At 40.1% G+C, this 72,089-nt stretch overlaps 2 protein-coding genes across 3 annotated transcripts; both read right to left on the minus strand.

Annotated features, from left to right (window-relative positions):
• Positions 1-28,860: 28,860 nt before the first annotated feature.
• On the minus strand, positions 28,861-32,960 carry LOC107796540 (uncharacterized). The gene is made up of 2 exons (XM_016619328.2): positions 32,583-32,960; positions 28,861-29,875 (listed from the first exon to the last, which is right to left on the minus strand). Exons 1-2 carry the CDS (start codon positions 32,874-32,876, stop codon positions 29,021-29,023), a joined length of 1,149 nt encoding a protein of 382 aa, XP_016474814.1. The 5' UTR covers positions 32,877-32,960; the 3' UTR covers positions 28,861-29,020.
• A 14,270-nt stretch (positions 32,961-47,230) lies between these two features.
• LOC107796541 (UDP-glucose 6-dehydrogenase 3-like) lies at positions 47,231-52,424 on the minus strand. 2 transcript variants are annotated; one of them, NM_001325621.1, is given in 3 exon segments: positions 47,243-47,474; positions 47,476-48,922; positions 52,118-52,180. In NM_001325621.1, coding segments are annotated over 2 exon segments (1,575 nt in total). In that variant the 5' UTR covers positions 48,907-48,922; positions 52,118-52,180; the 3' UTR covers positions 47,243-47,330.
• Between the last annotated feature and the right edge of the window lie 19,665 nt (positions 52,425-72,089).

The raw sequence follows: 72,089 nt of genomic DNA on the forward strand, positions 1-72,089 counted from the left end.
GGGCCATCGCCAAAAGAAAAACTCGACCTTGCTCGAATTACATGAATTAACATTTCAGTCTTACTCGCAATAATGCCTTTGCGACCATCGCTCGTCGTCAAACAAAAACTTTCCATTTTTTGTTTCTCGAACTTGTCCAAATAAGTTAGAAATCGATTTCACCCCAAGTACCAAGTTCGACCTCACTCAAATACATAAGAAAAGGTCGACTTTGCCTAAATCAACAACTGAGTTCAATCCCCCTCGAATGATTCAAGTCGAAACTAACTTCGTCCAAAACCATGATTCCGAATTCAACCTTATTTGAATCAAAGGTGATTCCGCCTAAGGTGACAAATCAAAAGTCAATCTTTCCCAAATTACAAATCCAAAGAAACTCCATTTGGACTCACACGACGAGACCCTGCTCGGTCCGGTTAAAATTGGTCTCCCTAAATAAGAAATTAGGGATTCGCCATACAAAAATCCGAAGGTCTACGCCAAAGCAAAAACTGTAAAGCAAGGGGAAGATAAAGAAATACAAAGGACGTACAACAACGAAACAACCCTTTTATTTATACACTTGCTCAATGGTGGCACCTTATACACGGCCAAAATCGGCCCAGTACAAAAAAAATAAAGCAAAGCAAAAAAAAAATAGACTAAGGCAACAACTTTTCACTCGGCGTTGTCACACCTCCTTTTTGCGCGCCCTGCCCCGAAGGGTAAATGCGCGAGGGGAGTTTTTCCAATTTAAGTGACAATATTCGAAATGGGATTATTTATTTAATTCAAAGTCGCCACTTGGGAAAGGTTTGGTTTTTGGTGTCCCAAGTCACCGGTTTATCTTGAATCCCAAATCGAGGAAATTTTCGACTTTTCCAAATGAAGTCTGCGAACCAGAAATTCTAAGTAAGGAATTCTGTTGACCCGAGGGAAAGTGTTAGGCACCCTCGAATCCCGTGGTTCTAGCACGGTCTCTTAAATTGTTATAATGGCTAAATATCTTATTTAAATACATGTTATGACTTACGTGCTTTTATTAAGTTTAAACCGCTTTTATTATTATCATTTATTTTTTTATAGAATTGCAACGTCGTGAAAATGTATCTCGAACTACGTCGCAATCAATGCACCCGTAATTGTTAAACACATTTCGACTCCGTTGAGATTTGGATTCGGGTCACATCAATGCGCACCCAAGTTTAAGAATGTAATTTAATCGAGCCGCGCCTAAAGAGTTTAACGCATTATTATTTTTTGGAGAAGGCCATGAAATTCACTAAACGGCCTATCCTGAATTCTAGATATTTATTATGGTTAATCATTGAGGGCCCCGCGATTTGCATTTTTTTTATTTAGCGAGGCTCGTCTCCTTATTTTAGAAGAGGATATCCTAAAGTGACTACATTTCTATTATGTTTGTTTCCAGAAATAGAAGAAAGAAAATGTATGCTAATTGAAGTATATGCTTTGGCCTAAACCGGACTCTTATCAATTTCTGATTAGTTACTTATAAAGTGAAGAGACGTCATACCTTACGAAAATGCTTTGGTTGGACAAAGAAATTACATATGAGATTGACGAAATACAACACTTAATCCGAACAACATCCTAAAGTCGGATTTAAATTAACTTGCTTAAACAGGATTAAAGAATTCCTTATCAAAGGATGTTACTGATGATGTTCAAAACTAATCCTATAAACTGCCTAAAGGGAATCGAACTGAGTGATTCAAAACTATATCATATTTGGTTAGATTTAAAAGCCACTCGCCCCTACTTATTCAAAGCATGCTGAAAGAGTGAATTTAATTTTAACAATCGCACTAAATAGTTTCACATTCCATGAATTGTATTTACATCCTGTATGCTACTAAACGAATCAAATACCACAGTTTCAAATTAACATAAACTTTAATTAAGTACAAACTTACTAATATATTCTCTATTAGCTATAAACTAAAATTTACACAACTTAACAACATTTATGAAAAGGCAGTCAGTAAATAGCGGGTGATTATAACTCCTTCAAATCTTTCTATTCATGTTTTTCAATGTTACATTCAGCTACACCAATGTGAGACTCGAGATGTGTACCTGGAAATACTGAAAATGCAAAGGAGAAGAGGAAGAAGATAGGGAAATCAGCAGCAGCAAGAAATAGAATAGCAGCAGCAGCAACAAGCAAAATAATTGGAATAGAATCAAGATCCCAGCTGGACCAAATCCCAGAGTAGAACACCCCTCCCATGTGCTCTCCTATTTCAGATTCCACTTAGCTAATTAAGTATAAACAAAACCCCATGATATTCCCTGGCAGACTCACTTTTGAGTAATGTTTATTATTTCTGAAACTAAAGTAGAGTATGGGCAGCAGAATGTAGTCTGACAGCATATGCTGTCAAACTATTTAATTCAAAAAGCCCTTATGCAGGACACAGGATGTGCACAAATGCACATGTGGTGCACAAGTGCACATGCCCTCCAATTTCAGAACTGTAACTGAACAAAACATTGATTTTACATTTCTGATTCAAATTAACAATTATAAGTACTAAACTCAGTTCCTAATTGATTCAGGTAATGCTTAGCAGAAGCAAATCGATTTGTTATTGTTCAGGCAGCTGAAACTAATTGAAGACACATGTTGACACGACTATATTAATCATAACATGTACAATCGTAACCAAAAATCAGATGTCTAATAGTATCGAACACATGACTCGAGTCATACTGACCCAGCAGAATTGTACTCGAGGAATCAGTTAATCAGTTCAAATTTGAAATTCAGCTAATTGCACAGCACATACATACATACATGTTATCAGTGAATAGAAGAAGGCCTTTAATCAAACACATAGGTTCAGGAAAGGTGGACAGGATACATTTGGTAAAAAATTCAAAGACAACAAATTATACAAGACATTCGGCCAATACGAACAGACCTTTAAACCATACACATACTGAATAACAAAGAGAAAAAAACTTACCTTAAACTTTGAAAGCAGAAACAGAAAAAATCAGCTTGTGTTGTACAGACCCTTTCTCAAGGTTGAACGGACTTTAATCGAAATGTTTCTCAAATGACAAACATTTCGATTAAGGTCCATTAGACCCTAATCTCTTGGTTCGAACAGGAACGGAACAGACACGAGGAAACCTAGGGTTCTAGAGGGCAGATTTGGGTTTTGGGCTTTCTTGGTTAGATTCGGACCAAACCAAGCATGGTTTGGTCACGAGGGGGGTCCGGTGATTGTCTGGTATGAATCTAGGGCAGATCGGTGTAGATCGAGTTTTGCTCGAATCTTCAAATGAAGATTCGAGGACCTAGAGGATGATTCGAACTAAACGGTCCACAGATCCATGTTCAGGGGGGTGAGATGGTCCTATGGTGTTAAGGTGAAGGCCACCGGCGTTCATGCCGCCGGCTTTCATGGTGAAGAATACAGGGGCGGCTAGGGTTTGGAGGGGAAGGGGATGAGGACGAAGGTGACCTAAGGCTGGGGGTTCGGATAGGGGGGCAGGGTAAAGGTTATGGGTTTATATAAGTTAGTGAGGGGTTGATTCCTAGCCGTTGGATGGGGTGCGATGAAGGGTCAGGATCTCTTGGCTGATGGGGGACGGTGTCGTTTCATCCTAAAGGGGTTTGGGTCGGTCCGGGTGGAAACGGGTCGGGTTCATCAGTGGGTTATGGGGAAGTGATCTTGGCCGTTGATCAATCTGAGATCAACGGCCCAGATCAGACCAGGTTAAAACGGTGTCGTTTGGAAGCTCTAGGTATCAGCTGGTCTGGACCGGGTTACACAGGGGTTTTAGGTTTGAGTTTTGGGCCTCGAATTAAAAATGAAAAATAAGCCCAACTGATTTTCAACCCAATTTTGCACTCTCTTTTATTATTATTATTTTTTTTTATTTTATTTTAAAACAAAACCTAAGTAAATCAAATTAAAATTAAATAAACACTTAATACAATTATTTGCACACACATATTAAAATATTTAAAACAGGTAAAATCAAACAAAACAAAAATCACGGACGAAGACGCATATTTATGATTTTCTATTTAACAACCGGATTACGGTTCAAATTACGCATGACACGTACATTTTGTATTTTATTTTAATAAAATGGGCAAAAATCATAAATAATTAACAAAATGCCACGTAAAATCCGAAAATTGTACAGCAGGACCATTTGTTATTATTTTTCATTTCTTTTTTGGAGCGACTGTCGCGTAAGACAAAAATCACGTGCTCACAGCTGCCCCTCTTTGTTCGGAAACACGAAGAGTTTTCGTGCAAAGATAAAGTGAGCAGATATGAGCGATTTTTGCCTTTGGACTACTCCGTGTGAAGCATGTTTTTGAAAGATTTGACCGAATCTTTGCTTCAAAGATTTCCTACATATCCTGGGCTAAACAGGAATCAGGTCAATGTAGTTCGGGAAGCTTCGGTAGCTGGGACTACCATGGGATTGCAATGCTTGTTGTTACTGCTATTGCTGTTGTCACCTGCTTTACTGACCGCCTTATTACAACCAAAGGAAAATTGAAACTGAACTAGATACTTATATGCATGTCAACTGCTAGTTACAAGATCCCTATCTATGATTCTTTTGCGACTTGATCATGGGTCCTAGCTGATTTTGCTTGGAGACTTCGATCTGAATCTTGATGCTTGCGAGTTGTAGGTGCTTGTTTAACCTCTGGGACACTCAGTGAGACGTGACTGGCAGAGTTCTGGACCTTAATCGAATCTTGGAACGATCCGCTTTCCATTTTCTCCGGTATCTCGGGACATCTTCTTTTTGTCTTTTTCTTTTTTTTGATTCTGAGTTGAGACTCATCTCATGGGTCATTTCGATCCGTGTGGCTCGAGGTTAGACCTGCGGGAGAAAACAAACAAACAAACGAAATTTTCTGCCCCAGTTTCACTAGGAAATTTCGTTAATTATTCGCCAGGAAGTTCATAAAATTGAGGAAGGAAGATAAAAATGCTCAGTTCAGGGTTGGAGCCCTAATACCGAATAGCTGGGGAGAAGTTCAGTTTTTAGAGTTGAAACTCTAATACTGACCAACTGGGGAAAAGTTCAGTTTAGGGTTTAAAACCCTAATGCTGACCAAAGGAAAAATTCAGTTTAGTGTTTAAAACCCTAATGCTGACTAAAGGAAAAATTCAGTTTAGGGTTTAAAACCCTAATGCTGATTGCGTGGAAAAACTCAGTTTAGGGTTTTAAAACCCTAATGCTAGCTGAATGGAAAAAGTTCAGTTTAGGGTTTAAAACCCTAATGCTGACTAAAGGAAAAATTCAGTTTAGGGTTTAAAACCCTAATGCTGACTGCATGAAATAGCTCAGTTTAGGGTTTAAAACCCTAATGTTGGCTGAATGGAAAAAGTTCAGTTTAGGGTTTAAAACCCTAATGTTGATTGCATGGAAGAAGCTCAGTTTAGGGTTTAAAACCCTAATGCTGACTGAATGGAAAAAGTTCAGTTTAGGGTTTAAAACCCTAATGCTGACTAAAGGAAAAATTCAGTTTAGGGTTTAAAACCCTAATGCTGACTGCATAAAAGAGCTCAGTTTAGGGTTTAAAACCCTAATGTTGGTTGAATGGAAAAAGTTCAGTTTAAATGCTAACTAAAAGGAAAAATTCAGTTTAGGGTTTAAAACCCTAATGCTGACTGCATGAAAAAGCTCAGTTTAGGGTTTAAAACCCTAATGTTGGCTGAATGGAAAAAGTTCAGTTTAGGGTTTAAAACCCTAATGCTGTCTAAAGGAAAAATTCAGTTTAGGGTTTAAAACCCTAATGCTGACTGCATGAAATAGCTCAGTTTAGGGTTTAAAACCCTAATGTTGGCTGAATGGAAAAAGTTCAGTTTAGGGTTTAAAACCCTAATGCTGTCTAAAGGAAAATTCAGTTTAGGGTTTAAAACCCTAATGCTGACTGCATGAAAGAGCTCAGTTTAGGGTTTAAAACCCTAATGCTGGCTGAATGGAAAAAGTTCAGTTTAGGGTTTAAAATCCTAATGCTGACTAAAGGAAAAATTCAGTTTAGAGTTTAAAATCCTAATGCTGATTGCATGAAAGAGCTCAGTTTAGGGTTTAAAACCCTAATGCTGGCTGAATGGAAAATGTTTAGTTTAGGGTTTAAAACCCTAATGCTGACTAAAGGAAAAATTCAGTTTAGGGTTTAAAACCCTAATGCTGACTGCATGAAAGAGCTCAGTTTAGGGTTTAAAACCCTAATGCTGGCTGAATGGAAAAAGTTCAGTTTAGGGTTTAAAACCCTAATGCTGATTGCATGGAAAAGCTCAGTTTAGGGTTTAAAACCCTAATGCTGGCTGAATGGAAAATGTTCAGTTTAGGGTTTAAAACCCTAATGCTGACTAAAGGAAAAATTCAGTTTAGGGTTTAAAACCCTAATGCTGACTGCATGAAAGAGCTCAGTTTAGGGTTTAAAACCCTAATGCTGGCTGAATGGAAAAAGTTCAGTTTAGGGTTTAAAACCCTAATGCTGATTACATGGAAAAGCTCAGTTTAGGGTTTAAAACCCTAATGCTGGCTGAATGGGAAAATTCAGTTTAGGGTTTAAAACCCTAATGCTGATTACAGGAAAAGGTTCAGTTTAGGGTTTAAAACCCTAATGCTGATTGCATGGAAAAACTCAGTTTAGGGTTTAAAACCCTAATGCTGGCTGGAAGGAAAAATTCAGTTTATGGTTTAAAACCCTAATGCTGACTGCATGGAAAAGCTCAGTTTAGGGTTTAAAACCCTAATGCTGGCTGAATGGAAAAAGTTCAGTTTAGGGTTTAAAACCCTAATGCTGATTACAGGAAAAGGTTCAGTTTAGGGTTTAAAACCCTAATGCTGACTAAAAGGAAAATTCAGTTTAGGGTTTAAAACCCTAATGCTGACTGGCTGGGACAAAATTCGAGAATAACAACTGACCTCTTTTTTTTGAATTTTCTTGTTGTTGTAGAAGATAAAAGGGAGTTTCGTGGAAACTTACTTTTCGAGCGAATTCCTTATTGCCAAAATATTTCTTGTACCCATGTACCTTCTTCTTTGGGCGACACCTGCTTCTTGCACGGTTGTCTTGGATCATACCTGTTTCAACTTTTCAGACAAAGAACAATTGTTAGTTCGGAAATGACGGTCGGTTCGGTGACCTTGATTGTTCCCGGTTGCTTTGTTGCGTCTTCATTTCTGTTGCGAAGTCCCGCCATTTATTTGATTCATATGTCGAAACCCTTTAGACTGCTCAGGCTTGCATTTCCAGATTCTGTGATGATTTGCCTCGTAAGGCTCTTTTACTTTTCTCTCTTTTTTTTGTCCCGTTTTGCTTGGAGGTTCTCAACGGGGATTTTATTGGAGGTATTCTGTGGGGATTTGTACAAAAGGAAGCCCTGTGGGGGAATATTTACAAAGTGGATTCTTTGTGTGGATTTTGTACAATGGGGGATGTTGGGGATTTGTTTCAAAGCGGGCTTTCTAGGATTTGTTGGGGTAAGCTTGTTGGGGAATTTTTACGAAGGGACTCGCTGGGGATGTGCTGGGGAAATTCCAACAGGGATTTTTTTTCTTTTTATATTGGGGGGACTCTGTGGGGGATTGTACAAGGGGAGACTCTGTGGGGATTCGTCCGAAGGCGGACTTGCTGGGGGAAATTTCTCTTTTTCCTCTTTACTTCGAACGCCATCAAACATCATGATTCATCAAGTTTGGACAGACGTACCAACGAAACGGGGTGTTTTCCTTCATGAAACGGAATTCCGTGAAAACAAACCTGCCACCTGCCCTTTCCGGTGTATCCTGAACTTGGGGTTAAAACATAAAAGGGATTCGAAGAGAAACAAAGAAAGGAGAAAACAAATTTCAGGAAGGGAGTGTCCCTTTTGGGACGAGAAAGACTTATCTGAGGAAGATAACGCTGGCTTTAAATGACATGACATGCTCTTTGGACTGGACGCCTGACCTTCCATGAACTTGCGTTTCCCTGAACCAGAACGGATCTGTGATTCCAAACCGGTGGAACTTTGCCGAGACCTCCTTGGGGTGGAGTCATTCTTTTCGGCCAACAGCGCCCTTTGCGGGTTTTCGCTGGCTGACCTCTCTCATTTCTCTTCCTGCCATCGCTTGATAGCACTCTTTGTGAGTTTTTACTAAACAAGCTCTCTCAATTTGGTTTCTCTACTCCCATCGCCTCGTGGTGCCCGAAGGTTTTCACCGACGAGACTCTCTCATTTTATCTCTCTCAATTCAGAGTGTGCCGGTCTCCATTTGTGACGCTTATTGGTTTCTCACTATCTTTGGTAATTGATTTGAAGGCTTGTGCTTGGTAAAGAGAGGTAGATGATACTAACTTCTAAACTGCTCGACGTGCCCCGGTTTCAATTTCAGGGTGAATGGGATTTTATTGTTGGTGTGATTGAACCTCAGGGAGAGGCTGCCTACGTATCCTTTCGGAATCAAGTCAAACGTAGTTCAGGCCTCAATCAATGTTTTGTTTTTTTTTTGTTTTTGGTTTTTTTTTTTTTTGTAAGCTGCTCAAAGGTTTGTAGAGAGAATTGGGTAGTGTTTGGGGAGTAGTGGGGAATAAAACCTTCGTCATTTCAAATGTGTCAAGACTACTGGAGTATAATTCAGACGTAGTATCTCTTGACTGCATCCGCATTTACTACTGTGTCGGGGTCATTTCCTTCGATATCACCTAGATACAATGCTCCTTTTCGGCAATATCTTCCTTATGATGTATGGGCCTTTCCAATTTGGAGCAAATTTCCCTTTCGCTTCCTCGTGATGCGGCAGAATACGCCTCAGTACCAACTGACCTACTTCGAAATTCCTGGGTCGGACTTTCTTGTTGTAAGCACGGGCCATCCTTCGTTGGTACAACTGTCCGTGACAAACCGCGGCCATTCGCTTTTCTTCAATCAAAGTCAATTGCTCTAACCGAGTCTTGACCCACTCGCTGTCTTCAATTTCTGCTTCGACAATGGTTCGAAGCGAAGGAATTTCTACCTCAGCCGGTATTACAGCCTCTGTCCCATAAACCAAAAGATAAGGAGTTGCTCCTACTGACGTGCGTACCGTAGTGCGATACCCCAACAATGCAAATGGTAACTGTTCATGCCACTGTCGGGAACTTTGGATCGTTTTCCTCAAAATCTTCTTGATGTTTTTGTTTGCCGCTTCCACAGCACCATTGGCCTTTGGCCGATAAGGAGTAGAATTCCTATGCGTTATCTTGAATTGCTCGCATACATCTCCCATCAAGTGACTGTTCAAGTTTGCTGCGTTATCTGTAATGATAGTCGCAGGAATACCGAAACGACAGATAAGATTTGAGTGTACAAAATCCACTACAGCTTTTTTAGTGACCGACTTGAGAGTGACAGCCTCTACCCATTTTGTGAAGTAATCGATGGCAACCAGTATAAACCTGTGTCCATTCGAAGCCTTTGGTTCGATTGGTCCAATAACGTCCATGCCCCAGGCAACAAATGGCCAAGGTGCAGACATGGGATACAGTTCTGTGGGAGGTGCATGAATCAAATTACCGTGCACCTGACACTGATGACACTTCCGAACGAAGCTAAAACAATCCTTTTCCATGGTCATCCAGTAATAACCTGCTCGAAGGATTTTCTTCGCTAAGACATACCCGTTCATGTGAGGTCCGCACACACCTGCGTGTACTTCGTGCATGATCTTTCTCGCCTCCTCGATATCGACACATCTTAGGAGATTGAGGTCCGGGGTCCTCTTATACAACAATTCACCGCTCAGAAAGAAACCACTTGCATGTCGCCTAATGGTCCTCTTTTGATCTCCAGTAGCATGCTCGGGGTATTCTTGTGTCTTCAGGAACCTCTTGATGTCATGGTACCAAGGCTGCGTATTTGATCCCGCCTCGATTACATTGCAGTAACCGTGTCTTTCCTTGATTTGGATTTCCAAAGGATCGACGTGGGCGTTGCCCGGGTAGGGTAGCATTGAAGCCAGAGTAGCAAGTGCGTCCGCCAGTTCATTGTGACACCTCGGGATATACCTGAACTCTATTGATGTAAAGCGCTTGCCGAGGTCCTCCACATGCTGTCGGTAAGGGATAAGCTTGACATCCCGAGTTTCCCATTCACCTTGGACTTGCCGGATAATCAGGTCAGAATCTCCCATAATCAGTAGGTCTCCGACATCCTGATCGATTTCCATATGCATGCCCATGATGCAGGCTTCATACTCAGCTGTATTGTTTGTGCAAAAGAAACACAGTCTAGCTGTGGCGGGGTAATGCTGACCAGAAGGCGAGATCAAAATTGCCCCAATCCCTACACCCTTGGCATTCACGGTTCCATCAAAGAACATCTTCCAAACATGAGCGTCCTCCGAGACCACTTCTACGGTGTTTACTTTTTCATCTGGAAAGTAGGTACTCAATGGCTGGTATTCCTCATCGACCGGATTTTCGGCCAAATGATCTGCTAGCGCCTGGGCTTTCATTGCCGTGCGAGTGACATAGACTATGTCGAATTCCGTAAGCAGGATTTGCCACATGGCCAGTCTTCCAGTAGGCATCGGTTTCTGAAATATATACTTCAAAGGATCCAACCTGCTTATGAGGAACGTAGTGTGGGCTTGGAGATAATGTCTTAGCTTTTGAGCAACCCACGTCAGAGCGCAACATGTACTTACCAGCAGAGTGTATTTGGCCTCGTAGCCGGTGAATTTCTTGCTCAAGTAGTAGATTGCTTGCTCCTTCTTTACGGTTATGTCGTGTTGCCCGAGGACGCAACCGAAAGAGTTCTCCAAGAATGTCAGATACAAGAAAAGTGGCCTCCCTGGTTCTGGAGGGACCAAGACTGGGGGATTCGAAAGATATTCTTTGACTTTGTCAAAGGCTTCTTGACACTCAGTTGTCCATTTGATCGCCGCATCTTTCCTTAACAACTTGAATATAGGCTCACACGTGCTTGTCAACTGGGCAATAAACCGACTGATGTAGTTCAACCTGCCCAACAAACTCATCACGTCTTTCTTCGTTCTCGGGGGAGGCAGATCTCTGATAGATTTTATCTTAGTTGGATCTAGTTCGATACCTCTCCTGCTTACGATGAAGCCCAAAAGTTTGCCCGACGGAACTCCGAAAGCACATTTGGCTGGGTTCAGCTTCAAGTCATACTTCCTTAATCTCTCGAAGAATTTCCTCAAGTCTTGGATGTGATTATCCTGCGTCCTGGACTTGATTATCACGTCGTCCACGTACACCTCTATTTCCTGATGCATCATGTCATGAAAAATGGCAGTCATGGCCCTCATGTAAGTAGCCCCAGCATTCTTCAAACCAAATGGCATGACCCGATAACAGTAGGTGCCCCAAGGCGTGGTGAAGGCAGTTTTCTCGGCATCCTCTTCATCCATCAATACCTGATGATACCCAGCGTAACAATCTACGAAAGACTGTATCTCGTGCTTGGCGCAATTATCAACGAGGATGTGGATGTTGGGCAGCGGGAAATTATCTTTAGGACTTGCTCTGTTCAGATCTCGGTAATCTACACATACCCGAGTTTTCCCGTCCTTTTTCGGTACTGGAACCACATTTGCCAACCAAGTTGTATACTGGACCACCCGAATTACTCCCGTTTTCAGTTGTTTGGTGATCTCCTCTTTAATCTTGTCACTGACCTCAGTTTTGAACTTTCGTTGCTTTTGTTGAACTGGAGGACAATCAGGATGAATCGGTAATTTATGAACCATTAGATCAACACCTAGTCCCGGCATGTCATCATATGACCAAGCAAACACGTCCTTAAATTCAAATAGAAGTTGAATTATCGCCTCTCGCGTTCTCTTGTCCGTGTGAATGCTTATTTTGGTCTCCCGAATTTCTTCAGGAGTTTCTAAATTAACCGGTTTAGTGTCATTCAGATTTGGCTTAGGTTTATTCTCAAAATGTTCCAACTCTCGGTTTATTTCCCTAAAAGCTTCTTCCTCATCATATTCTGGTTCTGGATTCATTAATTTACAGTTAAATAGCTCGTTGTGATCTGGGCGTGAAGTCCGCAAGCATGTCATATTTAAAGCCGCATTATTATAACTGAAAGGAAAGATAAAAGGAAAAATAACAAAAATCAGAACAAAAGAAAGAATGGGAAAGCAATGATTTGATTTTTTTTTCTATTTTCTTTTTGAAAGTTGGAAGACAACAATGTTTACAACTTAGGAATTCAAAACAACAATTGAAAGGAAGAAAACGTTCAAGTTATGTCCTGGAGACAACTTGTGACACAGGAAAGGTGGCAGGACAGGTCTACCCGGACTTCCGTCTAGTCGAATATGGCGTGGCCTCCCAGTTTTGAAGTTTGGCGTTCGGCCCCACGTACAGCATCTCAGCAGTGCTTGTGCCTTCACCTGGTTGAACCATGTGAGTCTCGTAGAGCATTTCCCTCATTGCCCCACATATCTCCTCGATTTCCTCAGTCGTGAAGACCTCATCGTCTTCTTCCTCGATGTATCTTGGCCTGATGAAGGTTTCATACAAATTTGGCAATGGTTGAGGTAACTTCCATCCCTCATTTCTCCTTTTCTTTGCCCACTCTTCATCTCCTAGAGTGGGTTTGAAACCTAGTCCAAAAGGTTTCTTGGTGGTCGGTAAGGTGACAGGTTCGGTTATTCCCTGCAGGGTTCGTCCAAGCCCTTTCCCTGGCCTAAATCCGTGCCGGATCATCTCTTTGGCTACCATAACCGAGGCGTTAGACAAGAAAGGCTGGGGGCAGGGTATTCCCTCTTCGTGCTGCTCTGCCAGTACAATCTCGAAAGCTTGATAGACCGTATGTTCGCTCCCTTCTCTCGGTTCAAGATATGGGATGGACGGGTCCCGATAGATAGCATGCTCGTCTTCTCCATGGACCACGATCTCTCGGTCTTCGTACTCAAACTTCACCATCTGGTGAAGAGTGGAAGGCACAGCTCCTGCCGCATGGATCCAAGGTCTGCCGAGGAGGAAATTGTAGGATGTATCCATGTCGAGCACCTGGAAGGTTACTTCGAACTCGACTGGTCCTATGACCAACAACAGGTCTATTTCCCCCATGGTATCTCTCTTGATGCCGTCGAAAGCCCTTACGCAGACATTGTTGGGTCAGATTCTTCCGGTCCCAATTTCCATTCTTTGTAGCGTGGAGAGCGGGCAAATGTCAACACCTGATCCCCCATCCAACATTACCCGCTTGACATAGTAGTCCTCGTATTTAACTGTTAGATGCAAGGCCTTGTTGTGTGCCGCTCCTTCCGGGGGTAAATCATTCTTGCTGAAAGAGATTTGGTTAACGGCGAAGAACCGTTCTGTCATTTGCTGCAGTTGTTCAACTGAGGTTTCAACTGGCACGTATGCTTCATTTAGGGTCTTCAGCAAGATCTTTTGATGCTTGGCCGACCTCATCAACAATGATAGCATGGACATTTGCTCGGGGTACCTGCGCAGTTGATCTATCACTTCGTAATCCGGCATTTTCATTTGTTGGAAGAACACTTCCGCTTCTTCAACGCTTACGGGCTTCTTTGGCGGGAAGCGCCTTTGTGTGGCGTTGTTCAGCTCTTGGGTATTTGAATACCTTCCAATGAAAGTGTTTTCTGGAAGTTCTCCCATGACCTCTTTACCTTTTTACATTACCAAAGTCTTTTGATAATTCCACGGCACTGTGGACGGGTTGGTCATTGGCTTTTGTGGCACGCGTCCGATAACCACTGGCTCATTCAGCCGAGGTGGTTGAATCGTCCCCCGGGCCACATAGGCCCCTTTTGGCACGTACATAGGTTTTGCCTTTTTGATCCCGAAGTTCTGCGTCTTCTCAGCTCGACCTCGTGGTATGTAAAGGACTCCATCCCTTACCGGTACCACTTTCTTCTCCACCTTCTTCTTAGGCTCGCTCTTTATAGCCTTGGCCTCCTCCCCCTTTTCTGGTTTCTGGTCTGTTTCAGGCCTTTTCCCCGTGTTGACAATGGCAATTATAGCTTTCAGAGCAGGGTCGAATTCTTTGTCTTCGCAAATCATACCGATCAGCGGCCCGTTACTGTGAGCAGGCAATTGATTGTTAGTCACATTTGGGGTCTCCTCGTCCCTTAGCACTATTTTCCCTTGCTCTATCAAATTCTCGACCGCTCTTTTCAACGACCAGCAGTCATTTGTATCATGTCCCTCGTCCCCTGAATGATAGGCGCATCTGACTCCAGCTTTGTAAGAAGGTGACGTCGGGTTTTGCCTTGTTTGAGGGATTGGTTGCAAGAAACCCAACTGGACTAGCTTCGGGAACAAAGTAGAGTATGGTTCACCGATGGGCGTGAAAGTCCGCCTTCGAGGTGGCTCCTGAGGGCGAAAGTTATTCTGCGAGGGTTGTAGGTTATAGTGGTTGCGGTAAGGAGGCTGATTTCTGGGAGGTGGAGCTGGGCCTCGGTTGGTTTGTTGCGGCGGATGGGCATAAGGCTGGGCATTCATGACCATATAGGGTTGATGAGCATATGCCAGATTTGAGTGGGGGTAGTAGTGTTGTGGGGTTCTTTCCGGAAAACGGGGCCTGGGATGACGATATTCCCTTGCTTCCGAGGCTGCCATGGTCGTTTCTTCCTTTTTCTTCCCTCTTGCCATTCCTCCGGACCCGCTTTGGACGGCTTGGGAGGTCGCTCTTATGGCTGCTTGACTCAGAATCCTACCTGTTTTCAGACCATTCTCCACCATCTCTCCAATCTTGATTGCTTCTGCAAATGGCTTTCCCATGGCTGACATCATGTTTTGGAAATAGTCAGACTCTTGAGCCTGGAGAAAGATAGTGACCATTTCCACTTCATCCATGGGAGGCTTTACCCTCGACGCCTGCTCACGCCACTTAATAGCATATTCTCTGAAGCTTTCTGAAGGTTTCTTCTTCAAATTCGACAGAGAATTTCGATCTGGTGCAATGTCGATGTTATACTGGAATTGTTTCACAAAATCTCTGGCGAGATCATCCCATATATGCCATCGGGACATTTCTTGGTCCATATACCATTCCGAGTCTATCCCTACTAGACTTTCCCCAAAATATGCCATTAGCAGTTCTTCTTTTCTGCCGGCTCCCCGCAATTGGTTGCAATATCTTTTAAGATGTGCAATGGGGTCGCCGTGTCCATCGTATATCTCAAACTTTGGGGTCTTGAAACCCGCTGGCAGGTGCACATGAGGGAACATGCATAGGTCGGCATAAGAGACACTCTTCTGTCCGCTCAAACCTTGCATATTCTTCAAACTCTGTTCAAGGCTTCTCATTCTTTTGGCTATCTCATTTTGTTCCGCAATTCTGGGGGTCTGATCCTGCCCGGGTGCGAGCTCGCACTGAGGCGGTGGAGGATTAGCGCTGGTGGCGAACCTAGTTGGTTCCATTGAGAACGAGGGTGCTTGGAATGTAAAAGAAGATGAGTCAAAGCTTGGCTTGTACGTAGCAGGCTGTGCCGTAATCGGGCAGGGCGGTGCAGTAAAGATGTTCATGCTTGCATCGGTGGCTGACATTCGGGGATGAGGCTCAAAAGGCGATCCAGCAGAGAAGGCTGAAGTGGCTGGGTACCCGAATGGGGTGGCAGGATAATTTATGGGGACATTAGAAGTCCCACTTGACCTGGAGGATAACTCAGGGAATCCGGGGACGACGCTTGGCGGCTCTTTCCCATTATTCCAGTCGTCCAGCATTTCCAACATGCGGAGCCGTAGGATTCTATTTTCCTCCGCAGTTGCGGATTCAGGTGTGAGGACGGCTGAGATCGAGCTCTCCTCGGAAACAGGGATTGTTTGCAACGGGATTTCTGAAGACATTTCCGCACTTCCTTTTGACCTGGTGAAGTAAGTGTGAGTACTGCTTCCGGTCTTGACAACAGGTAGTTGAACACTTCTCTTTGACCTCGTGAAGTATGAGTGCGAGGCCAGACTTTTACCAAACCAACCGTCTTTTCCAAAAACCTAGAGAAACTCAACGACACACGAGTGGTTAATTCGAAATAAATAACAGATAGGAAACCTCACGTTGAGCATGATGCACCTATACAGTTAAGTGAATTCTACATGTTTGCGACGAAAGCATGCGTCATCCCGGCATTCTTTTTAGGCTTCCCTTTTCTTATCTTTTTTCTTCTCTTTCTGTTTTTCTTTTATGTTTTTATTTTGCGGTAAAAATGCGACCGGATCCGATGAGGATTGCCTACGTATCACGATGCCTACGTGAATCAGATCATTACGTAGTTCGAAACACAAATGAAAGAAACACACCTTTTATTATTGAAACGGTCTATTACAAACTACATTTTGCAAAAGAAAGAGCAAACTTTGAAAATAAACCCAGACTAAAAATCACCCTGATGGGAAAACAGGCAGAAGATGCTAAGATACAGACTTGACTTATGAGTGCATTATGATTTTGAAAATTGGTGTCCGCGGGGCATCGTTCGGCCTCGCCGCGGTCCTAGGTGTGAGATCCCTCTCAAGTTGCTCCAGCTCATGCATGGTCTGTTTGACATAACTCATCACTGCCGAGAGGACGGTAACACTGGTCATGTTCTCACATCGTAGACACCGTCTAGTGATGGCATGGGCAATGGCCCTGATCCTATCTCTGGTTTGCTTTTTCTCTATGAGTAGGCGTTTTATCTGATCACTACACGTCTTGAATACCTGAGCATCCTGTGTATGTTGATTCTTCAGTTGCCGTACTTCTAACTTCATCTGGGCCAATAAGTCGTACCAGTATCTGCTCTCAATTTGGAAATCCTTAGCCTGATTAACTGCTTTGGTCTCAAGTATAGCCATCTCTCTCTTCATTTTGGCAACAGTTTTCTCGTGGTCGCGTTTCGATTGGTTCAAGTATCGGCGATGCTTCTCTACTTTTACTCCCCACTGTGCCTTGAGCTTCGCCATAATCTTTCCCGATTCTTCTAAACCATCTCGCCATTCCGCGACTTCTCTTCTCAAACCCTTAATCAACTGTTGGTCTGATCGACTTCTGGGCTGTTCATCAAGAGACAATCTCAATTTTTGGATTTGGGCCTTAAGTTCTTCATTCTCTCGGACCAATTTATTCTTTTCGCTTCGATCCGCCGCGATTTGCATGTTGTTACTGAATTTCAGACTGTCAATTTGTAGCTTCAAATCACCAATCTCGGCCCGATACCCCTTTTCTTTTGCTAACCAGTTCCATTGCCCTTGGGATGATTCCACAAAATCTTTGAGATGCGGTCTCTTAGCCGGTCTTTCACAAGACATGTCGCCCCTAAACCAAGCGCGATATCCTGGGGCAACTTCCCCTTTTGCTATATCTATTACACAAGTGCTTGCCGTTAGATGTTGGCACTCACTCCAGATTTGGCGAACTTCTTCTTCGGGGAAACGACCATCTGGACTGATCTCAATCACTTGGGTACTCAGATCTTCATCTTTCGGCACCACTTGATACCTCCCAAGTTGCCTCAAAACCCGATATGGTGCGTAGGGTTGGATGCTTTTATGTCCCATCAACAGAAAGTGGGGCCTGGTTGCTGGCATGTATATGATTTCCTCAACAGGCGACCATCCGAGCGTCCACTGGATTTGGCTAGCAGTGAGAGTTCGGAAAAATGAGGTCCATGATGTGATGCCCTCAGGTAGATTGAAACCTTTGACTCTAGTGTAGAATTCTCCAATGCAAGTCTTCTCAGGCGAACCGTAACCCAAGAGCGGAGAGCGGCGGCATAAGTGATCGGTCATCCATATTTGCAACAGTAGGTTACATCCTTCGAAAAAGTCGCCCCTGGCTCGACAAGCAGTGAGAGCCCGGAAAATGTCAGCCATAATCATGGGCGCTAGAGTACTCTTATCTTGGGTGAGCAAAGTACTGACAACCCCAGTTATTTTTAGATCGATGTTGTCGTCCTTCCTCGGGAACACTATAAGACCTAAGAAGGCCGTCATGAAAGCCAACTGCCTGTGTTCGTCCCACTTTTGTCGGTTGCCTTTACTACATAGTTTGAAATCCGGCTTATTGAACCCGCCTTCATGACCGTATCTAGCATACATGAGATGGAGACTGCAGAAACCTTTGGCAAGATCTGGATGGTGAAATGTTCGGGGTATTTTCAGAAAATCCAAAAACCGGTGTACCGTGACGGCCCTAGGTGCAATCAAGTACTTGAACCTTAACGGAGCTTCATCACCCCCAATGTATCCCGCTATTTCCTCCAACGTCGGGGTGAGTTCGAAGTCTGAAAAATGGAATACATTGTGCGCCGAATCCCAGTAAGTGACCAATGATCTGATAATATCACCCCGAGGCTGAATGTCTAGTAAATCCGGGAGATTTTTCAGATATTTCCTCACTTTGCCTTGCCCCTCTTTGCCTAAGTCGTTCCACCATAATCTCAACTCAAAAGGGATCTTGGTCATTATTGAAAACGATTCATTTTGTATCGTGCTCATCCTGCACATTTATTTAGGGTGATAAACTTTATTAGACTCAAAAATTAAAATTATCTAGATTTTCTTTTTTTTTTTTTGTAAAAAACGGGAGGTTGGACCCGACGAGGGTTGCCTACGTATCTCACCTCGTGCGAGAATCAAACCGGCGTAGTTCGATCGGATCAAAATAGGGAAGAAAAAAAAAATCCTTTAAAGAAAAGAAGAATAACCCTTCTTTTTTTTTGAAATTTTGTTATATGTTTTGTTTTTCATTTTATTATTTATTTTTGAAAAGAGACCAAGGAAATATTTACACATTTTAAACTTCCTCTTTTTTTTGAAATTTTGAAAATCTTTTAAAGAGGTGCTACAAATGAAACAATAAAAAAAATTGATTTTTTATTTATATATTTTTTGGATTTTGAAAGTGATTAAAAGGAATAGTCGAACTGAAAGGCAAGCTTTTTTTATCATTTTTTATATATTTTAGAAAATTCCGGTTAGGTTTAACATTGCTCGGACATGGTTATTTTTTCTTTTCTTTTTTTCAAAAGAATAAGTAATTATCTCCCTACCCTGCTATTCTTTTTTTTTTTGAAAATTTTTCGGAAACCGGTCAACACGCAGATCTGAAGCAAATAGATGCGCAAAACAAACGGGATGCAGCAGGATGGTCTTTTCATTCCAGGTTGCCTGTCCTAGACGGACCCAACCCTTGTGTTGAGTCCCCTATGTCAAATGCAACATGATGCAGATAAGCGTTCCTACTAGGGATCCGGCATGAGGTTTCGTTATACTAAGTTTATAACCTGGGTAGATGTTCTAGACTGTGTACCCGAGCGGACAACTCGGGTCGAGAAGGGGCAACTTACCGGGAACCAAAAGGTCGTCCGGCTTCGTAACTTATCCGTCCTCTTTCTTATTTCAGGTATAGATACTAACAGAATAGGGAGCCTCGGCCAGCGAGCTTCTCCCCGGAGGTGAAGAGAGAATGGTTCGGCACAGTTTATATACAGTTCAGATAATATCAAAGCGGTAAACAACAACATTTAGCACGTTATGTCAAAACATGTAATAAATATCAGATAATAAAGCCAAATATAACAATTATTCTAAGCTCGAATTCTTGAACCCTGAACCAGTGGTTCTGGGTTAATCATCCCCAGCAGAGTCGCCAGAGCTGTCACACCTCCTTTTTGTGCGCCCCGCCCCGAAGGGTAAATGCGCGAGGGGAGTTTTTTCCAATTTAAGTGACAATATCCGAAATGGGATTATTTATTTAATTCAGAGTCGCCACTTGGGAAAGGTTTGGTTTTTGGTGTCCCAAGTCACCGGTTTATCTTGAATCCCAAATCGAGGAAATTTTCGACTTTTTCAAATGAAGTCTGCGAACCAGAAATTCTAAGTAAGGAATTTTGTTGACCCGAGGGAAGGTGTTAGGCACCCTCGAGTCCCGTGGTTCTAGCACGGTCGCTTAAATTGTTATAATGGCTAAATATCTGATTTAAATACATGTTATGACTTACGTGCTTTTATTAAGTTTAAACCTCTTTTATTATTATTCATTTATTTTTTATAGAATTGCAACGTCGTGAAAATGTATCTCGAACTACGTCGCAATCAATGCACCCGTAATTGTTAAACACATTTCGACTCCGTTGAGATTTGGATTCGGGTCACATCAATGCGCACCCAAGTTTAAGAATGTAATTTAATCGAGCCGCGCCTAAAGAGTTTAACGCATTATTATTTTTTGGAGAAGGCCATGAAATTCACTAAACGGCCTATCCTGAATTCTAGATATTTATTATGGTTAATCATTGAGGGCCCCGCGATTTGCATTTTTATTTAGCGAGGCTCGTCTCATTATTTTAGAAGAGGATATCCTAAAGTGACTACATTTCTATTATGTTTGTTTCCAGAAATAGAAGAAAGAAAATGTATGCTAATTGAAGTATATGCTTTGGCCTAAACCGGACTCTTATCAATTTCTGATTAGTTACTTATAAAGTGAAGAGACGTCATACCTTACGAAAATGCTTTGGTTGGACAAAGAAATTACATATGAGATTGACGAAATACAACACTTAATCCGAACAACATCCTAAAGTCGGATTTAAATTAACTTGCTTAAACAGGATTAAAGAATTCCTTATCAAAGGATGTTACTGATGATGTTCAAAACTAATCCTATAAACTGCCTAAAGGGAATCGAACTGAGTGATTCAAAACTATATCATATTTGGTTAGATTTAAAAGCCACTCGCCCCTACTTATTCAAAGCATGCTGAAAGAGTGAATTTAATTTTAACAATCGCACTAAATAGTTTCACATTCCATGAATTGTATTTACATCCTGTATGCTACTAAACGAATCAAATACCACAGTTTCAAATTAACATAAACTTTAATTAAGTACAAACTTACTAATATATTCTCTATTAGCTATAAACTAAAATTTACACAACTTAACAACATTTATGAAAAGGCAGTCAGTAAATAGCGGGTGATTATAACTCCTTCAAATCTTTCTATTCATGCTTTTCAATGTTACATTCAGCTACACCAATGTGAGACTCGAGATGTGTACCTGGAAATACTGAAAATGCAAAGGAGAAGAGGAAGAAGATAGGGAAATCAGCAGCAGCAAGAAACAGAATAGCAGCAGCAGCAACAAGCAAAATAATTGGAATAGAATCAAGATCCCAGCTGGACCAAATCCCAGAGTAAACCAACAAACAACCAGCAGACTCAGTTGGATTTAGAAGAAATCAGTATTGGACAAACAGGTCAAGACCATTGAAATCAAGACAGCAAGAAGAATGCAATTTCTAGTTTTGTCTGTCTGTGTTATTAAACAGAGTTCTTTTCCAGTTTTCTGCTTTTCAGAACTTCAAACTCTCAATCTCCAAACTAAGTTTTCTGTGTGTATTCTCTTTTTCTCTGTGTGTGTGTGTATCTATGTCTATATGTGTATGTCTTCAGCTCCTCCCTCTTATCTGATCTATCTGATATCTACCAAAACTGATAGAAGTCCCCTCTTTTATAAACCTAAAACCTTTAACAGCCTGTTCAGACAATTAGAACACCCCTCCCATGTGCTCTCCTATTTCAGATTCCACTTAGTTAATTAAGTATAAACAAAACCCCATGATATTCCCTGGTAGACTCACTTTTGAGTAATGTTTATTATTTCTGAAACTAAAGTAGAGTATGGGCAGCAGAATGTAGTCTGACAGCATATGCTATCAAACTATTTAATTCAAAAAGCCCTTATGCAGGACACAGGCTGTGCACAAATGCACATGTGGTGCACAAGTGCGCATGCCCTCCAATTTCAGAACTGTAACTGAACAAAACATTGATTTTACATTTCTGATTCAAATTAACAATTATAAGTACTAAACTCAGTTCCTAATTGATTCAGGCAATGCTTAGCAGAAGCAAATCAATTTGTTATTGTTCAGGCAGCTGAAACTAATTGAAGACACATGTCGACTCGACTATATTAATCATAACATGTACAATCGTAACCAAAAATCAGATGTCTAATAGTATCGAACACATGACTCGAGTCATACTGACCCAGCAGAATTGTACTCGAGGAATCAGTTAATCAGTTCAAATTTGAAATTCAGCTAATTGCACTGCACATACATACATACATGTTATCAGTGAATAGAAGAAGGCCTTTAATCAAACACATAGGTTCAGGAAAGGTGGACAGGATACATTTGGTAAAAAATTCAAAGACAACAAATTACACAAGACATTTGGCCAATACGAACAGACCTTTAAACCACACACGTACTGAATAACAAAGAGAAAACAAACTTACCTTAAACTTTGAAAGCAGAAACAGAAAAAATCAGCTTGTGTTGTACAGACCCTTTCTCAAGGTTGAACGGACTTTAATCGAAATGTTTCTCAAATGAGAAACACTTCGATTAAGGTCCATTAAACCCTAATCTCTTGGTTCGAACAGGCACGGAATAGGCACGAGGAAACCTAGGGTTCTAGAGGGCAGATTTGGGTTTTGGGCTTTCTTGGTTAGATTCGGACCAAACCAAGCATGGTTTGGTCACGAGGGGGGTCCGGTGATTGTCTGGTATGAATCTAGGGCAGATCGGTGTAGATCGAGTTTTGCTCGAATCTTCAAATGAAGATTCGAGGACCTAGAGGATGATTCGAACTAAACGGTCCACAGATCCATGTTCAGGGGGTGAGATGGTCCTATGGTGTTAAGGTGAAGGCCACCGGCGTTCATGCCGCCGGCTTTCATGGTGAAGAATACAGGGGCGGCTAGGGTTTGGAGGGGAAGGGGATGAGGACGAAGGTGACCTAAGGCTGGGGGTTCGGATAGGGGGCAGGGTAAAGGTTATGGGTTTATATAGTTAGTGAGGGGTTGATTCCTAGCCGTTGGATGGGGTGCGATGAAGGGTCAGGATCTCTTGGCTGATGGGGGACGGTGTCGTTTCATCCTAAAGGGGTTTGGGTCGGTCCGGGTGGAAACGGGTCGGGTTCATCAGTGGGTTATGGGGAAGTGATCTTGGCCGTTGATCAATCTGAGATCAACGGCCCAGATCAGACCAGGTTAAAACGGTGTCGTTTGGAAGCTCTAGGTATCAGCTGGTCTGGACCGGGTTACACAGGGGTTTTAGGTTTGAGTTTTGGGCCTCGAATTAAAAATGAAAAATAAGCCCAACTGATTTTCAACCCAATTTTGCACTCTCTTTTATTATTATTATTTTTTTTTATTTTATTTTAAAACAAAACCTAAGTAAATCAAATTAAAATTAAATAAACACTTAATACAATTATTTGCACACACATATTAAAATATTTAAAACAGGTAAAATCAAACAAAACAAAAATCACGGACGAAGACGCATATTTATGATTTTCTATTTAACAACCGGATTACGGTTCAAATTACGCATGACACGTACATTTTGTATTTTATTTTAATAAAATGGGCAAAAATCATAAATAATTAACAAAATGCCACGTAAAATCCGAAAATTGTACAGCAGGACCATTTGTTATTATTTTTCATTTCTTTTTTGGAGCGACTGTCGCGTAAGACAAAAATCACGTGCTCACAGCTGCCCCTCTTTGTTCGGAAACACGCTAGGAAATTCCTCCTCAGCATCACCATCCTCGCCAGCCTCCGGCGTCGCATGATTGTAGCCGCAGTTGACACGAGCCTCTTGTGCCTTCTTCCGGGCTCCTTCATAAGCGGCCTCAGAAATATTGCCTGCCTCCCACAAACTCTTGTATATGTCCCGTTGGGCCTCAGCATGAACCTGGAGCTCGTGCAAGTGGTGAGGAATAGAAGCAAAGGCAGATTCAACTTGGGCTAACAATTGTGCCTTTTCGGCCTCAAGTACAGCGACCCAATATCCCAAGTTTGAAGCTTCCCGGTCAATTTTGCCAATGCGCTCTTTAAGCCTCACCTCCCTTAGCGTGGACGTTTCCCTCTTGGATTCCTGATCAGATTGAAGGACGCGGATAGTGTCCTCCAACACCGCAACCCTTGATGAAGTCGATGCCCGAGCACTCTCGGCGCTCTCCAACTCAGACGCTTTCCTCTCCAGCTCGGCTAATTTCCACATCCAGTCTGCACTTAAAGCCTCAACTATAGCGGCATTTTGATCGAGCTCGGATTGCAATGACAACACCTTCGCCTGAAGATGCTCACACTCTGCGGCGACTCCATTTCCCAACTCGAGTTCCTTGTCCTTTACATGAAGTAGCTCCTCGAGCTCACAATTCCTGCGAATGAACTGTATCAGCTGCTGATCCCTTTTCTCCAGCTCCTTCCCTAGAGATTGATTACCGGCGCTCGCCCTGAGCCGCTCATGTATCTCACAGGACTTGTTGCAGTAGCGCTGATACTTTTCCAACATCATCAGAAAAATATTCGCCCGAGTGTCGACCCTGCAAGCATTTCGATCTCCAACATGTAAGACTAAAAGACAAAAAAAAGATAGAAAAGAGTTGGTAAAAGCCAAGGATGCCAAAACAAAAGGAACACAAAAAGAAACAAAGAGGAGAAACTTACCCTCAGGCCCATAGCGGCCACTTCATGCACCAATATAACTTCACTGACATGTTAGCACCACTGCCAGTTTCAGACACTGTCGAGGGAAGGTCGCCCCCTGAAGGTACTGCGGCTGAAGGAGCCACTTCAGACTCCACTCGCCGCCTCTTTGACGGACCCTCCCCGTCATCAGCACAGGAAGATTCACCCATTGAGCGGGCAGCAGAAGCCGGAGTCTCAGCATAAGGAATAATTTCCATGCACACGACCCCGGCCGTAGGAGTAGATTGAGCAGCTCTAGATGTAGGCCGGGCAGCAAACCTCGGTGCGGGTCGCGCAGAAGGCGCCGATCGATGAAACGCGAGTGGAGGAGCCCTCGCCCTTCACACTCTCCATGTTAAAGGGGAAAAACGATCATGTAAGCAACGAGATCAAATTACAAGACAAAGAACAAGGAAACTGCAACGGCCTGTATCTCTCATAGAAGGACGCCCACTCACGGGCCCCCGTCGTATGAGGAAGAATAGCATTAACCCATTCGCAAATGTCATCAACGGGCAGAGGAGGCAATCTCTCAGCTATGAATGCAGAAAACGAATTAGCAACACCACTAAAGAGGAACAATCAGCCACTGCCTCGAGGGAAGTCATAAATTAAACATAAGAAAACTTACAGGGGAAGTTCCATGTCTCGAGAAGCCCTGCTGGGTCCACCACAAGGTGCTCGGTCTGTACGAAGAAATAACTCTCCTAGAAACAACGATTAGCCTTGTCGTCCATCTTCACCACCAAACTCTTTGTTCCTCGGTGACGCATGTAGATCATCGAGCCTCAAATAAGTTGGGAATCAAAAATATTAAGCATATGCCCCAAAGTGACCTCTCGACCGGCGAGCTCTACGAACTTGAGCAGCATGAGGAAGAGTTTGTACACGTACAGTGAAAGCTGAGCCGGGAACACCTCGTAGAAGCGGCAGAAGTCTATCACCAGGGAGAAGAGCAGGAGCATATACCCAACAACAAAAGGGCATGCATAATATGCGCAATATTCTGGGTGGTGCAGATGCATAATGTCCGTTCCCGTCACCGATATCATTTCAATATGATTCCGAATTCCCCACTTGGTCAATCGCCGATTCATCCATGGTAGATGAAGCAGGTTCTGGATCTTCTCCGGTGGGGCTATTAAAATCATTCCATAATTTCCTCGGACGGGGCAGTATTTCAGCCGCTGTTGGAACCCCCTAATCTTCTGCCGCCTCCGCTCCTTCTCTGAGAACAGGTGCGTTATTTTCCGGCACCGAAGCTTCGATGGGTCTGTCAGTGTGGGAAGAAGTACCAGCCATTTGTCTCGATTAATCGGAATAAATGAGTAAGAGAAAGGGAGAGAGAGAAGATGGTGGCGTCAATTTCTAATTGACAGGAGAGTGAATTCAGAAATTTGAAGTATCAAAGAAGGTAAAGGCTTGCAAAACTCCTTTGATAAGTCGAAAAGTGTGGCAATAGAATGGTGTTTTCTCCCTATTTATAGGAACCTAAATGTTCTGAGCGGGAAACCCAAGAGCCACCAATCAAAACTGATAGGGCACAAGAAACGATATGATTCCTGGGAAACGTGCACCATAATAATAGTGGCTATTCATGATGCATCAAATCGATACAATGGTTCAACTCCGAATGGGTGTAACGGTTAAATGGTATTATTGAAGCGTCACGCCATCACCTCGACCTAAAGGCCTCGCTCAAGGCGTAAACATTCAGATTTCTCCTAACTTTCGAATCGACAGAGTCCGCCCGTTGAGCCCGCTAAGAGGCGACCTCGACGGACGGAGGGACTAACTATATGGGTCAAAATCTGACCATAGTGGTCGTCCCCAAGAGGAATGATGATGGGTCGAGCAAAAGGCACCTCGGCCATCATCGGGGTCAAATCGTCGAAAGCGTACATCATAGAATAAACACTGTGTTCGGGCAACGACGAAAGGTACAGTCGTAAGAAAGCACGCCGGTCAAAGACCATTGAATAAAGAGGGAAAGGGACTATATATATGGGTAGAGAGAGCTCGGGGGGATCTTTTGGAGAGGAGAGCAACCACAGCAGAGAAAACGGGAGGAATTTTTCGCTTATCAACAGTTACTTCTCTTCTCCTTCTTTGCTCCCTTGTTTATGATGCATCTCTACTCTGGATGTAAGCCCATCTTTCGTGTTTGATGTACGATTATCACATTAATAAATCTTATACATTCCTACTCTTCGTTATTCCATACTTTGTATGCTTGGATATGAAATTAATTATATTTGGCTAATACCTTCTTTATTATCGACAATTAGTTTGACAAAAGAGTTTTAAATCATTTGCCTAAACAATCATGTCATTTAAAATAGAACTATAGATTATTATCCATAAAAAGTGAAAATAATCAGTAAAACGAGGCATGTATCTAATTATGTCAAATTTAGAAACACTAATAGTGTAAAAATTCTACACCTACCATTATATGTAAGTTAATAAAATATTGGTAACACAACTAACTAATTTCTAATTTCGAGTTTAACCAATACATACTTACAATGAAAACATTTCATCTGCAAAAGATGATAAGTGACTTGTCACGGTTCTCAAAAGATTACATTAATTGTGTAAAAAGAATCTTATTGTAACTGCATATACATAAGTTATATATTTTCTGGCTGCCACATTTTTCTCTTTCGGAAAAGACTTTGTGCATTCATTAATATTGACTTGGCAATTCAGTGACCGACAGAAATTTTAACCTAAGTTGAGTAGTGAAATGTATGAGATAGGGATAGTCAAATGAGCTCTCAAAAAGGTACATACGTACGTGACTTCCAGAAACCTTTTTGCTGCCTTAACCTGTCCATGTGATTTTTTTGTTCCGAAACTTTTCTGCTACTATAGTAAAATGTTGTTATAGGGAACATATATATGACATAACATAATATGAAAAATTAGTTCCAAAGCAAACTTAGTCGTTATAGTAAAGTGTTGTTATAGAGGATATTTGTTATAGAGAGGTCTAACTGTATCACAAACAACTACTATGTACTATATCTGAGTGGAGATGGCTACGAAACGAGGAACTCGAACAAGGGATTCAAAAAATATACAAGAATGAGACACTTAGGATTCAAATTTGTGACCTAAAGTATTCTTTGAGTCACCTTTAAAGTTGAATTAGAAGCTTTCTTTATGTCAAGGGGATCTAATGATTTATATATAGTCAATAAAAAGTTATTTTTACTCTATTATTTGTTCAGTATCATTTTTGATGAGAGGATTTCTTCAATTGAACTCCCTTCATGCAATGTAGTTCCTCGCGGAAGAATCGAAAAGTAGAATATGTTGGAAGATGAACGTTACGTTAATTGGTTACATAGTGGCTTACATCAAGTTATAAATAATATAAAAGGGTGTCTGGATAAGTTATGGCCTATATAGACATGGACACGTGATGAGCAAACTGCTGATTGAGTGATTAATAACCAATTGCCATTAAAGTTCATCATACGTATTTTTTTTCCCAATGCAAGAGTTGCTTAATATCATGTCGAAATCTCTCCTAGGATCTTGGATTTTATCTTACATCGAAATTAATTTTTACAAAATTAGTGCATTGTTATAGGTCACTTGCCTTATTATCATGCCACTATGAGCTAATATATGTTCCTAGTGCTTTCATCTCAGGGAACATATATAATTTGGTTTCTATGCAAGAAAGTTCAATACAAAAAGTGGAGGTGTCCTAACGATAAATATTTACCCATATCGGGTGTTTACACCAAACTATATTAACTCACTAATTGAATTAGATGAGAATGCATATGATTTACCATGATTAAATAATTGAATTCCATATACAAGACACATGTCATGTATTTATTGGTTTGTGTAAACACCCGGTGCGGGTAAATTTTTTCTGTCCTACTAACTCAAGTAAGAAATGTGTCTCGCCCCCTATGCAAATTCTCATTACAGCAGTTTTATGGTGCCAGCTGCCACAGTTTTGGCCCAAGAGTCTCAATCATATAAAAAAGAAAATTATGCGTACACTCTCCATAAGATAAAAAAACCGTTTTAAACTATGTTTTCTGGTTTACAACAAAAGCTAGACACTACAATGTTTGTAGTTCTCAGTGCCCTGCTAAGCAATTGTACCTGATGCAGTTGCTGACTGCTGTGTGGTCTGCTAGGAAGGCTTTGGAGGTTTGGAACACTTAATTACATCAACCGTCTTGTTTATCCACACAAAAAACCACTTCTCTATGAACTGATAGCTGGAAAAAACTTGGTCTTCCTGTTCTGGCTTAATCAGCTCCAATTTCCAAATTAGTGTCCACTTAATTTATAAACCTGACACGATCCCTTGTGGTTTCAGGAAATCCATTGGCTTAAAGGCAAGGAATTATTGTCAAACATATTACACATGATGTCATTTACAGTGACTAGCTAGTTATAATATCCATAAGAAACCTGAACAAGGAAACATGAATGAACGCCATCTCCTCTAAATTTCCTTCAAAATTCCCATTCTAATTTACAGGAACTACTCCAGCTCCAGATGCTTGCTTTTTCATGTTAGCTATATGCTTTTTACCAGCGAGATGAACTTTGAAAACAGTCTCACTGTTGCAAACCACGTTACACACAAGACACACACGGACCTCATTCGTGGCTGCTCCTTCTTCCAAAACTTTTTGTCTCTTGGTCTCCAAATTCTCCACCATCTCAGCTGCCTTCTTCGCTGCATCTTGCCCATTTCCTAAATTCACCTTGTCAGGCTTCTCTTGTGGTCCAATAAATGTGTTAACTGACACCTCAGAAGGAACAAGAGAGGCAGCAGCAGGGGTAAACTTCTCTTGCTTTGACATGTTAGCAATGTGCTTTTTACCAGCAAGATGAATTCTGAAAACGGTCTCACTGTTGCAAACCACATTGCAAGCGAGACAAGTGCGCACCTCGTTTGTGGCTGCTCCTCCTTCCAAAACTTTTTGTCTTTTGGTCTCCAAATTCTCCACCAGTTCAACTGTCTTCTTCCCTGCATCTTGTCCATTCACTGATTTCACCTTGCCAGGAGTCTCTTGCAGTCCAACAAATGGGTTAACTGACACCTCAGAAGCAACAAAAGGGGCAGAAGCGGGAGTTGCAACAACACTGCCTCCTCTTAATTTGTCCAAACTTCTTTTGTGTTTTTTCCCTAATTTATGTTGGTCAAGAACAGTTTTGCTGTTAAATTCAAGTTTGCAAGCCTCACACCATACAGACTGTATCTTATTTTTCTTGTGGCCACTTTTCCAAGACCCACAACTCTGAGGCTGGATAAAAATGTTGGAATTTACATTTGCAGGAGTCGATTTCTTTCCACCATTTATAGACAATGCAGCCACCTGTAGATAAAGTACTCAAGTGACAATCTTTTAAACAATGAGAGTACTTATAGAGATTTCTAGAATGCTGAAACTATTTAAACATATACATATATGACAAGACAAAGCAAGAAAATAAAGGAGACAGAACGCTGTGGATGAGAAAAATATTTAAAGCAGGAAATGAACAACCTTCAAGTGAGATGTCAATCCCATGAAAGATTATCATCTAAGACAACCATATGGATGAAACACTTGGTCAATCATTTCATAAGATCAATGCAGAACAGAAACAGATGAGGAGGTAGGTGTAATTAACGGGATCCAGCCTTGGCCCTTGAATGATGACAGGTGCATCGCTTATCATCAAACATCTAAATTTAAGAACACTAGTAAGAATCTAACCATGAACAACCAAACTATTATCGATAATTTCTGAAAAAGAAAACAAACTAGCAAAGGATCAACACTATCATGGACTGCCTCAATCAGGAAAACCGACCTTAAATATGTCAGTTGATCCAAGATAAATACTTCTATTGCATTTGACATTATGGTCGATGAACCTCAGTCTCTACATGTATACATATAATCAAATTCCACAGCAAGTTCCCCTTTCCTTGTTTTCCCCCTTTCTACTCACTGTTTAATTGTATAGAGAGAGAGTTGGATGTAACACAGTTGGCACCACCTTGGCGGTAAGAAAAATTCCTTAATTTACCACTTGGTTTACTGCATGTGACAGAAATGGTTTTGTAACATTCACGATAGAAGTTAAATGTTTGGTGCAAATCAAACAAATATAATAGCTTAACCGAGACTTATGGATGATTTATGACTTACTTGGGATAAAAGTTATATAAACTGAGACAGTTCGGATAGTTTAAAGTAGCCTTTGTATCACTCGCCCTTCACTGTTTCACTTTATTATTTTTTACTTATCATCCAAAATCTTTTCTTTAAACCTTCTCGAATTTCCACCAAAATCAACTCTACAAAATAGGGACGTTTCTTCATCACATACTTCTACCACCAGTACTCTTCTATAGGAATTAGAAGGAAAAGGGAGAAAGGACAACAACAACAACAACAACAACAACAACAACAACAACCCACTAATGGGGTCTGGGGAGGGTAGTGTGTACGCAAACTTTACCCCTACCCCGCAGGAGTGGGGAGGCTGTTTCCGAAAGATCCTCGGCTCAAGAAAAAAGACAAAGGACAAAAGGAGACAATATTAGTATCACTATAGAAATCATAGGAAAAGTAGGAACAACATGAAATCCAGAAGAAAGATGCAAAGCAAAAGCGAAAGCGATGGCTAGTAAATAGGCCATGCACTCGAAAGCGAAAATAGTAAAACACGACATTGTCACTAGCTATCTTATACAAAAAACCCTACCATACTAGTCCCACAATAGTACGAAGAAAGGCAAGACTCAATTACATCCTAGCCTACAATCCTAATACGCGACCTCCATATCTTCCTATCAAGTGTCATGTCCTCGGAAATATGAAACCTCGTCATATCCTGTCTGATCACCTCTCCCCAATACTTCTTAGGTCGCCCTCTACCTCTCTTTTCGCCCTCCACAACCAGACGCTCACACCTCCGTAACGGAGCATCTGGGCTTCTCCTTTGAATATGCCCCGAACCATCTGAGTCTCGCTTCCCGCATCTTGTCATCAATGGGAGCGACGTGCACCTTCTCCCGAATATCATCATTCCTAATCTTATTCATCCTAGTGTGTACGCACATCCACCTCAACATCCTCAAAAAAGAAAAAGGACATATATGGTAATTATTGAAAGAAACCAAAACCTTATACTCCCTCCATAATTAGAAGGAAACATGAGAAAGGAGACAAATTGTAACTGCTGAAGGACACCAAAAATCATATACTCCCTCCATTCCAATATTTTTTTATAACAGAGAAATCCCGAGCACTAGAGGCGGATCCAGAATTTGAAGTTTATGGGTTCCTACAATGACCTCAGAATAATATACAATAATAGTTGGGTTTACAGTCAAATAATTATAGATTTCTGTTAATTTTTTAATGCATATACAAGGTCTGGACAGAAGCTACTGAGTTTCCGTGAACCTGTGCGTTATTTTCTGGATCCGCCAATGTCGAGGGCCCGTGGTGCACAGTTTGAAACTCAGTAGAAATGGACTTATCCCTCTATCTCTGTCCGCTCAAATATCAGGCTTTCATCTTTCATCTATGGTAGGGTTCGAACCCATGACATGTGCCTAACCACGCATCATGTATTGCGCTCTTACCAATTTGTATAACATACTTTCCATTTTGGGGCGTCCCCCAAATGTTTAGTAGCATATTATTTTTTACAAGGATAAACAATAGATGAAACTCAAATTATACTATATTAGCAGTGGCTCCCACCAAAAAGGCACGAACTATGAGAAAATGTCCACCAAGACTTGGGAAGATGAGAGGAATTCACTTATGATGACTATAGATTGGAACCTTTGTTCCCAAGGTTATTACTCCAACCGGTCCATTTAACGATTTATATCTTAAACTTTCATATTTTACCCCATCCACAATACATGAAACAACTAATACAATACATTAATCAAATTAACATATCATATAAAATGGAACTAAGGGAGTAAATTCAAATTGCTCCAATCCCATGATATTCAAGGATGCCCAATTGATAAAAAAAAAAATAACTAACAACAGTAGTATTATGACTGACCTCACTAAGCCTGAATTGTTCATTTGCTACCAAATTTTGATAATATACCGCCGTTGCTTCCACAGAGTTAGCACCATTGGCGTGGCCATAAACAAAGACCAAACCCTGTTGCTGGGATTCATGTCCTGAACTAAGTGTATATGAGCTAGGGTTAGGGTTTAGAGGCACAGATTGATGGGCAGGTAAGGAGGTAGATTGGAGAATGGAAGCATAAGGGTCCGTCAGTGATGGAGGGTTAGGGTATAAACTTGGGTTTGGTTGTATTCCCGTCCATCCATTGTAATTGCAGTCCATTGTATTCAGGTCCAGGTGATGAGAGGAACGGAGAACAACATCAATGGCGTTCTTTTGGTGTACGGTAAATAGGATCTTTACATAAATAGTGGGCGCTCTAAAAATAATATATAATTTTTATATACAAAAATTATATAAGTTTTATTACACTTTTTCGGCTATCAGATGTAAATAGTTTCTGACGCATGCTAAAAGTGATAATACCCCTAAATAGTCGAGCATATTCATTATTTACTTTTTCTAGCCACATGTATAATTTATACATTGATTATACGTAATTCTACACATATAATATATAAATTATATATATATTATAACTCTACCGGCTATTTTTAGTTTAAGTAGTTGGATGAACTGGGTTAATTTTGGAGATATTTTCACATAAATTTTACATTCCTATACACTATATGAAACTATATTACCCTCCCTACTCAAGTTTTACTATAATTATATTTTATATACTCAATTACCATTTATGTACATTTTAAGGGAATTAATGATAATAATTAGTGTCCTAAAATTACTCTAACATATCTTCCATTCCCCTACGTTTCTCTCTCCACATCCCACCCCCTCCTCACGTATCTTGCACAAGAGAGCGGTAATTCCACCATTGACAACCATTAAAAACCTTTGAAGCTTTGAATTCGAATTTGAGTTTTCAAAAAACATTGTTTGTTTGGATTGGATGTTGTTGCAAAGAATTGAGAATTCTCTCTACGTCTCTCTCTCTATCTCTCAAACCCAAATTTCAGTAATGTCAAGCAAAGGAAAAGAGAGCATCAATTCCATCATTGACATCCATTAAAAAGTTTTGAAGTTTTAAATTCGAATTTGGGTTTTTTAAAATCGTTATTTGTTTGGATTTGTTGTTGCAAATAATTGGGAATATGGTTTGGAATTTATATCTCAATTTTGAGGGGTTTTGGTGAAGATTAGACTTGGTTTTGGCTGAATTTCAGATTGAAAGAAGAAGAAGAAGAAGAAGAAGAAGAAGAAATTTTGAGGGGTTTTGGTGAAGATTAGACTTGGTTTTGGCTGAATTTCAGATTGAAACTCAAAGAAGATGACATGATATAAATTATATTTACGAAATTATAGAAAAATTATAGAAAAATTGTATTCTGTTGTTTGTATATTTTTCTTTTATTTATTTAACTATTGTATGAAAGTTGAACAACATTGTATAAAAATTATATTTAAGTTGTATGATATTGTAGTTGTATATAACTGAGTAGAAATAATGTATGAAAATTGTAGATAAGTTGTATAATATATAATTAGTTGTATGAAATTTATTTTTACTATGTATAAATCAGATACAAAATATACAAAAGATATATTGTATAAAATTTGTATTTAAGTTGTATGTTATTGTAGTTGTATTTAACTAGGTAGAAATAATGTGTGAAAGTTGTAGATAAATTGTATAATATATAATTAGTTGTATGAAATTTATTTTTACTATGTATAAATTAGATACAAAATATACAAAAGACATATTGTATAAAAATTGTATTTAAGTGGTATTATATTGTAGTTGTATATAACTGGGAGGTGAGAGAGGCTTTGGCAAAGGTGTCTTCGTCGCATGTTATCAGGAAAGAAGAACAATACCACTGGTTCCTATAGAGTTAGCAAACGTTAAAATTCCAGCTTTAGGGATTACTGCGACTTTCTCACGACTTTGAACGCAACAGGTGAACTAGTTGCCCATACCCGCAAATTTTTAATCAAAATGTAGACAAAATTGGCTCTTTGTCTTCCACATCTACTCCAGATCTAAAGTAAAAAATATATATTAAAGTTTTATTTTATTAATTAACGTTTTGATTGTACCAATCTCAAACCAAGTTAAGAAGCTTAGTTTGTCATAGGAGCTTAATATAAATTAAATTTTGGACTAATTAATTAAGGATTTAATTTTTTTATGCTACTGCATCATTGTTTTATTGTGAATAACCACTCTAACCTGAAAGTGATGCCTATCATCATTAATTGTTTGTTTGAAAAAGAGTTAGTGTGCCAAGATAGAGTTTAAAATAATTGTTGATGAGTATCTTGTCCATTTCTTAGTGGATTGCTGCTAAAAAGGCAATTATTTGCATTCTGTTTGGTATTGTATGGAAGTATCTGACTTTTAATTTGTATTGTAGGAATTCGAGAAAATGAAGGAGAAAGACAAAATCTGGAGAGAAGAGAGAAGAGAGGAGAAAAAAAAGGGTGTAACTAAATTCCTTAATTGAAGGCACTAATAATGGATTGAGAGCCTTTTAAGGTAGAATGTATATATTTTGTAAACAAAACTTGTGTATGTAGGGTAATTTACTAAACATGAATATTTAGGGTAATCAAGTTTCCAATAGTGTATAGGAATCAAAAAATCCCATTTTCACACGTATCCACTTTTTGGGCTACAGTTTAAAATATAACCAATATTTGCAAGAAATTAAAAATTAGCTACAACTTAAAAGAGTGACATACCTACTTCTTCTACTTCGCTTCTTTTGCGTTTGCTCTACTTCTTTTTCTTTGCACAGAAAAGAAATTGAGTGAATGCACATACATGATTATGGAATAGTGCTTCTTCTGGCGAATACAAATTTGTATGCATAGAATTAGGGATGGCAATGGGGCGGAGCGGAGCGAGGCGGGGCGAGTTTGAACTTATGCGGAACAGTGCGGGTTTGGGCTTGTGCGGGGCGGGGCCGGGCGGGTTTGGGTTTGTGCGAGTGCGGGGCGGGGTGAATTGATTGTTTTAAAAAAAAGAGTTTTTGCGGTTGCGGGTCTTGACGCGGGTTTGGCCAAGCTAGAAACATATATTGATAATGCAATCATGCAATAGGCTCTGGCTTGACAGGAGAGCTCTGATGCTTATGTTGTATAGGCCAAAATCCTCCATAAGGAAACTTAGCTTAAAGCTTAAGGAAAGGTCGGTCGAGGTCGACAGGAAGTCGCGAGATTCGTGGTCTGGCAGTCAACAACAACCGAGGTCGAGCATCAAAGGCAGAACAATAACGACTAGTTTTTGTAATAAGATAATAAAGAGAATATTGAATATTCTCTATACTTCTACTATTAAGGTTTGCTAGGGACATGTCTCATATAAATAGAAAAAGAGACAGTGGTGTAAGGAACAGAACATTCACTTGATAAGAGCACTTTTTAGAAGAAGATTCTCTCTCTCTAGCAAAGATACAAACTTTACATTTCATCAAGATCCTTATTCACATTATTCCATGCTTTTCCATCAAATTCGAGAATAGTTCAAACATTCTAGGATTTGTCTGTCATTCATTATTGTCAGAATGAACAATCATCTATCTCATTCATTATTGGGTGAATCATTCTCCCTATTTACATAAATGTCACTTATTGTTATTTATTGCTAGTTGTTCTTCCATTATTGCACACACCTTTTTGGAATATTAAACGTGCGTTACTTTCGATCTCTTGCTGACTTTATCATATCTCATCCATGCTGTCTAATTCTATATCTAGAGATATTATCATTAGCGAAGTTTAACCCCTCATTACATAAAATTAAATAGTTTAACCGAAAGTTTATATTATTGGTCAAATAATTTGGCGTCGCTTGTGGGGATTTCCTAGTTAAATTTTTAGTTTCCTCTAGATCTATAACTAGCACAGATTGCCAACAAAAAAAACAAGAACAAAATCCCCTTCCCTTGTACAAACAGATTTGATACGGCAGGTAATGGAGAAGAAAGAACGAGGGTAATGGGCGACCTCACAACCAACCTCTTGAACACCATCAACAAGATCTCTGAAATAGAAGGTGAGGATACAACGCCTAACGCCTCTCCCAGGTGAGGCATATCACCTCCTCCTCACGGCACAATCGCAACATCTTGCAGTAAAGGAGCTTCCACGTCTATGTTGACACCAGCAGTAAAAAAAGCTCCTCGAGGCAACTGACACACTAACCAGCATCCTCCACAAGGCCACTCAGGATACAATTGTAGAGAACGCAAGGACTTGCGTTATACTAATAGCAGGCAAGCAGCATGACTCGTTTCCTCCTCTGATAATAGGTATTCCTCATAACATCGTTAATAGTGCAGGTGACTACACCCTCACAACCATTTTGAAAAAAATGGAGGAAATGGAGAACGAGAACAAAGAGCTTCGGGACCAAATGAAAGAACACCAAGAAAGGGTTGACAAGATATTAGGTGCCCAAAAACCTTTGCCAAAAAGAGATGTTGATCGGTTTGTCGAGCAACCATATAGAGACGAAGCCGCCCCACATGCCATACCAAAGACCTTTATTATGCCGCCCTATCTGAAAATATATGATGGTACGACCGACCCCGAAGACCATGTAACTCACTATGTCAACACTGTGAAAGGCAATGACCTCGCCAAGGAACAAGTATCCTCCATTTTGTTGAAAAGATTCGGCGCAACCCTCACTGGAGGGGCATTAACATGGTATTCACAACTGCATGCGCGTTCCATTAAAATGTTCGAAGAGATGACCGACAAGTTCGTAACGGCCCACCCTGGGGCCAGAGTGAACGACATATTTGCTATCAAATAGTCACCGGGAGAGGGATTGAGGGACTTCCTTGCCCGATTCAACCGAGTAAGATTGACCTTACCAAATATATCGGAAGGAATGGTCATCGTAGCTTTCAAGAATGGGCTGAGCCGAAATGGTTCAAGAGCGACAAGAAAGTTAGTACATCAGCTCATGAAGTATCCTCCAACCACTTGGGATGAAATACATAATGCCTATTGTGCCGAGGTCCAAGCAGATGAGGATGATCTCAACGGGCCAACTCATCGATTAACCTTGGTTCAAGCCGAATCCAGGAAAGATCGAAGAAATAATATCAGGAGGGACCCCGTAGCTCCACGACCCAACCAAGAAGGCATATTCCATATGTTAGAAGCGCCATCACACTCCCCTCCCGCCACGAAGAGGGCCCATCCAAACCAAGGACAGGGACTCACCGGAACGAGAGAGGTATGCCCACTTTGTTATCTGCTCACAATGTTTGTGTCTCACCTTCAGAAGTAGTCCACACATAGGAGAAGCTCGGACCAAAGGTAAAGTGGCCATAAAAGATGAGGTTGGATCAGAGCACCAAAAATTTAGATGACCTTTGCGAATTCTACCAAGAACAAGTATACAAAACTGAGGATTGCATCGCCCTAAGACAAGAGGTCGTAAACATGCTTCGACAAGGACGCCTCAAAGAATTGTTGAGCGACCAGGAAAGGACCAACTTTGCCAGAGGGCGCAAACAGCATCAGGGACCGCCGAAATTGCCCTCACCAACTCGAACAATCCCAATGATTATCAGCGACGGTGGTGACATTTCTATCAATAACGTGAAGTTCACCACAACTCATAACCTCAAACGATTGATCACTCACGAACGGTATGACGAACTCGAAGAAAGTATCATCTTCGACAAGTCAGATACCTATGGTTTGGTTTTCCCTTACTATGATGCCCTTATTATCACTTTACAAATTCTAGATACGAATGTAAGACGCATTATGGTAGATGACAGGAGCGGTGCGTGTATTATCTACCCTCGGGTACTTGCACAAATGAAACTCGAGGATAAGATAGTGTTTTGTTGCATCACACTAACAGGTTTTAACAATGCAGTTGAGCGAACATTTAGAAAAATCACATTACCCGTCCTAGCTGGTGACGTCACTCTGGAAACCACATTCCATATCATGGACCAGGACACAACATACAACACCATAATAAGGCGGCGATGGATACATGCCATGAGAATTATCCCTCCAGTTTGTACCAAGTCATCAAATTTCAAACCCCATGGGGAATATTCATCATACGAAGACAACAACGCACATCTCGGGAATGTTACCGCATCGCCCTGGATTGTACGGTCACTCAATAAACGAAGGGCAAAGCAAAAAAGGCATAATAACAGGGCCGAGGTCGATCTTTAATGAGAGAGAGGACGTCATCAGAGACACTGATATGGTAGAAGCTGCAGAATCGACCATAGAAGACCTCGACCCCGTTCAATTAGATGATAACGAGCACAACAAGAAAGCTTACATTGGCTGCAAGCTTCAAAAACGAGTAAATTCCGTCAATTCTTAACTACTAAAACGGACTTGTTTGCTTTTAGCCATGCAGATATGCTAGGTATCCCGAAGAAATCGCCACACACAAGTTGAATATCGACCTATTCCACCCCTCCCCCCGGTGAGGCAGGTTAGGCATATGTTCAACTCCGCGATAAATGATGCAATATGCGATGAGGTCAAAAAATTATTGAAAAATGGCTCTGTCGGGGAGTCAAAATACCCCCAATAGGTCGCCAACGTGGTCATGGTAAAAAAGAAAAATAGGAAGTGGGGAATGTGTGTAGACTTCACAGATTTAAATAAAGCATGCCCCAAAGATTCATTTCCATTACCTCATATCGACCAAATCATTGATGCCATGGCCGGGCACGAATTGCTAAGTTTTTTGGACGCCTACTCAGGCTATAATCAGATCCTTATGGAAGAAGAGGATCAGGAAAAACCACCTTTCATCACCTAGCATGGGACATACTGCTACAAAGTCATGCCTTACGGACTGAAAAACGTAGGAGCAACATACCAAAGGTTAGTAACAAAAATGTTCAAAGAACAACTCGGTAAGACTATGGAAGTCTACATAGACGACATGTTGGTCAAATACAAAAGGAAAGAAGACCATATCGATCACTTGATAAAACCCTTCGACATACTCAGGCAATACAGAATGAAACTAAACCCCAAAAAATGTGCATTCAGTGTGGCTTCAAGAAAATTCTTGGGATTCCTAGTGTCACAACAAGGTATCGAGGTCAACCCCGACCAAATCAAAGCAATCGAAGGGATACCAGAGCACTTGACCACCAAAAATAGGTTCAGAGGTTGACTGGTTATGTCGCCACCCTTTCAAGGTTCATTTCACGATCATCCGATAGGTGCCACAAATTCTTCGGCGTACTTAAAAAGGATAACGACCTCCAATGGACCTCTGAGTGCGCCTAAGCCTTAAAGGAGTTGAAGACTTACTTGTCGTCGCCACCATTGCTTTCAAAACCAAAACTAGGGGAGCGCCTCCTCGTCTACCTCGCGGTATCCGAAGTAGCCGTGAGCCCAGTCCTGGATCAAGAAAATAAGGTACACAATCTCCCATCTATTACATTAACAAAAACTAGTCGACGCCGAGACGAGGTACCCTCACCTCAAAAACTTGGCCATGGCCTTGGTCATAGCTTCGCGAAAGCTTAGACCTAACTTCCAGTGCCACGCTGTCTCGGTAGTCATGACTTTCCTCTTAAGAAGTATGTTGCATAAACCCGAGCTATCGGGTAGGTTGGACAAATGGGCCATAGAATTAAGTGGGCATGATATCATATATCAACCTCAAATAGCGATAAAGTCGCAAGTCCTTGCTGACTTCATCGCCGACTTCAAAGCAAAAATAATGCCCGAAGTCGAAAAAGAAGTCGCCCACACTTCCCCCCAAACATAGGACTTCTGGGTTTTCTACACCAATGGTAACGCATCAGGGTCTGGACTGGGAATTGTACTCGAAGTTCTGACTAGCGAAGTGATTCTCCAATCCATAAGTTTCCCATATATGACTAACAATGAGGTCGAGTATGAGGCCATAATTGTAGGGTTAAGACTAGCACTCAAATACAGGGCGAGATGGGTAAGACTACATTGCGATTTTCAATTTGTTGTCAACCAAATCATAAGGACTTTCCAGATCAAAGAGCAAAGGTTGAAAAAATACCAAACTGAAATTTGTAAGTTGCTGCCCGAGTTTGACGAATGTAAGCTCGACCAGATCCCCGAGCATAAAACGCCGAGGCGGACGGCCTCGCCAAACTAGCAGCGGCCACCAAAAACATCACAACCTAAGAAAGGAACGTGGTCCACCTCCTCCACTCATCGATAGATCAAATCAAGGTACGAACCATAAACCTATCTTGGGACTGGCGCAATCGTATTGTTACATATTTGCAGGATGTCATACTCCTAGATGATAAAAAGAAGCCAAGAAACTTCGAATGCAAGCAGCCAGGTACAACACCATTCATAATTACCTTGAAGAAGTCCACGAAGGCTATTGCAGAGCTCATTCTGATAATCGAGCTCTAGTCAGATGCCTCATACGGGCAGGTTACTACTAGCCCACCATGAAAAAAAAGGTTGTAGACTTCGTAAAAAAATGCGAGTAGTGCCAAAAATATGCCCTAATGATCTACCAAGCAGATGAGCACCTCCACTCAGTCATTTCCGATTATTCGTTCATCAAGTGGGGAATGGACATCGTCGGCCCCCTCCCCGCGGGGCGAGGTAATGTATGATTTCTTTTAGTTTTAACTGACTATTTTTCTAAATGGGTAGAAGCAGGAGCATTCGCCCAAATATGTGAATAGTAAGTGATCACCTTTATATGGAAAAACATTGTGTACCGTTTCGGCCTCCCCAAAGAGATCAATTACGACAACAGACCCCAATTTACAGGGAAAAAAGTCGCCAAATTTTTTGAAAAGTGGCATATAGAAGAATAGTCTGAAAACTGTATCACCCCACGGGAAATGGGTAAGCAGAGTCCTCAAACAAATCAATACTGAACATCATGAAGAAAAAACTCGAAGGCGCCAAGGGACTATGGCCGGAATTACTACCAGATGTACTTTGAGCCTACTGAACAATGCCAAAGACAAGCACATGAAAGACGCCTTACTCATTAGTCTATGGGACTGATGTTGTAATACCGGTCAAAGTCGGAGAGCCCAGTTTGAGATACTCCCACGAGATCAGGCCGAGGAACAACGAAAGTAGAAGGAAGAGCTCGACGAAGTCGAAGAACGAAGGGATATGGCCTACATAAGGATGATCACCCAAAAACAATAGGCAGAACGCGATTACAACAAAAAGGCGAAGATCAGACCACTTAAAATCGGGGACTACGTGCTCAAAGATAAAATACAAGCAAGCAAAGACCCCCCGGAAGGTAAACTGGGAACAAATTGGGACGACCCATACAAAATCACGGCAACAGCAAACAAAGGGTCATTCCAACTAGAAACAGTGGAAGGAAAAATACTATCAAACAACTGGAATATCACCCACCTCAAGTACTTCAACTTTTAAGAAGAAGCGTCCTCCAAGTCGTACTTTTTTTCCTCACTTGAGTTTTGTCCCGGGTTTTCTCGAAGAGGTTTTTAACGAGGAAACAAGGGGAACACTTCAAGTTGAAGTGTGAATGGATAGAGATACAGGACGACTACTTCATTTCTCAACCTCTCAATATACTTCTCGAGTCGACCAATGAAGGAACTAGATAGACTGGGACTGGAATGTCAGCCCGGAAAATATGTAAATTTCTCCAAGTGTTTGAACAAAGCAAAAATACATGAAGTTCACCAATATTTTCGCCAAACGTACAGCCAAAGCAACGTTGCATCAACTCCTATTCGACCCTCGGCCATAACTAAATATAGGTTACATTCGACCTCGTTCCAATTAACACCTATTCGGCCCTCGACCATAACTAAATATAGGTTATATTCGACCTCATTCGAATCAACACCGATTTGGCCCTTGGCCATAACTAAATATAGGTTACATTCGACCTCGTTCGAATTAACACCTATTCTGCCCTCGGCCATAACAAAATGTAGGTTACATTCGACCTCGTTCGAATTAATACCTATTCGGCCCTCAGCCATAACTAAATATAGGTTATACTTGACCTCGTTCGAATTAACACATATTCGGCCCCTCAGCCCTAAATAAACATGTGATATGTTCAACCTCATTCGAACCAACACCTACCGGCCCTCGTTCATGATCAAAACTAGGTTCTGTTTCGACCTCGTCCAACCTACTTGAACTAAGTTTTTATGACTAAGGCAACCAAGCAACAAAAGAAAAGAGGCATACAAACTCGAACAAGAGAAAAAAAATCAGGTACGTGTAACAAAACTAGAATTTCATACTTAGAATATTCTTTTTACAAAGGTTCAAGAAGACACCCATAAAAAATATACACAAGTCTACAAAAAAAAAAGGAAAAACAACTAATCGCTGCCTAACCCAGCAGTACCATCAACTTGATCGCCTAGGCCATCTCCATCCGCCTCTTTTCCATTACCATCGCCATTGGGATACTCATCCTCATACCAGGCATCCTGTTCAATCCGATCCATGCCCATATCCTCATCGCCATCACCAGCCTCTGGTATAGCAGGATCATAGCCACAAACAATATAAGTTGTACGTGCCTTAGCACGAGCATCCTCGAAATCAGCCTCCGAAACTGTCCCTGCCCCTATCAGATCTCTAAATATATCCAGTTGGGCCTCGGAGTGGATCCACTTTTCATACAAATCTCGCGGAATATCAGGAAAAGTAGAAGTGCCAAAAGAAGATGGCTGAGCCAATAATTATGCCTTCACGGCCTCAAGAGCAACGACTCTGTCACTAAGGCCTGAAGCTTCTTTTTCCAGCTCCCCTATCCGTTCATCAAGCCTCTCCTCTTTGAGCTTGTCCATCTCCGGAGCACTCTCCCGCTCAGAACGAAGAACGCAGACCACGACCTCTAAAGCCTCTGTTTTCCTCGCAACCCTCAACCGAGACAACTCTGACTTCTCCCACTCTGCTGCCTTCTCAACGACCTCGCCGCTCAGTGTGTCCACTTTGATTTGACACTCCTCGAGCTCAGCGTGCAATGATACCACTTGGGCTTAAAGGTCGGCATATTGGGCCTCGACCCATTTGCTCACCTCAAGTTCTTCTTCCTTATCCCTTAACACCCCCTCGAGAATACTGCATTTTTCGATGACTCTTACCAACTCGTCATCCTTCTCCTTCAGCTCAGCTCGGAGAGCCGGGAAATTGTCGCTCTCACCAAACCGTCTGCAGATCTCGCGGTGCTTGTTACGGTACTCGTGATACTTCCGCTCCATCTTCTGGAAAATAGCATTGCGCCTCGCCTCTCATCGGTAACTCTCAATCTCCAAAACCACAGTCTAAAAAAAGAGAAGAAAAGGGAACAGAAAATAAGAACGAAGCAGAAAGCATTGAACTTGAAAAATAAAGGTAAAAAACCTTATCTTGAGTGCGAGGCCGACTATCCCTTGATAGGGTAGCATCATCCAATTTCTCAAGAGTCTTACCCTCCACGTCGGAGCAGAGGGGACCCATGGAAGGGACCACGTTCGCCGTGTTCACCAGTAAGTCTCGATCCATGGGGATCGCAATGGTCCGTGTGGACCCCTCCAATCTCACCTCAAGACGGGTAAACCCCCCTCATCGTTCTCACCTCGTATGTGTCGATGTCGGAGCCCGTTTCATAACCATCTTCGGTGACACCCTTACCTCTTCCATTGGCCATCGGAGCATGAGCATCATCCGGTCGCGAGGATGAGGGATCATCTCGCCGTAAAGGATCCGAAACTCTCATAGATGGCCCTCCAGATCCAATCTCGACATCGTGAAAGGATACGCCCTTTACGGCCTCAGATGATGGCGGGTTCTCAGATGGAAACTCGTCATGATCAAGAACTACGACCGTCGTTTCATGATCACCCCTTACTGAATCTACATCCTAGACAGTCCCATCGTCGACGTCCACCGATCTCCTTTTACGGGAAATCAAACCCTTATCGCTCGGCGATGACTCCTCTGCTTCGTCTATTAGATGATGCAAGGGGGAGGTCGGAAGTGCTGCTGCAGATGCAGTCAACGACCAACCAAACCTAGTTGTGGAAGAAGAGGGAATAAAAGCAAACCGGGCAGGCCTTACCATAATCACAAAGAGAGCTGACTCCGAAGAAACAGTCTTCCTCTTACGAAATGCAGGTGGAGGAGCCCTCGGTCTTCTCGAAGGCCCTCGGGCTAAAAAAGGAAGATTAAAAGATTCACTTCCTACACAATACTATAACGAGCAAGCGGCCACGAGGTCAAAACAGTATAAAGTAAAAGCAGATGAACTTACTAGTCGGAGAAGACGCATGCCCAAATTTCTTAGGAAAGGCCGACCATTCACTATTTTCGATGAACTCACCTGTGACTATTTTCGAAATACTTTGCAACAACTACAACAAAAAACTAATCTCACAAGTGGGGTCTGGGGAAGGTAGTGTATACGCAGACCTTACCCCTACCTTATGAAGATAGAGAGGTTGTTTCCGGGAGACCCTCGACTCAAGGAACAGTGAATGAAATCAACAAACAATAGCAACAATAAGGTAATAGGGTAATGGAAGCGAATGACACACACAACATGTACTAATAATGAACCGCGAATAAGCAAATACAACAATAAGACTAGTTTTACTGAGAAGCCTAGGATAGACTCGCGACTATCTGTCAACCTTCAACCCTAACACACTCCTCCATGCCTTCCTATCGATGGTCATGTCCTCGGTAAGCTGAAGTTGTGACATGTCTTGTCTAATCATCTCAACTCAATACTTCTTAGGCCTACCCCTACCCTTCCTCAAACCCGCCATCGTCAACCTCGCACACATCCTAACTGGGGCAGCTATGTCTCACCTCCTCACATGCCTGAACCATCTCAGAGGGGCCACTCCTACCATGTCCCTAATAAATTTGTTCCTAATCTTGTCTTTCCTGGTATGTCCACACATTCATCTTAACATCTTCATTTCAGCTACTTTCATCTTCTGGACTGGGACTTCTTGACGGGCCAACACTATGTCCCATACAACATAACCGGCCTAATCACTACTCTGTAGAACTTGCCTTTAAGTCTTGGTGGCACATTTTTACTACACAAAACTCCGGATGCAAGCCTCCATTTCATCCACCCTGCACCAATACGGTGAGTAACATAATATTGGCGCAGAAATATGAATAAAAAACAAATAAAACACTGCGGAAGCAATCTATAGCACAAACAAGCACAAATATCGGTTAATTCTATACAATAGCTCTAAAGTGACTACCTTTATAATTTTTCCAATAAATAGACAAAAAAGAAGCCCAAATCTCACCCCACAACAAAGATGTGGGATTGGTGTAAATTTTACTCTCTCTCGCTTTGCCATGAGGACCCTTTAGCGGTAACAGAATAGCGGCAATTAGAGAAGGGAGATGGGTTAAAATTTGTCCTTGAACTCTACGAAATGGTTCAGATACCCTCATTAATAATTGAGTTTAAAGTTAACCTTGTCGTAACCAAATGGGCTAGATGTAAGTTTTCCCCCTGATTGACCAATCTTATAAGAAATAAGTGGTTAAAAATTGCCATTTAACTATGCAATATGGTTTTAGATTGGTGTAGTTCTAGCGCCGGTAACACCTCAGAACTTCCAATGACTAGGTCTCTATCTCCCTAGCTCAAATTAACCACCGTCAAGCCTTAAATCAACCCAAATTGAACTCAAATAAAGATCAATTGCACCAAAATTAAATTCTCATCTTTGCTGGAACTCCATCAGACACAATTCCATCACCACCCCCTTCTTAGTTCACCAGAGGTCCTAGAATCGGTGCAACAACAACAACAACGAACCACAAAGTGGGGTCTGGGGAGGGTAGTATGTACGTAGACTTTTCTTTACCCCTACCCCATAGGGCAGAAAGGCTGTTTCCGATTGAGTTCTTGGATTCAGTGCATTTCCTGGAATTCTGTCTGAAGCCATAATGGATTGGCTCGCACATCATTACCAAGATTTATGATGATATTCGCGGCCTTTTCTTGAATTGTGCTTCTCTCAATTTCCTGGAATTCTGCAACTACAATGATCAGCAACTTTCTGCCATCAACCCTTCTTTCTTTGCTGGTGAATCCATAATCTTCTTTTCATGATTCAAAACGGGCATTTTAACAATTAATGATGTTATTATAGTCCTTCCTATACAGAAGACAATTAACATGTATTTTTCATTCTCAGATGCCTTTTAGTGTGATACCAATCTTCCAGTCAAGAAAGTTCAGAATTTCTTGCTCTATACTTAGTTTTGTGTTACAAAGACAAAAACATACCCTTCTTTTTGGATATAAGCAAGTTTCTATTATGAAACTTTTCTTGATCATAAATTTATTTTGGCCTATGTAAATATTCTGGGAACTACGACAATATAATTCCAATAATTACATAGTTTCTGGTCTCTCTACATCATTAACTTTTTGAGAGTCCGGAGACATTTGTTGAGTGAATGTGAATTATTATATATTTATGCACATCAACCAGGCTCAGATGAAATATGTCACACGAGAGGGACACCAAATTCATACCCACTCCACGAAAAAAACATTGTCTGGTGCAAAACTTAATAACCTTTATGAATCGAACAAGCAAATCCTCTGACAAGACAAGTAAGTGATAGAAATGGTATCATCAAATAAAATACAAAAGAAACATTGAACAGCGTACTGGCGGGTCTGGTAGTGACAATGATTGTCCCTCAGCCTACATGGGATAAAACAAAACAGAACTGAACATGGTAAAAAAAGAATATAGTAAGAATCCCAGCTGACTGCCTCATATAACTAATATCTTTGATATCCGAACAAAGCCACTCGAGCCAAGTTATGCAATTAAGCGACAGCAGGCATGTCCTTGAGCCAGGCATCCAGCGGTTTACCAATTGAGTAGACTATAAACCCGATCTCTCTAAGCTTCTCCATGTCCACAACGTTCCTACCATCAAAAATAAAAGCGGGTTTTTGCATGTTGTCATATATCTTCTGATAATCAAGAGTCTTAAATTCATCCCACTCTGTAAGGATGCAGACAGCATGGGCATCCTTTGTTGCTGTGTAGGCATCCCAAACAACGCTGACTTGTTTCACGGTTGTTGGACTCATTGGCTGAAGGTGAAGAGGATGATCCCAATCGAACTTGTTCATTGAGAGGTCTCTCTGAATTTGGTCCTCATTCACCTGAGGGTCATATATGCTCAACTTAGCCTTGTCCCCCAACAGTCCCTTGCAAACATCAATTGCAGGGGTCTCTCGAGTATCACCAGTATCCTTCTTGAAAGCAAAACCTAGAACGGCAACTTTCTTGCCTGATACTGTGTTGAACATGGAGGCAACCACGCGGTTGACAAAACGAGTTTTCTGATAGTCATTGATCTTGATAACCTGTTTCCAGTATTCAGCCACCTCTGGAAGACCATTGCACTCACAAATGTAAACCAGATTCAGAATATCCTTCTGGAAGCAAGAGCCACCAAAACCAACACTAGCATTAAGGAACTTGGGACCAATCCTCGAGTCCTTTCCAACAGCATATGCCACCTGTGAGACATTTGCTCCAGTAGCCTCACAAAGAGCTGACATGGCATTCACAGAAGAGATTCTTTGTGCCAAAAATGCATTGGCAGCCAATTTTGAGAGCTCAGCAGACCACAAATTGGTGGTGAGGATGCGGTCTTCAGGGACCCATTGGGCATACACATCCTTCAATGCTTGGATAGCCTTCTGACCACCTGGAGTTTCCCGACCTCCGATCAGGACCCTGTCAGGTTTGAAAAGGTCTTCGATTGCGGTCCCTTCTGCAAGAAACTCAGGGTTTGAGAGGATCTGGAAGTTAATGCCCTTGCTGTTGTGGGTCAAAATCTTTTCGATTGCCTCGGCAGTTTTAACTGGAACAGTTGATTTCTCAACAACTATCTTGTCAGATTTTGAAACATCTGCTATCATGCGAGCAGCACTCTCCCAATAAGTTAAATCTGCAGCCTTGCCTGCACCAAGACCCCTTGTCTTGGTAGGAGTGTTCACTGAAACAAAAACGATATCAGCCTCCCGCACATGTTTCTCGACATCTGTGCTGAAGAAGAGGTTCCTGCCTCGGCATTCCTTGACTACATCCTCGAGGCCTGGCTCATAGATGGGGAGCTGGTCGCTGTTCCAGGCTGTGATGCGAGGCACAGAAATATCAACAACAGCCACTTCAATAGAAGGGCACTTGAGTGCTATGACAGCCATGGTGGGCCCCCCAACATATCCAGCACCTATACAGCAAATCTTCACCATTTTCCTTCGTTCCAAACTGCAAAAGACAAAAGTTCATGACTTTGAGTACTTTTGAGGCTGGACTTCTCACAACATAAAGGCAAATTCATAATGTAAGGAGCAATATGCACAAAACTGAAATGCATTTATAGAGGAACAAAATGGATCCAAATAGTGTGTGCACTTGGTAGATTTACTAATTGCGTTTTATATCGCCCTTCACTGACCCTATTCAGCAAACACTTGTCCTCCTACAGTGACATCCACAATAAAAACTGATTGCATATGAATAGTAACAGCTAAATACCAACCACAAGATCCACATTCTTAACATCTAAATGTAATACTACCTAATATTAGAGTAGGCTTTCATGTATTTCAGTACTGCAAATTATTATAAAATTTAGTCAAAGAAAGAGTACCCACAGAATGACATTAACCAAAACACTAGGTGATTTTCTCCTATCTGTTCAAGCCTTGATGGAAAAAATTACCTGGTGGGAGGTAGGAGGCGGTATGAAGGCAGAAAACTAGAATGAAAAGTCTGTATATTTGATGAGCCTCCAATGGAGTTTATATACAAAGGAAGTAACCAATTGTGCTAAGCTAACTCCTAGAAGGTAGGAAAATATAACCAGTACAAAAAATAAATTAACCGTAAAAGCTAAAATCCAGTGGATACTAAACTGTAGCCTAAAGTTACTGAACAAAGACCCATTCAAACCTAACAGCAGTAGTACATGCGCTATTAGTTTTTAGCTGTTCAACATACAACGCGTAACTTGGGAAGCATGCGTTGGAAGGCCAGCTTGGACAATGGTTTGGTGAGTGGATCCGCAAGTTGATCAGCAGAGTGGATATGCGATATGCGGACTAGGCCACTGTGGACTTGGTTATGAACAAAGTGAAGATCAACCTCAAGGTGCTTCATTTTTGTATGATGTACTGGATTCTCAGCAATGTAAGTGACCCCAAGGTTATCACAAAGTATTGTAGGAGCAGCAGAGAGCGTCACATGAAGATCTTTGAGCAAGTGTGTGATCCAGTTTGTTGACAAGGCAAAAGCAACGGCACGATACTCTGCCTCAGTGGAGGAGCGAGAGACAGTAGGTTGCTTACGAGAACACCAGGAGATAGGCGTCGTGCCTAGATAAACAATATAACCAGAGATGGAGCGGCGATAATTGATATCACCTGCCCAATCGGCATCAACATATGTATACAGAGAGCGGTTGAAGGTTGTGGGGAAATACGAATACCATGCTGGGATGTTTCTTTAAGATACCGAAGGATCCGTTTAACTGCCTTCCAGTGAATCACGGAGGGAGAGGTGTTGAACTGAGTTAGCTTGTTTACCCAATAGGTGATGTCAGGTCGGGTAAACGAAAGGTACTGAAGCTTACCAAGCTCAGATCTGTACTCTTTGCCTTTGCTTCAAAGTGGTTATGGGAACGTGAGCGACACACATTTGCTGTATGGCCAAAGTGGTCACATAGTTGACAGCGAACCCGTGGGTTGAACAAATTGGTTAGGAAAGTTGCGCCAGTGGGGATTAGCATTTTGATTGGACTGCCTATTTGGGGTACGTCAGTTGTTGTTATTGTTTGGTGGGCGTCAATTGTTGCGTGAAGTTGGTGAAGAATTCGTGACGCGTTGAGCAACAGCTGCTATGACTTGTGTGGTAGTTTTCTTAAGGTCCTCATGTTTGAGAAATATCTCATGATCAAGGAGCTTGTCAAGAAGTTCCTCATAGCTGGTTGCAGAGTCGCGTGCCCGTATGGCTGCGGAGATCTCACGAAACTCTGGGCCGAGTCCGCTCAGTATTTTCACCACAAGTTCTTCATTAGCAACAGGAGAACCTGCTGTGGCAAGTTCATCAGAGAGAGATCGAATCTCTCGCAGGTATTCAACAATCGATTTGGTGTCTTTGGGGACCCGACTGAGATGGTGATGGAGACTAAAGATGCGAGTTTGCGATTTGTTCGCAAAGGAAGTATGGAGTTGATCCCATGGCAGATTTAGAGTTGGCTGCAGAGACGACAGTGGATGCAATGGTGGCATCAACAGAGGCCATTAGAGCATTTTGGATCAGTTTATCTTGACGAAACCAATCCTTATACTCCGAGTTGGGCGTCTCAGGGCTGTTGGTGGTCACTGTTGTCGGAGGAGATGGCGTAGAGCCATCAAGATGACCATAGAGGTCATGACCATGGAGTAGCATGGCAATTTGGGCCTTCCATGTAGTGAAATTATGGCTGCCAGACAATTTAATGGGCAACTGAGATGATGGGTTGAATTGGATTAAATGTTTGAACACAGTGGTGTTGTCAGCATTAGCAACTACACAGCAACTGGTGTAGAGGAACCCATTTTTGCAGAGGAAAAAAAGAGAGGATCTTGGATAGTTTACTCGTTAAGTGTTGCTTTGGCTCTCAGACCATATGAAGGCAGAAAACTAGAAAGAAAAGTTTGTATATTTGATGAGCCTCCAATGGAGTTTATATACAAAGGAAGTAACCAATTGTGCTAAGCTAACTCCTAGAAGGTAGGAAAATATAACCAGTACAAAAAATAAATTAATTGTAAAAGCTAAAATCCAGTGGATACTAAACTGTAGCCTAAAGTTACTGAACAAAGACCCATTCAAACCTAACAGCAGTAGTACATGCGCTATTAGGTGGAACTAGTCAAGGTACGCAAGCTGACCCGGACATCACAGTTATAAAACAATACACGTATTGTCACTTTCTATTCATTGATCAGATATGCACCAATGAACATGGAATTCGGAGGAAAGGTGCGAACTTCATTAATTCAACACAGAAAACAACGGCATTCCATAAGTACTTACATCAACTAATCATGATCTTGACCGGATCTAAAACAAAAACAGTCAGATTCAAAGTCTACCTCTTGCTCTGAGCTAAAATTCAACTGATATTAGCAAAGATCAATTCTTATTACAAATCCACTAATGAATGATCGAAGCAGACACTAGATCTCTACAGATACGAAAGATTATAGATCAAAACTAAGAAGACCGACAATTAAGCAATGTCATTATCCAGACGAAAAAAAAAAGCTTTGTTTTCTCAACAGATTGTTAAGAATACACAAAATTCACACTTCTCGATCTACGAAATAAAAAAGAAATCTTTACGACAAACTGAATCAATAACAAATCAATGAAGCATATCATTACACATGATATGTGATTAACCAAGCATAATACCTGTAGTGTTACGAGAAGAGGGAGATGGATCTGCAAAAGAGGAGAGCAACTTTGATAATTAAGGAAGGAAAGAGTAACATGTGAGCTAAGAAGGCGGGGGACATCCTTAAATAGTCTGTTTCACCGGATCTTAGATCTAACCCAACGGCTGTAGTAAGAGAGGCTGCCGAGTCTTTTTCAAGGCAAATTGAGTAACAATACTAGTACTAAATAAATAATGTGTGTGTATATATTTCATACCTAATTAAATAGCAAGAGGTTAGGAAATCATAGGGCCCAAATTTTGTGACATTTCAGTTTGAACTTTCAACCATTTGTGATTTGACTATCCTTTTGGAATATGACAGGAAACGAAAATTATTTTTCAGGGATTTTTTGACTTTTTTCTTATCCAAAATAAGTGATTTTTCCATATTTCAAGAATGAATTTAATTATTTTTTTTCCTACATTGCCCTTTGAATAATTAATGTTGGAGTATGTGTTATGAGTGTTTATATGAAGAGATAGTAAAGGTTAATATGGTCAATTTCATTGCTAATTAATGTTAAAAGGTGAGTTTCTTAATATGTGTGAAAACAACCAAAAAATTACTTATTTTGGACCGGAGGGAGTAGTAATCTTATTCATTTTCTGGTATTTGGTACGCAAATTAAGGAAAATAACTTCTCAAGAGTATTTATAAATAATTTAGATACAATAAACATGAAGCCATAAACTTTCGAACCAACAACCTTCCGAACCCACAAATTTCACAAACTTCAAAACAGCTAAACTTTCGAAACCACGAACTTGCGAACCCGTAAACTTTATAATTTCTAAACCCGTAAACTTCCAAACACATAAACCTCCGAACTCATAACTTTGGAACTTGTAAAATTTCGAACCTGTAAATCGAAAGATGAAAAAACTAAAACTAAAAATATATTAAAAAAAATATTTTTTTTGGCGGGGTGGAGTTTGGCGGGGTGGTTGGTGCAGGAAAAAAAAGGAAATTTGAAATTACAAAAAAAAAAAAAAAGTTTAATTTTTTTTTTTGCAGGATGAGTGGTGACGTAAAAAAAATTTGAAATTTGAAAAAAAAAATCTTTTTGGAGAGAGGGAATGGAGTGGGTAGGTGTAGGGGTATGGGGTGGATTGGTGAGGGTGGGGAATAGGGTGGAAAGCTTGAGAAAGAGTTTTGGAAAATGTTTTCCCTTTTCTTGATAAGGAAAATATTTTCCTCTAATTGGAGAAAACTGAATTAATAAGGAAAATATTTTCTAAAATATTTAAGCCAACCAAACATGGAAAAATCGGAAAATATTTTCCGAAAATATTTTCCTTCCGACATTCTACAAATATCTTGATTTCTTAAACAACTAATAATACCACTCCAGCTTTAGGTTTAGTTCTTATACACAACTGATATAAATATTTGTTGCTCTATTGAATTATTTAAGGAATTCAAGGAAAAATATAAATGATTTGTTATAACTGATTAAATGATATTAATAGTATTAAAATATTTTATACTATGTCCATAACTTAGATCAATTATTCACGATTTAATCACTGACGTAGAGTGTTCAATGACTCGCATATACATTTGTCAATCACAGCAATATAGCATTTGTCATAGCAAGGTAAATTGTCGGGATTTATTCTGTGTGACTTTATATTTTATCTACCTTTTCGGACAAGAGAATACATTTTATGAAAATATATTATTTCTTTTTTTAAAAGAATTATTATAATTTTGGCAAGGCATATTCACGCTCTATAAAATATTTACCTCCTTTACTTGAATTTCTGAGTGGTTAACTGTATATTGATGATATGACTGATATTTTGGACCCGTTTGGTCATGAGTTTTGCCAAAATAAATTTGGAATTTATTTTCAAAACTTATATTTGGCCATAAATTTTGTCCACATTTTGGCAAAATTCCAAATCCCAAATCTCAAAATCACCCCAATTGCTGATTTTGGGCCAAAATCTTAAAGCTTGGGAATTATATAGAGCAAAAAACATAACTAGGCAAAATTATAGGAAAATTTTCGCTGATGTAGCAGCATTGGGTCTTTTACACATAAGGCAAGAAAATATTTATATTCCTAGCCAAAATCCTTTAAATATTGTACCTTAACTCATGCACCATTCATAGTTTCAGTTACCTACTTCTCCTTAATTAAGATAATTAGTCCTTAATCTTCATATTTCGTGTTCCATATATTCCATATGTCATCTATTGTTATATAAAGAGATGAGAAGCAACTAATGGGAAGCAAACAACTGAAATATCTCATCTTTTATATGTACATATATAATCAATAGTACAATATATATATTACGTATATTATACATATATATCCATCTTTTGTGCGTACATATGTACTCCTATATCTTCCATTTCACACCCATACTCGACACCCAAGAAGTATATCTAATCAAGTAAATTTTAATCAAGTATATAGTACATACCATTTTTATACCTAAACAAATTAAATAAGCAAAAATATACCATGTTGTTTGAAGATGAAGTACATACCATGTTTATGCCTAGACACAATTAAAATACATGGCATATTCTGTTTATTTGATTGCGTTTCGGTATAAAATTGTTATGTATTTTGTCTTCAAGTATGTGGTATATTCTATTTATTTTATTGTCCTTGATATAAAAATGGTATGTACGTTCTCTTCAACTTAGTTAACATTTACTTATGTTAGGTATAACAACAACAATAACAATAACAATAACAATAACAATAACAATAACAATAATAATAATAATAATAATAATAATAATAATAATAATAATAATATATATTATTTTGAAATATACATTATATTTTATTATGTTTGCATAGACTTGGAGAAGTTCGGAAAATATTTTATGTCAAATATATACAAAGTATATTCAGATTTCATCAAGAAATACATAAATATAATACATGGATCGAATATGTGCACTTTTTATAGGCCATATATACAAATTTATATAAAATACAACTTTAAAATATATATATAAAGAGAGAAGAAGCAGAGTGAAGGAGTGAAAAAACTCAAAAATAATGGTATCCCTTAATTCCTCATCACATAAATTTTAAAATATACTAAATTTGTAAAAAGATCTGCCATTTATGGAACAAAGAAGAAGTGATGTCATTAATAAAAATAATATTAAATAAAGGATCAGCTAGGTAAAAATCTTTTATTTTTCCAAAATAAAATTGGGAAATATGTTTTGAAAATATATGTCCAAACACATTTTTATCTTCAAACTAAACTTCACCCAAATCAAATTTTTCAAAACAAATTTGAAATCTATGGCCAAACGCTAACTTTATTATCATACCCGGGTAGCGGCGGAATCGCAAATGATACAATGAGTTCTTTCACCTTTTAAACTTTATCTCATCTTCTATCATTAATTATCACATCTAAGCGTGCTTTCAATTAATACATCAACAATAACAATAATAATCCAGTATAATTCTACTTAGTGGGGTCTGGAGAGAGTAGTGTGTACGCAAACCTTACCCCTACCCTGAGGTAGAGAGGCTGTTTCCAAACTTCCAATTAATACATTCGTATAAAATAATTCCCTAACATAAACAATGACAACTTCTACTATTGCGCTTCGTTTACAAGTTAATTAAGGGGCGGAGGGAATTTGTCAAAAATACCCTTGCAGAATAGTTGGAAATTTTTTGTATAAAAACTAGTAGAACAACAGAAATGTTATAAATATATTATATTATGGATGTTCATTTAGTACTCCGTTGTAAATAAGCTTCCTGAAGAAGCTTATCCATATGGGACTCCACCGTAAATATGTTTATCTATTTAGTACTCTATTGGAAATAAGCTTCCTGAAGAAGCTTATCACTTCGGTACCCGGTTATGAATAAATATTACCCCCGGTAGAAGATTATTCATACCGGGTATAATAAGCTTATCCTTTCAGTACCCAGTTATGGATAAACATTACCCCCGGTAGAAGATTATCCTTTCAGTACCCAGTTATGGATAAACATTACCCCCGGTAGAAGATTATCCATATCGGGTATAATAAGCTTATCCTTTCAGTACCCAGTTATGGATAAACATTACCCTCGGTAGAAAATTATCCATATCGGGTATAATAAGCTTATCCTTTCAGTACTCCGTTATGGATAAACATTGTTCTCAGTAGAAGATTATCCATATCTGGTATAGTAGCGGCTTACACAACAACTTCCTTTCTTCTATAAATAGAAGAGATTTCAGTTCATTATGTACATCAGTTTGAATTCGAATAATATATCAGTTTCTCTCTATACTTGTCTTTACTTTACAGTCTTTATTTTATAATACGTTATCAGCACGAGACTCTGACATCTCGAGCAAATACTTTGAAAGTATTAGAGGTAAGAATTTTCTTTTCCTAAATAATGTCAAATCTTTCTAAACTTGAATTTGTAGCCCTGGATATATCGGGCAAAAGCTACATGTCTTGGGTGCTTGATGCTGAAATTCATCTTGATGCGATGGGTCTGACAGACATCATCAAGGATAAAAATCAGGTATCAAACCAAGACCGTGCCAAAAGAAATGATATTCCTACGCCATCACCTTGATGAGGGTCTGAAAATGGAATATCTCACTATTAAAGATCCAGTCATACTGTGGAATAATTTGAAAGATAGATATGACCACCTGAAGATGGTTGTTCTTCCACAGACACGTTATGATTGGACTCATCTAAAGCTACAAGATTTTAAATCTATCGGTGAGTATAATTCTGCTATGTTCAGAATTTCCCAATTGAAATTATGTGGTGATAATATTACTGATCATGATATGTTGGAGAAAACTTTTACTACTTTTCATGCCTCGAATATGTTCCTGCAGCAGCAATATTGAGAGATGAGATTTAAAAAGTATTCTGAACTTATCTCACATCTTCTTATAGCAGAACAACATAATGGGCTATTAATGAAAAATCATGAAAGCCGACATATTGGTTCTTGTCCATTCCCTGAAGTGAATGAGACGAACTTCCACCAAGCTAAACGTGGAAGAGGTCGTGGCCCCAGTCTTGGTCATGGCCGTGGTCGGGGAAGAAACCCCAATTATGGTAATAATAATGCACCAAAGAAGCCTCCTCACCACCAGCAGTGGAAAAGGAAGGAACAAAAGCATGAAGCGGTGCAAGCGCCAAATGCAGAAAATGCATGCTATAGATGTGGAGGAAAAGGGCGCTGGTCACGTACCTGTCGTACGCCAAAGCACCTGGTTGAGCTTTATCAAGCCTCCCTGAAGAAGACAGAGAAAAATGCTGAAGCAAATTTTATTTCTGAAGATAATTTAGACTTCATGCATTTGGATGTAGCTGATTACTTTGCACTCCCAGAAGGAGAAACAAGTCATGTAATCGGTAGTGAATCTGTAGAAATGTAAATATTTTAATTTTTGTTGTTTGTAAAAGATAGTATGGTTATGTAATTGTTGTACATAAATAAAGGTTATGCTCTAATAATGATGTTTACTATAATATATTTTATTTATGTTACTTTGAAGAATATGGATAATCCTCAAATTATGTTTGGATCAAAGACAAATCATGAAGATATTTGTGTTATTGATAGTGGAACAACTCATGCCATATTCAACGATCAGAAATACTTTTCTTATTTGCATAAGGAAAAAACAAATGTTTCAACAATTTCTGGTAATATAAGTTTGATTGAAGGCTCCGGAAGAGCTATAATATTTCTGTCTAAGGGAACAAAACTTATTATAGACAATCATTGTTCTCCTCCAAGTCCCGAAGAAACTTGTTGAGTTTTATAGATATCCGCCGAAATGGATATCATGTTGAGACAATAAATGAAATGAACAGGGAATATCTTTGTATTACAAAGAATATTTCTGGCAAAAAATGCATTATAGAAAAGTTACCAACTTTATCTTCTGGCTTATACTATTCAAAAATTAGTACAATTGAAGCACACTCTATCGTAAACAAGAAGTTTACGGATTCAAAGACTTTTGTGCTTTGGCATGGCCGTTTAGGCCATCCCGGATCAATAATAATGAGACGAATTACTGAAAATTCGAGTGGGCATCCATTAAAGAACTTGAAGATTCTTACAAATGACGAATTTTCTTGTGATGCTTGTTATCAAGGAAAAATGATCACTAGACTATCACCAATGAAGGTTGGTATTGAATCCCCTGCCTTTTTAGAGCGTATACATGGGGATATATGTGGACCTATTCACCCACCAAGTGGGTTGTTTAGATATTTTATGGTCCTAATAGATGCATCTTCAAGATGGTCTCATGTATGCCTACTATCATCTCGCAACCTGGCGTTTGCAAAGCTATTAGCCCAAATAATTCGATTAAGGGCACAATTCCCAGATTATCCTATAAAGGCTATTCGCCTTGATAATGCTGGAGAATTCTCATCTCAAGCTTTTGATGATTATTGTCTATCCGTTGGGATAAAAGTTGAACATCCTGTAGCTTATGTTCATACTCAAAATGGTCTTGCAGAGTCATTTATTAAACGTCTGCAATTGATAGCAAGACCACTACTTATGAAAATAAAATTGTCCACTACTGCTTGAGGCCATGCTATCTTGCATGCAGCATCACTTATCCGCCTCAGACCGACACATTATAATAAATATTCTCCGTCACAATTAGTTTTTGGTCATGAACAAAATATTACCCATCTACGAATTTTCGGATGTGCTGTATATGTGCCAGTAGCACCACCACAACGTAGTAAGATGGGACCACAAAGAAGGATAGGAATATATGTTGGGTTTGAATCACCCGCTATTATTCGCTATATTGAACTATTGACATGAGATTTATTTACTGCTCGATTTGCAGATTGTCGATTTGATGAAACAAATTTTCCACAATTAGGGAGAAAGAAAAAGGAAATCAAAAAAGAAATTGTGTGAAAAATTTCATCATTGTCTCACTTTGATCCCCGTACCCCAATATGTAATCAGGAGGTCCAGAAGATCATCTATTTACAGAATATAGCAAATCAAATGCCAGACACATTTACTGATTTAAAAAGGATAACTAAGTCACATATCCCAGCAGAGAATGTGCCTATCCGAATTGATGTCCCAGTAGGACCATCTACTAGCATGAGAGATAGTGAACCTAAAGCACGCCTGAAGCGTGGTAGGCCTTTGGGTTCTAAGGATCGAAATCCTCGAAAAAGAAAATCGACAAATGATCAAAACGATACTATGAAGGGATCTCTTGAAGAGACCCAAAATCTGATTAATTCTGAGATTCCTGAAGAAATCAATGAACCCGAAGCTCATGTGAGTGAGGAACTTTTAATAAGTTCGATCGGTGATGGGATTAATTTAAATCGATCGGAAATAGTAGTGGATAATATTTTTGCATATAATATTGCACTTAATACTATGAAAGATAGTGAGGATCTTGAACCTCGATCTGTCGAAAAATGTCGACAAAGATCTGATTGGCCAAAATGGCAAGAGGCAATTCAATCGGAATTGAAGTCACTTGCTAAAAGAGAGGTCTTTGGACCAGTAGTCCAAACACCTGATGGTATAAAACCAGTTGGTCATAAATGGGTTTTTGTGCGAAAAAGGAATGATAAAAATGAAGTTGAAAGATACAAAGCTCGCCTTGTTGCACAAGGATTTTCACAACGACCTAGAGTCGATTTTGATGAAACATATTCACCTGTTATGGATGTCATAACATTTCGATATCTCATCAGTTTAGCACTACATGAAAAGCTTGAAATACATCTAATGGATGTAGTTACAACTTATCTGTACGGTTCACTTGATAATGAAATTTATATGAAAATCCCTGAAGCAAAATCTCAGGAAATGTATTCAATCAGATTACAAAGATCTTTGTACGGTTTAAAGCAATCTAGGCGCATGCGGTATAATCGCCTTAGTGAATATTTGCTGAAAGAAGGTTACATAAATGATGTTATTTGTCCATCTATTTTTATAAAGAAAATGGCATTAGAATTTGTTATACTTGCTGTTTATGTTGATGACATAAATCTTGTTGGAACTCCAGAAGAGCTCCAAAAGACAATTGAATATCTTAAGAAAGAATTTGAGATGAAAGATCTTGGAAAGACAAAACTTTGTCTTGGTCTGCAAATTGAACATTTAGCAGAGGAGATCTTTATCCATCAATCTGCCTATACATAAAGGATATTAAAATGCTTTTACATGGACAAAGCGCACCCATTGAGTACACCAATGGTTGTTCGATCACTTGAAGTGAATAAGGATTTGTTCCGACCTCCAGAAGAGGACGAGGAACTCCTTGGTCCCGAAGTACCCTATCTCAGTGCAATTGGTGCACTAATGTATCTTGCTAATGCTACAAGGCCTGACATAGCATTTTCTGTTAATTTACTAGCAAGATATAGTTCTTCTCCTACACGGAGACATTGGAATGGGATTAAGCATATATTGCGATATTTAAAGGGAACTCGTGATATGAGTTTGTTTTATGCTAACAAAGATAGTGAAGACCTTGTTGGTTATGCAGATGCAGGTTATTTATCTGATCCCCATAAAGCTCGATCTCAAACCGGCTACGTATTTACATATGGAGGTACTGTCATATCATGGCGCTCCACAAAGCAATCTATTGTTGCTACTTCTTCAAATCACGCTAAGATAATAGCTATTCATGAAGCAAGTAAGGAATGCGTATGATTGAGATCAATAATTCATTTTATTCCAGAAAAATGTGGTTTGGAATGTGAGAAAAGACCCACAATTTTATACAAAGACAATGCTGCATGCATAGCCCAATTGAAGGGAGGATTTATAAAAGGAGATAGAACGAAGCACATTTCACCAAAATTATTCTACACACACGATCTTCAGAAAAGTGATGACATTGATGTGCAACAAATCCGTTCAAGTGATAATCCAGCAGATTTATTCACTAAATCTTTGCCAACTTCAACTTTTGAGAAGATGGTATACAAGATTGGAATGCGGAGACTCAAATATTTGAAACAAGTTTTTCATCAAGGGGAGTAAAATACGCGATGCACTCTTTTTCCCGTACTTAGGTTTTTTCCCATAGGGTTTTCCTTATAAGGTTTTTAATGAGGCACCTAGCAATGCGTCTTATTAAATATGTATACTCTTTTTCCTTCACTGGGATTTTTTCCCACGTGGTTTTTCCTAGTAAGGTTTTAATGAGGCACATTATCTTTTAATGAACATCCAAGGGGGAGTGTTATAAAAATATTATATTATGGATGTTCATTTAGTACTCCGTTGTAAATAAGTTTCCTGAAGAAGCTTATCCATATGGGACTCCACCGTAAATATGTTTATCTATTTAGTACTCTATTGGAAATAAGTTTCCTGAAGAAGCTTATCACTTCGGTACCCGGTTATGGATAAATATTACCCCCAGTAGAAGATTATCCATACCGGGTATAATAAGCTTATCCTTTTAATACCCAGTTATGAATAAACATTACCCCGATAGAAGATTATCCATATCGGGTATAATAAGCTTATCCTTTCAGTACTCCGTTATGGATAAACATTGTTCTCAGTAGAAGATTATCCATATCTGGTATAGTAGCGGCTTACACAACAACTTCCTTTCTTCTATAAATAGAAGAGATTTCAGTTCATTATGTACATCAGTTTGAATTCGAATAATATATCAGTTTCTCTCTTGTCTTTACTTTACCGTCTTTATTTTATAACAAGAAAAAGGAATTGGGAAGGCTGACTCAGAAATGAGAATGATTTTCCTTTTTTGACAAAAAACTGAAAGTGATTGAGCAGCAAGTGGAAATGGCAGATTCCCACGCGGTTTGACGCTTCACGCACCACCGCCAAAGTTGACACGTGGCATGTGTTTGTGCCTTCAGAATTTACCGAAGCCTCAGAGCAATTCTTCGATTTGTTTGTTATTTTATTTTATATATATATATATATATATATATATATGCTGAGGATAATGGTGTGAGTCATTACCGAAGGAAATGGTATATGGACGAGACTGTTCTTTCTTTAACCAGATATCTCGGGTTCAAGCCTTGGATATGGAAAAACTCTTGGTAGAGAGCACTTCTCCCCGAATGGGGCCTTACACGGCGCTAATCCGGATATAATCGAGCTCAAATACGGATACCGAACATCAAATGAAAAAAAAAAATAAGTGTACCGTCTTAATTACATAATTTATTTTTTCAAAATTTCGAAAAGAGATTTAAAATAAAAACATCACTTTTACTAATTTGGCTATTGGAGAATAGCACGCTTAATTAAATATATGTTCACTAGTATCATCAAAAGCTCTTAGCTTGATTTTCCTCTACGTTGAGGTAAATAGTGTCTTTGCCATATTGATATACTCCCCCTCATTCATCCTAAGTGATTTTTTTACTTTTAGCATACCTCTTAAGAAAATACTAATTCCTAAAGAAAAAATATAATTACTAAATTACTCTTAATTAAAATTTACACATTATTACCTTGACATATTGGGATATATAAATAAGGGTAAATTTTAAAAAGAATAAAATTAATTCCTTCTTAATTATGTAAAAGATCATTTATTTTGGACCAAAACATGCAAAAAAAGTTATTTATTATGAACCGGAAGAAGTATATTTTATTGTGGGTGTTCGTAAAATTACAGATTTTACTCTCCTATGTATTTTTTGTAATTATTGTAGGAAGTAATATAACTTAAATAATGATAAATATAAGAAATCGAATCCAGATCAGAAGAATTATTGAATTCGATATTTTAAATCCCCCGACAAAATTAAGAAAAATGTTCTTCAAATTTGACATAGCTGATAAAGTTAGGACTTAGGACTTAGGAGAATTTTGCTTGGATATATCATCAGCTAATAAAAGTGTTTATCCTAAAAACTGGATAACAATTAAAGTTATAATGTAGTTTTAAGGATACGTGATTTCACCTAATACCAATTGATAAATGTAAAGATTAATAAAGGAAATTGACGATAAAGTAAAGCAAACCGGTGCTTGAACAGAATTTAGCCCTCGAGCTTGAATACCCTCGAGTTAGTTGTGCAAAAATAGTTAAAATGTAACAAGCTGATGAACACGAGAATGTAAATTAGAGAGAGAATATTGTATTGCTTTGATCTGCGTGAATGTAAGGTGTTTACAAAATGATTAGAACCCTCTTTATATAGTAGAGGAATCCTATCTATGGTACAATTCTAATTACGGAAGTAAATCCCATGATTAGCCTAAACAATCGCCCTTGATTTGATATGTTCCGGGATTTCCGTCGTGATCTTCGACTGGTTACGGATATCTCTTTCCGTTATTGCGCTTTGCTCGAAGTCTATCATATTTGGTTTCGATTGGTGCTAGCCTCGGTCTCGACAGGCACCTCGATTCTCGAACTCGATACCTAGTCTCCGTGCTCTGGTCCGATCCATTACGAGGCTTACCCTCGATGTAATTCCCTGGTCTCGATCAAATAGTAAACTTGGGTAGGCCTGGTTTTAATCGTATACATATAGTCCCCTCGTTTCTTGGAATGTAATGAGAAGAAACGAATTGAGCCTTTGATTTTGTACCTCGATTTGTCATGATGTCATCCTCGTGACGTAAGTGACGGAAGTGACTGAAACGTCCTGTCAGTTCGCATATCGAGGCATTAAATGCATGTCAGTTGATGTACACCATTATTGGTTTTGAACCGTCATCTTCTTACTATAAATGTTCTTTCCTTCTCTTTTGCCAAAACTTTACTCTTAATCTACGGCTTAATCTTCAAAGCTTTTCACTTCCTTCAAGCTTCTCCATGCTGCATAACCTCTAAGTTTCGTTATCAACCTTCCCTCAAAATACCAAACCTCATTCTTTTCTTCCTTCTTCCAACTTGTAGAGATGGAAAAAACGTCTAAAACTGTTCCACAAAAAGAGGGCGCCTTTTCATCGCGGCCGGTTGATGATAAAACACTAGTGGAGCCGCACCCTGAGGAGTGCATTCTCGAGGTGGGGTGTGATCTTACTTTCGACTTCAAAGTCGAGAAAATTCCGTCTGTCCCCGGCCCAGTGTGAGCCAATGTCGAGATCTATGTGATCGATAACTGAGAGTGACCTTTAGCAGGTCAAGAAAGACTGCCATTGGGAGAAGAAAGAGATGGTGATTCCGACTCTCGAGGAAGATATCACTACCCATGTAGAAGGGTTTCTAAGTGTTTATACTTATCCTTTCATGCTAGGCCCTATCGATCCCGTCATCATTGACTTTTGCCGCCAATAACCCTAGGTCAGATCCATCCTTCTTTTTGGCGGATTGTCATTCAACTCAGATTTTTTGCGAGCAAAGTCGAAGAGATGCCTTTCACCATCGACCACCTCATCAGGCTGTACAAGCCCCGTCTTTTTCGAGGTGGGTTAATAAAGCTTCAGCGTTGGGCTACCAAAGTGCTGTTCTCGAGCATAGACGAGGACAAGGATCAAGGGTGGATGGGTCAGTTCGTTTGAGTGAAGACTTCCGACCTAATTCCAGCCGAGAAGATCCCATTTCCCGAGAAGTGGAATATGCGTAAGTTCAATCCCTCCTTTAGATTCTATTCATTATTTTGTTTCCTTTACTTCTCCTCATCGACATCCTTTTCTATGATGTAGCAGTCGCTTGGATGCCTGGTAGGAATTCGAACCTCGAGAGTTGGGTTCGAACCCTAGCTTCGACCTCCTCGTACGCTGAGTGGTCATGGCGTGATTTAGCAAGGGGCTGATGGTAGACCAAAAATCACGGTAAGCCTTTTATTCACGTATCTGATGGCTTTCGTTAAAATGTTCTCCTCTTATACTCACTTGGTTTCCTTTCATACAGGCCTCGGGAAAGATGCCGTCATGAGGTCCCCGTCCGGGGAGGAGGAGGCTTCGCCCCTGGTCCCGAAGCCAACGAAGGAAAAGAAAAGAAAAAGGGTCTCGCACTCTGAGACTCCAAAGTCCAAGAAGAGCAAGGCTCGTAAATCAAAAAAAGAAACCGCTATCCTTCCTGAGAATGTAGTTCAATGCCTAAGGGACGAAGAAGAGGAAAATGAAGATGTTGGCTTCAAGCTGGTGGCCCGAACGAAGAAGAACATTGAGGCCCCAAAGGCCGCTGAGCCGGTTAGGGTCGAAGAGATTCAGCCTCGAACCGAGGAGATTTCGGGAGAGGGCCCAAGCAATGTCCCTGAGTCGTCGGAGGGTGAAGATGACCCTCGCCGAAGTGCGCAATTGGGGGATGTGCCTGAAGGGGCCGACTCCGAGGCCCTTCAAAATGAAGAGAACGCCCCAAGTGGCTTGCTTGGGGCAATAGAAATTGGCGATTCGCCGATCCTTCCTACATTTTCTGAGGGGAAAATCCAGGAAGACCAGGCCATGGAGACCCCCAATATGGAAGGAGCCCATGGAGGGGATGACCTTTTCCGTGGTTGTTTTACAGGAGTCAAAAATGCTACCGGCCTGAATGAGGCATCGAGTATCTTTGACGAGGCTCAACGACTCCCGAGTCGGGTAAATCTCAACTTTCCTCGTCGATACCTTACTTGTATTTACTTTTCCTTGTCTAATTTCCTTTCTTTCTTCATAGGCCTTGACAATTCATCGGGAAGCATTTCCTAAATCCCGGGCAGTGCTGAGCCGATGCGAGGCTGATCTTCAAAGGCTCACGGAGGATAAAAATGCCCTCAAACTTCTCAGCGGGCAAAAAGAAGAGGAGATCAAGGACCTCCTAGCCGATTGGCCATAGCTCATAAAGAGCATACTGACCTGATTGAGCAAGTAATGAAATTTTTTTAGAAACTCGATGTATCAATTCAGGAACGACGACTAATACTTTGATCCTGCAGGTTCAACAGAAGGCCAAAAAGATCGAGCAGCTCCGTGAGGAGGTCAACATGATGAAGGCAGAGACTTTAGGGTGAAAACAAAACATGGACCGCCTTGCCTCGGAGAAAGATACTGCTCAAGCCCAACTGTCATTGGTCGAGCGTCAGCTCCAAAGCATGAAGGAGGAAAGCTCGGCCCGAACCAAGAAAATTAAGAAGCTCGAGGCTTGATTGGTCGCCAAATTTGCAAAGGCCACATCTGAGGCAGAAAAAGTAAAGGCTGACGCGGAGGCGATCGTGGTGTCTACTGAGCTGATGCTGAAGCTGCTCAAGCCCGAGCAAAGGAAGTTGTTGACACCGCTCAGACTCAATCATACTGGGCTACTAAGCATGCCAAGTACCAATCTCGAAGAGAGACTCTCGAGGAGATTTATGCTCGTGGCTTTAACCTTGCTGTCGAGATCGAGAACGCGAAAGAGCTCGAGGCTAAAGCCAAAGCGCTGCTCTCTTCCGATGATGATAATTCCGGGAGCGTGAGTGGATTCGAGAGCGGAGGGGATTCCGATGGCGAAGTTATAGCTCCTGAGGAAAATTAGGCACTTAGATTTTTTTGTTTTTTGAACTTTTTGTGTAGGAGCCTGAGCGGTCCTTGTAAATTTTTTTGTATATATGAAAGATCTCTTTTCTTTCCGACTTGTCTTCAACTTCTGTTTTGTGAAAATTTGGTTTTATTCATGCCTTGTGAAAATTTCTTTCACGAGCACAAAGCTTAGGCAATTTAATCAAAGTCTTTATAATCGAATGAGTATTTGCTCGAACTCGAAGTAGGATGACCCTTAGGTTTTAGTTGAGTAAAGATTTCTCGAACTCAATGAATAAAATGGCCCTTTGGCTCTTGAATTAGGCCGATATGTCCTTAAAAGAATGGCTTTTTACCCCTTTCGGCTTAGAAAGTTAATCACGTAAAAATTTGTTATGCCTTAGCACGAGATAAATTTGTACCCATTAGGATTTTTGAGGGTTAGTTTTATCGAACCCTTTACTTTGTTATGCCTTAGCATAAGCTTGTTCGAGAGTTCGAACAATTTGGTACCCCTTAAGGTTTTTGAGGGTTGGTGTTATCAAAACCCTTTATAATTCTGCCGAGGGTAGCCTTTTAAATTGGTTTCATAAAAATATTTAAAGGCCTATTTTATTACGGAATTCAGACGTCTCCGAACCGTGTTAGTTCTGCCGTAGCCTTTAATTTGAGTTTTGCCTCTTGGGCTTGTTTCTCAATCACATTCCGAACTTGTTTGAAATGTCAGTCCCCGAGTCAGGTGGACGTGGCCTATAAAAATTAGGGTTGACTTTTTAAGGTCTTACGATCTCGAGATTTTAGTAATTCGAACATGTCAATTTCGGACGGCAGTCCCCGAGTAGCTCGACCTTCGAGCCAGTTTTCGTAATAGACCATAGGTATGAAGCCGTGAAGTAAAATTTTCTAAGACATGAAATATTTGGCAAAGAAAAATACTTCTCTTCATATATTATATATGCGTACATGTTTGCTTTTTAGGGATCGAGTAATCTATATGAGCACTGTTCGTTTGACTGTTTGGCCCTTACAAAATTTGACCTACGAGTCGACATGAAGTATCTTCCTCGTAACGAAGTTGACATCCGAGGGTGATGGACCCTAATATTCGTGGTTGATTGTGAAGAAGACTCAGATACTGTGTAATTGTCCCTAGGTAGCACAAATAATTGTTGCCTCGTTAATAACCTCGCTAGAAAAACCCATTTGGGACAAAAACCTGTCTAAGGAAAAAAGAGTGTAATGCGTGCTTTAAAACTAAGGTATTTATGTTGAAGAATTCCTCTATGTCTTCGATCGAACACCTGCAACAAGTTATTATAAAATACAAATGAAAGAGGAGAAGGTCATACCTTAGCAATAATATCGTTTGAGGAGTGATATGTTACAATTATTTGGAAATTGTTCGTTGTTCATCGTGCCAAGTTTGGAAGATCCCTTTTCGATGATATTGAGGACCTGATACGGTCCTTCCCAATTTAGGCCGAGTTTCCCTTCGTTTGGGTCTCGAGTATTGAAGGTGACTTTTCTTAGAACTAAGTCTCCGATTTGAAAGTGGCGAAAATTGGCTCTTCGATTGTAGTACCTTTTGATACGCAACTTTTGTGCTACCATTCGGACGAGGGCGGCTTCCCGTTTTTCATCTAGCAATTCGAGGCTTGTATTCATAGCCTCGTGGTTTGACTCTTTTGATGTGTATCAAAACCTGACGCTAGGTTCCCCAACTTCGACTGGGACCAGAGCTTCGGTGCAAAATACTAAGGAGAACGGTGTCCCCCCCCCCGTACTGGACTTTGACATTGTTCGATACGCCGAAAGAATCTCGGGCAAAATTTCTCTCCATTTTCCCTTAGCATCGTTCAATCTTTTCTTTAGATTCTGAATGATGGCCTTTTTTGTTAATTTAGCTTGTCTGTTTCCACTAGGACGATACGGTGTCGACAAGATCCTTTATATTTTGTGATCTTCGAGGAACTTTGTTATTTTGCTGCCGATAAATTGTTTTCCATTGTCGCATACTATCTCGGTGGGTATCCCGAATCGGCATATGATGTGATCCCAGATGAAGTCTATAACTTCTTTTTCTCTGACTTTATCGAAAGCCTATGCTTCGACCCACTTAGAGAAATAGTTAGTCATAAATAAAATGAATTTAGCTTTACATGGGACCGATGGAAGAGGGCCGATGATATCCATTCTCCATTTCATGAACAACCATTGGGGATAGGACTGAATGAAGTTGCTCTCCGGGCTGGTGGATCATCGGTGCATATATTTGGCATTTGTCGCATTTTCGCATAAATTCTTTAGTATCTTTTCCTATATCGGCCCAATAGTATCCTGCTCCGATGACTTTGTGGACAATGACTCGGCACCGAAATGGTTTCCGTAAGTGCCCTTATGAATTTCTCATAGAACGTAATCGGTGTCTCCTGGTCCCAAACATTTTGCTAGCAGCCCATCAAATGTTCTCCTATAAAGTGTTCCATCTTCGGCCAAAGTGAACCATGGGGTCTTAGTGCGTAGAGTCCTTGATTTTTTAGGATCCAATGAAAGCTTCCCATTATTTAGGTATTCAATTCCAATCCTAGGTTAGACTTATGGAGTTTATTTTGGCGTGCCCTTCTTCGATTACTGACCTTGAAAGTTGTACGACAATCCTCGAGCTAAGTTCATCATCTTCGATTGACAAACCCAAATTTGCAAGAGCATCAAACTCGCTATTTTGTTCTTGCGGTACTTGTTGCAGTGTCCATTCCTTGAATCGATGTAGAGACACTTGTAGTTTGTCTAAGTACCTCTGCATTCGATCTTCTCGAACCTCAAAAGTTCAGTTGACTTGGTTAACCATAGTAGGGAATCACATTTGGCTTCGGTGACCTCTTCTCCCAAGCTTTTAGCCAGCTCGAGACCTGTAATCATGGCCTCATACTCGGCCTCATTGTTAGTCAACATAGAGGTTTTGATATATTGTCTAATTGTATGGCCTGTGGGTTGCTTCAAAATGATGCCTAGACGGGGCCCCTTCACATTCAAAGCACCATCTATGAAAAGGGTCCACACCCTCCGAAGATGTACCCGTTTTAACAAAAGTTCCTTTTCTACCTCGGGTATGAGGGCTGGTGCAAAGTCAGCCACGATGTTTGCTAAGATTTGAGACTTGATGGCCGTTCTGGGCTGATACTCGATATCATCGGGGATCACAAATGTTCGAGGTATCATATAATCACCATCCTCGAAAATTTCCTGCTCCTCCGATTGGGCCGAGGCCGACGACCGTGGTTGCTATTTGACTTTGAACTTACATTTCGACTCTGATTTCTTTGTTGGTGAAAGTGCTGATATCGGTATCACTTCGTCAATTGAAAATATTTCTTTTGCGGAAGGTTGTTCACTGTACATTGTTTTGACTTCTTCCAAAGTTGGGAACTTCAGAACTTGATGAAGCATCGAAGGTACTGCTCTCATGTTATGCATACAAGGCCTTCCGAGCAGTGTGTTGTATCTCATGTCTCCCTCGATCACATGGAACTTTGTATCTTGGATGGTCCCGACTATATCCGCTGGCAAAATGGTCTCTCTTTTTGTGGTCTCACTCGCCATATTGAAACTGTTAAGTACCCGAGGTGCGGGCACGATCTGATCTTCGAGGCCGAGGTGCTCTGACGAGGCCAATGCGTATAAGATTTTGCTACTCGTACTCTATCAAATTATAGTATAGTTTATGATATCGTCCCACAGAGATTGGAGAATCTAGCTACAAACTTATAATTTTCATACTACTATTTGAGATAATCAAATTGATGAGGTTTTGTTTGTTGAAAATTTAAATTTCTTAAGTTGAAACTAAAAAACTTTCGGAAGATTTATATTTAAAAAGAGTTGGGAATCATTGAATTCACTCGATAGCGTGATAATAATAAAATCTTAGCTTCTACATATATTTCTCTTAGGAATAACTGTTTATTCCTAATACAATTATATTTTGCTCACTAAGAAATAATCAATTAACAACACTCCGCGAGGTTATGTAAATCAATTGATATATTACTTGTGACGATTAAACTGAAATAATTTTCTTGCGTGAATTGTGCTAAAAGATAGCAAAAACCTCTTGCGATTACTTTTTGCTAAAAATCAATAATCTTTCCAACTACAACTCCTCCGTGAGAATTAGAATGGAAATAAGCAAGATTACAGACTTGGAATGGTAGCTTAAAAAGAATTACTCTCACTCTATTATTTTACCCAATAGTTATCGTATATTAATTTTACTTCGTGAGAATTACAAAATTGACATACAACTAACTTTGGAGAATAAATAGATAGAAGTGATAATAATCAATTAAAAGCACAATATAGAAATATAATTAGAAAGTTTCAGGTCAAGCATGTAGTAAAATTGAGATTAATATTATAATGCTATCGAGCTTCATCACCTATCCCAACAAAAGAGATTACTCCATTATGGAGTATTTAAATCTCACAAAGAAAGAAATTCTTAAAATACTATCAACACTCTTAGAAAATTCAAATACTACAAGATAAAATAAAATAGATAAAGAAAGAAGCAAAGACCAAAACTAGAGAAAAGTTGTTAATTAGGCACATATGATCTTACTCCCCCTTTCAACACAAACGTCCTATTTATAGAAATCAAATCTCATAAGGTGCCACGATGCTTCATGGTTCTTTTGCCATGATGCGTCGTGCTTCTATTGCCATGATGCCTCGTGGTTCTTTTGCCAGGATGCCTCGTGCTTCTCTTTTTATTCCTTTATTTGCTTTATCATGATATTTTTATTTCCTGCAAAATACTATTAGAAAATACAGATAATTGACATATTATATATATATATATATATATATTATTTAAAATAATTTATTTTTAAGTATATAATATATGAATATTTTATAGTCATCCAACTCCCCAGCACTTGAATCCTTGCTCGTCCTCAAGGCAGTAATTTTATTAATAATTGTTGTTTCTTGTAGAGTAGAAAAATTTAAAAAATAAAGTTTCACATAAAATTCAAAACCTATAAGTTTTTCAAGTCGCCAAATCTATACCTTGTTTCTGCTTCTGCTTTTGTTTGCCAAAAACTTTCAACTCCTCTTTGGGTGAACCTTTTGACATTGATAACATTATGATTACAATTTCGAGTTTCTCAAATTTTGTCCATAAGCTTGCCCTTCATGTCAGTCTCCACTAATGTAGAATCAACACTAATTTCTAAAATTATTTTAGGACCTTTTCAGGCTTGTAATGATAGGCTTAATGCTGGTAAGGTAAAAGGATATATTTGTAGTGACTTTGTTCCCTCCAGCTTTATTATGAGAGCCGATTATTTTATCAAAGTAACTATGTACAACTCAACACAAGAAAATAACTCTAGAGATTGGGCTAAAGTTCCCGGTCTCCAATTTCATAATTAATATCACTTAATTCATCATTTCTCTCAATAGATTTCTTAAATTCAAGCTTCTTGAACCAATAATTTATTTTACAGGTATATACACCTTGTTTTCCTCTTCTTTTTTT

This window comes from Nicotiana tabacum, chromosome 3, assembly GCF_000715075.1.
Source record: "Nicotiana tabacum cultivar K326 chromosome 3, ASM71507v2, whole genome shotgun sequence".
Taxonomy (NCBI): Eukaryota; Viridiplantae; Streptophyta; class Magnoliopsida; order Solanales; family Solanaceae; genus Nicotiana; species Nicotiana tabacum.

What these genes read in the sequence shown, in the direction of transcription:
- LOC107796540 (XM_016619328.2), bottom strand. Translation starts at nt 32,876, where the DNA reads ATGGACTGCAATTACAATGGATGGACGGGAATACAACCAAACCCAAGT. An exon ending in AACAATTCAGGCTTAGTGAG is followed by an intron (nt 29,876 to 32,582) that starts GTCAGTCATAAT and finishes CTTTATCTACAG; the next exon opens with GTGGCTGCATTGTCTATAAA.
- LOC107796541 (XM_016619329.2), bottom strand. Translation starts at nt 48,906, where the DNA reads ATGGTGAAGATTTGCTGTATAGGTGCTGGATATGTTGGGGGGCCCACC.